The sequence below is a fragment of the Rhinopithecus roxellana genome, chromosome 13 (genome assembly GCF_007565055.1).
Source record: "Rhinopithecus roxellana isolate Shanxi Qingling chromosome 13, ASM756505v1, whole genome shotgun sequence".
Taxonomy (NCBI): Eukaryota; Metazoa; Chordata; class Mammalia; order Primates; family Cercopithecidae; genus Rhinopithecus; species Rhinopithecus roxellana.
Window position 1 is genome coordinate 37,174,823 of NC_044561.1, and position 72,089 is coordinate 37,246,911.

A 72,089-nucleotide genomic window follows, 5' to 3' on the forward strand; every position below is an offset into this window, starting at 1 on the left:
TCATAAAAAATGATATTTTAGAGAGATGAGTGGCCTTAAACAGAATTGCACAATAGTTTCTTGCCCTGCAAATCAAATGTTCTCCAAGGAAAGAACAGGTATAAAATACTTGGAAGGAGCCGTGAATGCCCCATGTCAGCAATTGACATATGTGTCAGCTTAAGTAGTGGTAGAGTTATCTCAGTAGGAAAAGATTTAACAAGAATATAGGCACCATTAAGATTAGTAGCAAAAGCGAACCAAAAATCGCTTGTATCTGCATGGGGTGGTCAAGTTGGGTACACTTACCTGCCTACTGGCATTCATTCATTTTGTCATTCCTTTACCCCAACACCATTTTTGAGTTCCTACTATACGTCCAGCATTGGTAAATACATTCATTTTTTAAAAGTCTGATTGGCTTACACTATCTGGATTTTTTAAATGACTAATATCTGGTTCTGAACCCATGCAATTGATTTCAAATCAGATAATCTAAGAGGACCTTAGATGCCTCCATACTGACTTGAAGAAGAGTTTTATGGAGACGCAGATGGAGAATATGGATTATATGTTTAAAAGCCACCATTTCCCATACTCTCATACTCAGTCTTATTCATTATTAAAGCATAGAAGTAGATGAGAAGAAGGGAGATTTCTTGGAAGAGAAAAATGAACAAAATGAGCAAACATTTATTGATTATCTGCTATAGATTACTGCATCTCACTAAATCCTCTTAACAACAGTATCAAGTGTTATTGTCTCCTGTGTTGCAAAGAGGAAACTGTGGTACAAAACAGCTAATTCACCTAAAGACAAAAAGCTAACTAGTAGTCAAGAGGTAAACCCAGGCCTGTCTGACACCACTACACCACACAGCCAAACCTGCTATGCAGAATAAAACTCACAAGCAAATTAGTGGAGAAAGATGATAAACCAAAAGCAACTCCATGCATTTCTTTAGCAGTCGGCTGTACGTCTAAAGCTTGATTTTATAATCAAAGAAGATAGCCTCTTTATCCTTTTCCTCCTTCCCTTCTTCTGGGTTCTTTCATTTCATTTTCTACTTTGTAATTCCTTTCCAAGTGCTCACTATGCTGTCACCTTCTCCTAAGACCCAAGGGAGTATTTTTCAGGAGCAGTCAGAGGAGGAAACTGAAGCCTGGGGAAGATCACTCCAAATCCACTCAGGAGGAAAAGTTACAGCATGCATAATTTCCAAAGCAGGGTTCAGGCTTCAAAGGAATGGAGAAGCAACTGAAATTGAGCAGAGGGACAACAAAATGGGCACACCAGGGAGCTTGTAAAACCCAGAAGAAAAAAAGAACATGTTTTGGGCTGGGAGTGGTGGCTCATGCCTGTAATCCCAGCACTTTGGGAGGCTGAGGGGGAGGTAGGTGGATCACCTGAGGTCAGGAGTTCAAGACCAGCCTGGACAACACGGTGAAAACCCGTCTCTACTTAAAAATACAAAAATTAGCTGGGCATGGTGGCATGTGCCTGTAATCCCAGCTACTTGGGAGGCTGAGGCAGGAGAATCACTTTAACCCAGGAGGCAGAAGTTGCAGCGAGCTAAGATCACGCCACTGCACTCCAGCCTGGGGAACAGAGCAAGACTCTATCAAACAAACAAACAAACAAACAAAACATATTTTGGTTTGTGTACATCACAGAAGGCCTCCAAGATGGAGGGAAAATATCGTCAATGACTCATCCTCTATTGATAACATTAGCTTTTTTACCAGGAGCCATGCTGAGAAGTTCAGAGACAGTGTTAAACTGCCAAAACAAGTCAATGAACTCAACAAAATGCATTTCTTACACATAAATCTATAATTGCCTTGCTAGTTTTGTGATGTAACTTTCTGAAATATGTATTTGTTTCCTTTTAACACGGGTTCTTGGCCTCCATCTATATACCAAGCAGAGACCTAAGCACCAGCACATAAAATATCTCTTAGCATCCTAACCGTAAGTCTGGGAGAAAGCTTTATTTTCCCCACCACACAGAAAAGGGACTGGGGATCAGACAGTAGTGTGACTGTGGATGTCATAGATTCCAAATTTAAACTCAGGATTCCTTCCTTTAAAGTCTAGTGGTCTTTCTCTGATACCATGCTGCATAAACTTTTCAACATCATGATGAATAGATACAATGCTAGCCACAATAAAAGTGCAAAAATGCTCCGAAGATATTAGGAGTTCAATAAATATTTGGTGATTGGTAGATCTGTATAATTTCAAAAGGCAAACCAATGTACTTTGTTTGCTTGCCAATGGGAGGTATGTCTAGACAATGAAAATAACAGGAACACATAATAATTTGTTCACTTCCAATTACCTACCTGCAGATGGACTTGCTCATTGGTTCCGTTTTTGTTGTTAGTAAAGACATAATCTTACCTATTTAACAATTTTCCCAGATCCACAAAGGGCAAGCTGCTACTCTAGTTGACAACTCATTGGCAGTAACCACATTTAGAGTCAGTTGTGTTTTAGTCAAAGGAGACGTTTCTCCACTTTCATCTGAATTGAAGTAATGCACAACAAATATAGCTGTCAAATTTACTAATTGCATTGAATAAGATATCCAAGTGTTGCAAGACCATCAGAAAAAGCACATTACAAAAGCTAAGTACTCAATTTCAAAAAGCCTTTTAACGTAAGTATTTCAAAATCATTAATTTTGTTACCATTTAACACCAGTGATTTTCATTCCCCACAATCTATTCTCACATTTAAAGGAAGATTTTTAAAGTATCTCTTGCATCATAGAAGCCTACCACCATATAATACCACTTTAAAATTACTGCATTTTACAAAGGTAAAGACAGGGGGAGGTTGGCCCATGAAAAATCTAATAAAACCTTATATATATATATATATATATATATATATAATATAAATATATAAATATATTATATAAATATATAAATATAAAAATATAAATATATATATACATATTTTGAGACGAGGTCTCACTTTGTCATCCAGGCTGTAGTGCAGTGGTACGATCTTGGCTCGCTACAACTTCTGCCTCCCGGGTTCAAGCGATTCTCTTGCCTCAACCTCCCGAGTAGCTGGAGTTACAGGTGTGCACCAACATGCCTTGATAATTTTTGTATTTTTAGTAGAGATGGGATTTCACCATATTGGCCAGGCTGGTCTTGAACTCCTGACCACAAGTAATCTGCCCGCATCAGCCTCCCAAAGTGCTGGGAATACAGGGGTAAGCCACCACACCTGACCTTTCTCATCTTTCTTTTTGAGCCATGTTAGTGTTATCCAATACAAAGAAACACACACATGCACACCACCTAGAGACCTATTGTCATGGTTCAAACATCTTAGGATATAGAGATCATGACCGAACAATATTGGAAACTCTTACTAAAGTAAGTAGGCTTTATGATCAGTAAACTGGGCATTTTCTTTGATCCTCTGACAGAGGAGATCACTTTTGCTCCTCAATGATTGGTTGAATGCTATGTCGGGTGCCTTAGGTCATACAGAGTGGTATTGACAGAGGGTTTCATGGCTCCTAGAACCACAAGAAGGCAATCCGCTAAAACATCCATAACAGGGAGGCATTGTCAGAAGAGAGAAAGGAAAATAAAAGTAAAGAACATAAAAGAGGAAGTTGCACGAATAAGTCAGGCGAATGGTTTTTAATCCAGCTTGGATGGCAAGCTTGAAAAAAAAAAAAATACAAAAAATGACCCAGTTCAGAGAATCAGATTTTATTTACATAAATATAAAAAAAGATTATTTTAAAATGATAAAAATTATTTAATTTAAAAGCATTTTGTAAAATCTGGAAGATATATGGTAAGTGAACTTGTGGTTTGTTAATACCCTTTGCTTGGGGATTTTTCTACTCCATGACTTATGAAAAGTCCCAAATACTCTCTAATGGGATTTTTAGCCCAGTTGGTTGGAAAGCACAAAACTACCTCTGGGGATTTATCCACTGCACCCATTAGCGGCTCTGTACACTCTTCCAGCTGATCCTAAAGGCCTTGAGTACTGAGCATTACTAACGGACACCCAGTTCATTCCTGGTATCCTTTTCTCTTTTCTGTGTTCTTAGTGTGAGGTCCTAAGGTGATGTGTATGGCAAGAATGGGACTAAGAAGGCCTTGACTGAAACCGCAGCTCAGCCCTGAAACTGATGGACCTTGGGCAAGTTCCTCAATCTCGGTGCCCTGTTGCCTCTCTTTTGGAAAATTAAATTGGCTGCTTTAATTTTGTTGTGCCTTCTGGATTTAATAACTTGTGAAAATAATATATATATGAGAGATTCTCAAAAAGATTTCTTGGATACGTGAAAATGAAACTGAAAAATCAGAGAATAAAAAATGGTGTTCCTTTATTCAGAAGTTATTCTCAAACTTTGGTGAGAATAAAATATCACTTAAGCAGCTTTTGAAATGATGTCCATTCTAGAAATTCTGATTCAATAAGTCTGGATTAAGCAAACATTACTAATCATGGAACCACACATTGAGAAATACAGCTTTAGAAGATAGTATTCAATCAAAATTGTAAAACAAATACTGGTTTTATTTTAGAACATTATATGCAGTGATTCTTTAATGACATATCTCTCACTTAAGTGTTCAGGTTTATAAGGCCTCTGATTCTCAATTAGAATGAGTTTCCTATGTCCCCTTCATGAATAGAACTGTATCAACCTTTCACATCTAAGCAGCACTGAGTTCTAATTCGTGTGCCACTGTAAGGCAGCCAACTATGGAATGGTGATTGGAAAAACACCACACATTGTTTCTTGCCTACTTATTTTAAAACTGGGTAATAAAAGGTGTTCACCATTTTGCCATGTAAGGTACTAAGTTTGGAAATATTTTCACGGACATCGGGTCTTCTCCCCAGTGATGGCTTAATACAATCCACAACTACTCTTCATTCCTTCATAAAGTTGATCCATGAATATTTATTCATGGAAGAGGTCTTAGTGGTCATCTAGTACTATCCACTTTTTTACAGCTAAAGAAACCCCAGCTAATGTCAGCTGGCTTGTCCTCCAACCCAGAATCTTCACAAATGAAGAAGTTTCCCTTCCAAGGGAAGCCTAATTGAGAGCCAAGTCTACACTCGAAAAGATTTCCCCACTGAGTCTAACTTTGCTATCCAGTGTTAAAAGGGAATCCAGTGTCTTAAATCATAGTATTAGTAGTCATTCCTTCGTGTAAATAAGTGCACAACATTTGGGTTCACCTCCTTCACAGTGTCTTACTGATAATATAAGAAAGCAGGATGACAGATTCATTTCACACAAAAATGCACTCCTTCAAAATAACAAAATAACCAGAATTCATTTTACTTCAGATCCTGAAAGTCCAGCATTAAGAAACATTAAAAAGGCCAGGTATGGTAGCTGCATGCCAATAATCTCAGCAGTTTGGGAGGCTGGAAAGAGGATCACTTGAATCCAGGAGTTCAAGACCAACCTAGGTAACATAGCGAGACCTCATCTCTATTAAAAAAAAAAAAAAAAAAAAAAAAAGCTGGGCATGGTGTCACATGCCTATAGTCCTGTCTACTTGGGAGGCTGAGGTGGGAGGATGGCTTGAGCCAGGCAGATAAAGGCTGCAGTGAGCTGTGACTGCACTGCTGCAGTGCAACCTGGGTAACAGAGCAAGACCTTGTCTCTAAACAAAAACAAACTGCATTTGAAAGTTACTTCTTCTGAAAAGATAATTCTCTCCCACATTCCACAGTAAAATAAATGAATTCATTTTGGCTGACTGCTGTTTTGGGTTATTTCCCCATTTTCCTTTAAAAAAATTAGCGCTGATGATATTTTAATCTGAACCCTCATCTGCTCTTTTGATAGATTTTTTCCCAGAATTTTTTCTGTTAACCCAAGCCCACACAGCCAGCAAAACTCCCAAGAATCTTGCCGCCAATTTTCCTTTTCAATTATATAAAGCTTTGAAAGTTATTGATTCTGCAAATGTGAAAAATTAACTTATCAAAAAATAGCATACATAAAATGGGAACTGGCCAAAGAAACACAAAGAATATTGTTTTAACTGGAAGTTCTATCATTAACTGCTGCAATTACTGTATTCCTGATATGGCTTTTTGCAATATATTTATCACAATATGGGAATGGTTTAATCTACTCCATACAGAGAGCAGTAGGAGCTCTCAGTGGCCTCAAAATATGATGGTTCTTGCCACAAACAACTAATCTAAATTTCTTGCAGATGGCAGGCCTAACATTTTTTTTTCTAAAAGGAAATAACTCTCCTCCAAAAGTCAAATTTGTTTTTAAAACTGTGGTGTCTTTAACCACTTTTTCCCCCCAGTTTTTCAGTTGCCACCTTGTCATGAGTTACAGTGGCTTTCATTAATCACTCTGGATTCATAAAGAAAATACTTTGTGGTAGTTGACTATCACATGCAAGAAACTAAGTGCCCTTTGCGGGTGACTGCGCAGGTACCTCTGATTTCTTGCCAAATCATTCAGAATGCCGCAAATCCATTAAATCTCTCCACAGGGAGGAAAAAATTCCCGCATTCTAGAGAGAGAATTTATGAGTTCATTTCAATCACCACAAATGAAAGCCACCCTTAATATTCATTAGAGATTTTACAGTGGTAATATACATTATCCATTCGTATGCCCCCTCTAAAAGGCCAATTTCGCTTGAAACCTTGCATGGCTCCAAGCCACTCCTTGTAGAAACAATGGCCTATGTCCAAGTGGAATCAGGGGAGGCAAATGGATGACATTTCCTTATCCATTGGTAATAATTCCACGAAGCCACTATGGTGGCTATGAGTTTCTGAGCTTTAAAAATCAAAGGACAGATTAGGAATGTGCAGTCATGTCATTGTATCACTTCTCTGCTGTCATCTGTGACCATATGCCCTAAATTGAATAGAGCTTTTCGGTTGGCATCACAAGAGGTGACTTTTGAAACTGACATTTCTTTCATTTGGAGAAATGTATATGTTGGAGACATAATTCTATGAGCCTGAGAGCTTTCCATTAATCTCCGTCTTTCTACCACCATAGTTCATGCCACCATCATCTTTCATCTATTTTCCCTGCAAATCTATTTTCTTCACTGTATGCAGAGTGATCTTTCCAAAATATCAGCTTAAGCCTCATCTCCTCAACAAATCAACAAGAAACACCAAAATAAGCCCTTGGCTTAAAACAGTTTTTGCATAGCTTCCTCATTGCTTTTAGGGAAGACACAGCAAAACAGCATAACCTATAAGACCATATGTGGTCTGACTCCTTCCTCAGTTTTACTTTGTCCCACATCTCCGTGTTTTCTCTCCCAGCCATTATGAATTCTCATTCTCCTTATTTGGAGTTAGTTAACTCTTCTCTTCCATCACATTTGAAGTCAATCATCACTACCCCTGAAAGCATTTTCTGACTCCTTCACTAGGTCAAATTTACCTATTATTGGCCTTCACAGAACCATGTAACAATCATAGCTCTTATCAAATCTGGCATTTCATGTTTATTTATGTGATTAAATATATTTTTGTTTCTAATTAGACTATGGGGTTCACAATAATCTGCTTCTACCCAACAGTTTATCCTCCTTATCTGGCATGATGTAAATACTCAAAACAAATTGTTGAGTAAATGAATAAATCAGTTCTTGATTTTAACACATCTTGTGCCCTGGCTGAAAAATCCTTTCTATGGGTGAGACATGGGCTTCCACTGGGGTTGGGCTTGAGGTGAGCTGCAATAAAGCCATATTTCTAATCCAATTATTCATCAGTATGGTTGTATTTAATAACCGGGAACCATGAGACGCATAAAGATCTTACACTGAATATTCATAAGGGTTTTTAGAGTGAATTCAACCACTTGCTTTACAACTTCCCAGGAAGGAGAGGGAACATGAATTTCTTTTCTTCATTTTTCATTCTTTCTGAAAAAGGTAGTTATGATTGAGCGATATATTATGACTTTGAAATAAAATATCATGAAATGAATATGTGATGTGGCTATGATAAAATATATGAGAGGGATTTTAAAAAGCTAACTTCATTTTACATATGCAAGACACTGTCAATACAATCATAATTTGGGAGGTCAGAAAAGGGCAATGGTGATGCACTCCAGCCTCTTCTTCTTTTTGTCTGTTTTCCCTGGTGACTCAGGCACGGTGTCACTACAGTACCCCCAAGAAGCTAAAAGTAAACTCTCACCCATTGCTCACTGTATACATTTCAGTGAGTTAGCTCCAGCTTTCTTATTTCCAGGGAGATAATTGGCAAACTATATGAAATAATCTTAAAAACTACTGGAAACCAGCAACGTAAATTCAGTGCAACATTTTCTCATGTAATACAGAATTGCTCAGAATTGTCGATGGTGACATCCTAATGCAAGAACCTGTCTTTGTCACCATTGTGGCCACACAGCTCAGGGTACCTGATATATCATAGATATTATGCTGCTGTTTACTGAATGACAAATAATTAGAAACATATAATAAATTATAATTAAATGATAATAATTTCCCTTGAAAATAATAGCTTTTCTTCATTAAGTTCCAATTAGGTGTCAGGTACAGTTAAACATGTTACATACATTATCTAGTCCAATTCTTACTGGAATTCCACAAAGAAATCTTTGTTTTCCATTTGATAGATAAGAAACTGAAACTCAGAGAAATGAAGTGACTTAACAGTTACACAGTCAATGGTGAGGCCACAGTTGAAGGCCAGGCTTATTTGACTCATGGAGTTTCCACCATATGCTGCTTCTCTTTACTGCCATGGTTATTTATATATCTGCTGCAAAATTTAAAGACAGTTTAATGATAGGAAAAATCTGGACTAAGAGTTAGGAGGATTATGTTCAGCATCAGTTCTGCCATCATGTGCTTTGGGATCTCAGGTAATTCACTTAATCTTCATGCACCTCAGTTTCTCTATCTGTAAAATGGCAGTAATACTCTACCTAATTCATAGAGCTAGCATAAGAGCAAATGTGAGAAAAGTTATATTGCACCTTGAAGGTAGGGTCTCTGATTATCAAGCTGTTAAACCCCTACTTTTAACCAGCACTTTCCCATGCAAGATGTCATTTTATACTGCAAGCTGGGAACCGATGTTTCCATTTTTCTAGATGAGATAAGTAGGGGTAAGTTACTAAACTAGTCTAAAACATTACAAAGCTAACTATCGCAAGAACAGAAAACCAAACACTGCATGTTCTCACTCATAGGTGGGAACTGAACAATGAGATCACCTGGACATGGGAATGGGAACATCACACATCAGGGCCTATTATGGGGAGGGGTGAGGGGGGAGCAATGGCATTGGGAGTTATACCTGATGCAAATGATGAGTTGATGGGTGCACCACACCAACATGGCACAAGTATACATATGTAACAAATCTGCATGTTGTGCACATGTACCCTAGAACTTAAAGTATAATAAAAAAATAAAAATTAAAAAAAAATTTAAAAAAATTACAAAGCCATGATCTTTGCAGAAAAACTTTGGATTTTATGTATATTTCAGCTTAAAATCCTGCTCTGCCACCTGCATAAATCAGTTATCCTCTTTGAGCTTCATATTTCTACCATTAAAATGGAAATAACGATACTATGATACCATCTTACTGAATCATAACACAATTAAAAGAATATATAAAAGTACCTGAAATAAAGTCAAGTGCTAAGTCAATGGTGACCGTGATTATCACAATGTGTCTCTGTGCTGAAAACAAGATTTCAAAGGCATGGACCACTCAAGGTGGCATCTAGTGTGTATGTGATGATGGGTGGGGGTCAGGGTGATGGTGGCAAAAGCAGATGTCTCTCTCCAACCAAGCACTCTTTATATCGCATAGACCCTGATCTTCTGCTCCCTTCTATGGTCTTACTTAAACTTCACCCATCCATTTTTTCAAAGCAGACTTTCCTCCTCTGAAATAGCATGTAAAAGGATTTTTTAAGTACTTCTGGTTTGAATGGTGAGAGATCCTGAGAATGAAAATGAAAATTCTGGCTCATGAAGAAGTTTCTGTAGCCCTGAAGTGAACTCATATGCATAGTTGCTGGTTCTGGCTTACATTGTTTAAGTTATGTTTGATGCATCCAGAGACCATGAGGGAGAGAGAAAGTAGACGGGATAGAGAAAGTGTAGTTGTTCAGAAAACAAAACAAAAACAAAAACAAAACCCTAAACCTAAAACAGCTTAGGTAAAGGTAAAAAATGTAGAAATAAGGCCAACATGAGTCATCTGAAGAAAATTGCTTTGAAAAATTAGAAAGAAACCTTTATGTACAAGTCTTTTTCTGCACATATAATTTATCTTCCTCATTGTATCCTTATGACCCAAACTATTGAAGACAGCAAGGATCTTAAATATCATCAATATTCTCCTCCATTCCGAAGATGAGGAGGTAGAAGCCCCGGAGATGAAGAAATTTGACCCAAAAAGATACTACTATGATAGAGCTGAGCTCACAGCTGACTCTTCTGGCTTTGAGCAGTACTCCTTTGAGGGTATAACACAGCCTCTAACACACCATGCTACACATGCAAAATATGTCTTTTCTATAGTTTGCTTAGCAATATTTGAATTATGAACATATTTCTTTGCAATAAAAGAAAATTTGGCAACACTCAGAGCATCTGCCAAGGCTCATTATATGTTCTAATGAGCTCATTCAAATGTTCTAACATTCAGGCTTCTCTCCTGCCAAAGATTGATGTCCAGCTTTGGTGATTTGCTTCCTTCTGTTGAAGCATGCAAGAGAGGCTCTAAGTAAAAAGGACATTTAGGTCTCTCACAGCTAATGAGCAGATTGGGCCCCCCTCAGATTGTCCATAATTGTCTTCCTCCTTCTATTTGAGAATCCAGTGAAACAAATTCCAGCTTCCCTTGTGAAATTCAAAATGCAGTTATAATTGATTATCATGGATCCTATTTCATGATCATAAGAACTAATCTAAATTATAAATGTTTTATGATGACTTTAGGAAGATTTTGCTATAAGGAGTATCAGTTCAACTTTCTTCTTAATATGATGCACTTGAGTAAACAAGCACAGAGCGAAAAACACACGAAGAGAGAAAAGGAGCAAAATCCTTAGGGTAATTCATGAAGAAGAGGGATTCTTGGTTTCCATAACAATTCTATAACTCGATCACAGGACTATTATTTTCACATATGCATGAAATTTGTGTAATTGGGAAAAGCCAAACATCAACCCAAACAATTTGACTGGTTTGAATGCTATATTGCTGTGCCTCAAAAGTCTAATTTAATAATATCTCTATTATCTTGGGTTTCCAGACTAATACTTCACACTTACAGAGAAATTATATTTTGTCCTTTTATCTTTATTTTTATTGTAAAAGATTTTATTGGAAAAGACACTTAAACATTTTATGCACATTTACGATTTACTTTCTTCATATTCAACCTAAGGAATTTCCATAAACCTGACATATTCTACTATTATAATATCTCATATTTTATGTGTTTATTCTATAAGCTCTTCTTTAGCTAATAAAAAATATGTTCACATGTCTGGCTAGATCTTTTTCAAGCTTATTTTATATACAGGTACTACAAAGTGTTTGCAATTTTAGTGAATTTTTACACCAAAAATTGCGATTACTTATTCGTCCATTTTACCATTTTCTTTTAATAAGATCTCATAAACTCTCTTGTCCACCCCTTCTCCTAACACACATGCATACTTCTAAGGCTCCCAAGTTCGTAGGCTGGATGTCTTACGAGGCACCTTACATGACTCTGCTAAATGAGTGAATGAATGGATAAATGAATGAATAAGCTATTGCAGAGTCTCCTAATTTTCAAATTCTTCTCTTGGGTAAATGCTGATTCTCCTACCATCAAACATTAAATTGGTCATAATTAAAATTTCATCCTATAAAATCATCATAATTAATGATTATTTTCTTGCTCACTTTAAATTTATAAAATTATTTTTAGAATCTTGATTGTCAAGTATATTAATTTCAGCACAGACTGTAGCAAGTATAGATATGTTTTGGCATTTTTGTATCACATTTTCCTGTTTATCTTTTCGAAATTCTCAGTCCAGATTACCATTTATGATGCTTTCTTTTCCACAAGTGGTCCAAATATATTTGCTGAAACTTTTTACCTTTCCATCCCACTATAATTCCACTGCAAAAAAGTAAAATTTGAAGCTGTTCCAACAAATGGTTTTTGATGTTGGAGATGAAACACAAGGAAGTTAAATTATGAGGAATTATGTATTGATAGTTCATAGCCTACCTTCTTCTGGGTGGGTGTGTGAGCTTTCTTCTTAGTATGTCTTATTGTTTACCAGGTCCAAAAATAATACTGCCCACCACAAATGGGAACACACAGGTTTTTTGGCAGGAGCCTAACATCACTAAAGGACAAAGAAAATGAGAAGAGAATCTGCAAATTGTTTTTTCTTTTTCCTAAACCATGTGCCTCCTTACTGTCTTTTCACTGGTCCTCTCTAGTCTTAATTCTTTCCTTCCATATTTCTGTTTTTCAAAGTCTACATCATGGATTCTTACTCATTCACCTACACTTCTAAACTTCACTACTGCTCATTAGATAGGTAGAGAAGAAAAGGAAGGCCAAAATGAGGAAATAGTATGAAGATATGAAGATGGATAAAATATCATTGTGCTTGATGAAAAGATGATACTCACTTTATCTGTAGTAAAGAGTGTGTAAAAAAGACCTGTGTGCATCTGGTTAGAAGGAAGATTAGGTGAATGAGTTTAGATTTGACCCTGTAGGTTACGGGGGAGGCGTTTAAAGGTTTGTGAGGGGAGCGGTGACATTATTAGATTTGAGCTTCAGGATCATTAATCAGGGTAGCATTTATCAGTTAGAATAGTCAAGAAAATTAATCTGTTAGATTAATCTGATAATGGTGTGTCATGTTGATTGAAGGGGGAAGACCAGGGTCAGAGAGACTGAGGGAGACTGCCAAGGGAGAGAATAGAGAGACAAAATGGAGGACAGACACAGACAGCTTATCCTGGTTACGTGGTCTGTCTCCCAAAGATGTCTGGTTTTCTTGAGACGTATTAAAACCTTTATACAACTTAACAGTGAAGCTGTGTATCCCAAGAGCACTTTCCCATGTCAATAATTAGCATCCACTGCTGCACATTTGAACTGAAAGAATTGTAAAACCTTTTGTTGCTCTATTTATTGGTGAGCATTAGCAGGCTTCCTGTTCCTCCAACTGAAACAGTTGCGTAAAGAATTTTTCCATCATCCACACTGTTTGTCACCATTGTGATGAGTTCACTTGAGATTCCAAAACAGCCTTCTCATCTTGCCTTAGATACCTTTAAGTATAGCCTTGTTTATGTTGTCACCTTCAGATGCTGTAATATCAACTCCACGTATTTTTCTTTGATTTTTGTCATATGATTCTGTCTCTCACTATTAAAATTTTTCTCTATATACTATGTTTGAATTCTTCTCTAGGCAGGTCTCTGTTCTGTTTTTTTGGGTCTTTGACTTTGCCTCTTCCTGAAAGATCTTTTTTTACTGTCACTTTTTAAACATTTTCACACTATTTTTATAAAATTGGGTTCAAAATATTTTAGTAATTTGACAGGAGGAATGGATATTTGCTCCTTGTTCATGTCTAGATTGCATCCGTTTCCTTCTTTCTTTTTTTTTTTTTTTTTGAGACGGAATCTCACTCTGTCACCCAGGCTGGAGGGCAGTCGTGCAATCTCGGCTCACTGCAACCTCTGCCTCCCGGGTTCAAGCGATTCTCCTGCTTCAGCCTCTCGAGTAACTGGGATTACAGGTGCATGTCACCATGCTGGGCTAATAATATGTGTATGTGCATTTTTTTTCTTTTTAGTAAAGACAGGGTTTTACCATGTTAGCCAGGATGGTCTCAATCTCCTGACCTTGTGATCTGCCTGCCTCAGCCTCCCAAAGTGCTGGGATTACAGGTGTAAGCCACCACGCCTGGCCCCATTTCTTAATCTTATAAAAATATTTGTTTATCCTTATAAATCTGAAAAAGTCTCCCAGATTTTGAAAAATGTATGTGTTATTATAAAAACATTATATGAAAGGAAGATTTTGTCTCCTTCACAGCCCACCAACTCTATCCTTTCTTACCCTCATTCCCTACCAAGCCTATGGCTCATTTTCCTCCTTTTGTTAAGATGTTCCATGCTCTTAGCTTGCAGAGCTTCATAAGTACTCTTCAGTTATTCTTCTTATAAATTGATTTGAAACACTTGGCTTCAAAGATTATTTTTGGTCACCTCCACTATTCCCTTTCTTAAGATGCATCTAAAATCCCCTCTCAACACCACTCATCTCAGATGGTAGAAAAGATCGTCATCCTTAGTTTTTCCTTTCCCATTTCTCTTGTGGAGTATACCCTTTCATAAATCTGATCTTTTACCTTTCTCAATTTATATCAATTCCATAATCACATATATTTCTTCACTCCCAGATCCCACAGACATTACAAACAACTTAACTTCATGTTAAATATCTCTATGTGTCTCATTTTCCTGTTGACTTCTGTGAAGAGCCCTTGACAAATAATACATTTCCCTGTCTGATTCAGTTTGTTTATAGTATCTCAACTGAATAAAATGTTCCAATCTTACAGACCTCTGGGTGCTTTGATTTTTGCAATAAATATTACTTACTACAGATGAATCCCAACAGTATTTCATTAAACTTTTCTAATAGATATTAATAAACTTGCTTAACTAATGGGTGTTTTTGGTATGCAAAGAGTTACTCAGAGGAAAGAGTGAGTAGGACTGAAACTACCTTACAGAATCGGAATTAGTGGGTGAAACAGGGTAAGGAGTTTACTCAAGCTCACTCTGCTGGCAATGTCAGAGCTGCATTAAATCCATCAGCACCCACCTTGAGAGTGGGAGGCTACAGTGGGCTTAGCAGGAAGCATACCTGGATGAACAAGGACTTTCTCAAAGATGAATTAATTTCAGACCACCTAAAAACTCTGACGTAATAATAGAATCAAAGACACCAAGTGAATCACAAGATCAGGAGTTCGAGATCAGCCTGGCCAACATGGTGAAACCCCATCTCTGCTAAAAATATAAAAATTAGCCAGGCTTGGTGGCGGGCGCCTATAATCCCAGCTACTAGGGAGGCTGAGGCAGGAGAATCGTTTGAACCCAGAAGGCAGAGGTTGTAGTGAGCCAAGATCGTGCCATTGCACTCTAGCCTGGGTGACAGGGAAAGAATTTGTCTAAGAAAAAAAAAAAAAAGAGAGACACCAGAATGTACTATTCCTAAAATTTTTGAAGTCAAGGAGAAACTAGTGTCCTTGTAGATTGGATTCATTTCCCATGAAATGTGGGGTTTAGGCCCAGCTCCATCATATCTGCATATCTTGGCACATACATTTTTTTAAATATAATCACACTCTTACCCTTTTAAATTGCAAAAGTGTCGCCTCTGACTACCTGCCATTAATGGTAAGTAACATTCATTACAGAAGCACATCTTTTCAAACCCCAACACTGCCTTCTTTACATTCTATAATATGAAAGTTAAATAACCGAAATAATAACCCTGCAATTACTATTGAAAAAAATACCAGCTATGCTGAAATGAAACTGGATATTTTTCACTTGTTGTTATAGAATATATGTGTAGAATACAAAAATAATAATTTGCACTCATCCGACTTCTTTCACTTTAGTGTCTCAAATCCCAGAGTGTAAGTGGTCTCATTAAGTTTACCAAACCAATTTAACTCTAACATGCTCTTGAACCCCCTCTCCAAGTCCACTGAGGCCTTTCTGTCATGAATGCTGAACACTATCATCTGAAATTCTGAGCATTCTGTAGCTATGTTTGACCTTCTGCAGATAAAACTCACTTAATCATTAAGTTATATATTAAAATAGACAAAACTACCCAAATAAAAAAGAAAAATATGACTATTGTGTATTTCCCTACATCTACACACATCCACAAACACTCACATGTACAAAATAACTTAATTTATGTATAACTGGATTTATTAGAATGAGGAAAGCTTTGGCTATAAGCACAGCTAGAAAAACAAGAAGAAATGCTTTATCTGGATCTATGGAAACAAAGTCCATTGGTTTCTAAGCTCCATTTATTTAGGCAACAAGTGCTACACAGATATTTATTTATTTATTTATTTATTTCTGTTCTGCATTTCATGTTAGAAAATGCTTACTTTTTTTTTTTTTTTTTTTTTTTTTTTTTTAGAGACAGGGTCTCAATTTGTTTCCCAGGCTGGTCTTGAACTCCTGAGATCAACTGATCCTCCCACCTCGGCCTCCCAAAGTGCTGGGATTGATGGTGTGAGCCACCACACATGGCCAATTGTTCAGGTATTTATTGAGGGCCCATTATATTATAGGAACTATGGAGGATACAAAGATAAGTTATTCCTCCAAAATATACAAATACTGAATTAATTCCAGCACAAGTGGAGTATGGTAAGTTCTATAAAGATGAGGGCAGTGGAGATAGCATCTGGCTGTGTATCTCCAGTGCCTGATACTGTGAATAGCAAATAGTAGGTGGCAGGATGTGTTTCATGAATATGTAATGAAAGAATAATGCCCTCAAATAATGTAGAAGTTCAAAGGAAGGAGGGACAACTTCTGTCTGGTGTTACCCAGAAAAGCTTTCTAGATGATGAAGTATTTGATCTGAGTCTAAGGGTTGACGGGATGGGTTCTAACAGAGAGAATTCACATACCAGGCAGAGGCCATCACACAGTCACAAAGAGAGAGGCAAGAAAGTGTGACACAGCCTTTAGGAGTAGCAAATCATTCAGTTTGGCAGTTCGGCATAGGAAATCAATAAAGTGGGGGTAGTACATAGACAAGACTGAAAAATTAGATTGAGTCCAGACTGATGAAATCCAGAAATGCCAAGTTAGGGAGTCCAGATTTTATTCTTGAAGGAAACTCTATTTGTGTTCAGATGCCTATACAACAGCTTAGCCACTTGCCAAGGAGCCATCAGCCTTGATCCTGCTTCTGAAGCTGTCAGAAGAAGTCATCAGAAGTATGCCCTAATTATATTATCGGCTACTCTCCAAGAAGCTACTCTAAGAGAAAACCTGCAAAGCGCAGCAGTCCCAGAAAAGAAGATGAAGACTAAAGACATGGATGCAGCTGGAAACCATCATTCTCAGCAAACTATCACAAGAACAGAAAACCAGACACCTCATGTTCTCACTCATAGGTGGGAATTGAACAATGAGAACACTTGAACACAGGAAGGGGAACATCACACACTGGGGCCTGTCATGGGGTGGCGGAGGGATAGCATTAGGAGATATACCTAATGTAAATGATGAGTTAATGGGTGCAGCACACCAACATGGTACATGTATACAAACCTACACGTTGTGCACATGTACCTTAGAACTTAAAGTATCATAAAAAAATTAAAAATAAAAAAACAAGGAGAGATATTTAGAAATGATTAATGTTGGTCAGTTTCATCAGTTCTAAGTCTGTTATCAGATACCTGTTATATTTACCATGATACTTCGAACACAAGTTACTTTGGTTCTAGTCTTTGGAGACTTAATGCAAAAATCTTAAAAGGTTAAAAAAAGTTCCGAGAGAAAATATGCCTTTTCAGAGACCTCTAATATGTTATAAAATGTAGCCCCTGTCTAAGAAGAGACTGATTCTTTGAGGAAAATGGTAGAGTAGGCTACCTGGTCACACAAAATTGTCCCATTCATTCACTGAAAACACACATGACCAGGGGCTGTAGCGAAATAAAGTTATAAAACATGCCTTGAGCAATTTACAATGAAATTGAAAAAAAAAAAAAAGTGCCACTCTTAAGTACTAGAAGATTTATAATATTTGACTTTAGCTTCTTGACTATTTCCATTTTTTAGTTAAGAAAATTAAGATTAAAAGGTTTAAATAACTTATCCAAGCCAAAAAAAAAAGTGGCACAGCCAGAATCCAAATCTAAATTTGTTTGACTCCAGAAAGCATACTGTTTCTCATGTATCATATAATAGGCTTAGAGTCTGCCCTAGTATATGGAAAACACTCTCATGCAGTAGCTAAAAGCAGGATCTCTAGCTAAAAGCAAGACCTAGGTTATAGGTCTTGGCTCTACCTCCTATTAGCTGTCTGACTTTGCACCTGTTGAAAACTTTTTATGCCTCCATTTTTTCTCAACTGTAAAATTAGGGGATATAATATTTCTTTTCTTTTTCTTTGAGGCGGAGTCTTGCTGTCACCCAGGTTAGAGTGCAGTGGCGCGATCTCAGCTCACTGCAAGCTCCGCCTCCCGGGTTCTCGACATTCTCCTGCCTCAGCCTCCCCAGTAGCTGGTACTACAGGTGCCCGCCACCATGCCTGGCTAATTTTTTTTTTTTTTTTTTTTTTTGTATTTTTAGTAGAGACGGGGTTTCACCATGTTAGCCAGGATGGTCTCGATCTCCTGACCTCATGATCCGCCCGCCTCGGCCTCCCAAAGTGCTGGGATTACAGGCATGAGCCACTGTGCCCGGCCAGAAATAATATTTCTTAAGGTAATATTTCATAATGTAAGTCCTTACCTTATAGAGTTGATGTGAGACTTAAATGAGATAATACATACAAAATGCTTAGGAAAATGGCAGGCGCAAAGAAAATGCTCATTAAAATTAGCTATTATTTTTCAGTGAAATTTCATTATAATTGCAATAATTTAGACAATTCACTTCACATTTTCTTGATCTCAGTCAACACACAAAGTCTTCCTTCAATCAAAAAGAAATTCCTGGAAACATTTTATGCAGTCATTAATTTGTACACAAGTGAATATATGAAATGTTAACATGGGTAAAAGTCACAAGAGTTTGGTTGCTTTTTGGAAAGACAACTCTTGCTCTGGTAACTTTTCTGACACTGATAAATTTGACTGATTAGCACTTTTGCTATCTGTTTCTTTCCCGACAGTACAAAACCCCAGATAAGATGACACATTTCTGTAGCTTGCAAACTTACCCATGAATGTAGGAGATCCATATCTGAGCAGGAAGACTTGAGATGTGTGTGGCGAATACAAGAGGAGCAGTGGCCCCAGGGTCCGACTTGTGCTATTTGGAAATCAACACATGTCCAGAGAGGGTTTTCAGGAAAAGGCTTCCAGTGATGCCACGTGTAAGCTTCACCTTCATACCAAGCTAATTTATCTTCCAAGTTGCAGTCATTTAAAGTGCTAGATCTGCCCAGTGATGCAGAAAGAGTATCCAATCTAATCTCCATTTCTTGCTTCCTCCTTGTGCCAACACTACTCACTTTCTTTTCTTGGGACTTGGTTAATTTTAAACAAGAAATCAATGTGTCATCTTCATCTTCTGAATGACAAAGAAATGGGTTAAAAACTATGATTATAATTCTTCCCTTTATATAAAAGAAATAAATGAAGCACACTGGATAAACTAAGAAGTCATTCAATTTTACAAAATTATTTACAGCAGCATTTATTTAAAAAGTAAGTTATTTTGCTATATAAAATTTTTTTGTTTTATAAAAGTCTCATTTTTCTGACATGTTTGAAACCATAACTATTGATTAAAGTCTATCTCACTGGAATGAATGGAGGCCACATACAAATAATATGCTGAAAGATATCTGAGAAAAAAATACAATTTTTTAAAAAATGCACCTTTATGTTTCTATTATTAAATATGTTTAATTTTAAGGTCATGTGTATAATAAAGAATTATAAGGAAACAAATAAAATTATATGCCTTACATAAAAGAATGAAATCTCAGTGGGTATGGACTGAAATCCTACTGGCATTCCGAAATTGTCTATTTTAATACCAATCTGCCAAGAGATTTATGCATGCAGTGCGTCTCATAGTGAAATAGTTTTTAAAAAGCAAGAATGACAAAACCAAAAAAAAGGCATATCTGTAATACTAGAAAGTTCATTTGTGAGATCTATATTTACACAATGTGGCAAAGACTCTGATGAAATTTCTAGTAATACAGAAAACAGTTACAGAAAATAGAAATATATATCACCCAGAGTCAATTGCTCTATGTCATGGAATCCCTTTAAATCCAAATGTTTAATGAGTATTTTAAAAAGAGTTTGATTAATTAAGACATGCTATTATAAATAAATAAATGAAAATCAAAGTTGCATGCCATGGACACACCAATTTGCTATGCTTACATCGAAATTCAAATATATGGTTTTCTATGGCCAAAGAATAGGAACAGTGGACACTGCTGAGCTTCGTCCATTGTGCTCTCTCACTCTGTCTCAGAGCCTGGTCTTGAAGGGAAGGAGAAATGGGGTGGGGCATAAATACGGGGTAAAATTCAGGAATAGGTGGGGATGTCTGTTTCAAAATAACTTGGCAATAAAAACAATCCTCAATGTTTAATGATTATCTTAAGACCTTATCAAAATGGGCTTCATTAATATATGCTTCCTTAGTTCTCCCTCAAAGGAATTGGAACAGCTTATTGAGTTCTTACTTACGGAGGTTTATTAATGTCGGTTTCACCTCATCCAGACTCTGCACTCTGGCTTTCTTAGAACAAACCAGTTTCTGTAGTCGCTTTAATGTCCCCATTGATTCCACAGGGTCACCGCCCAATTTTATGGCCTAGTACAAACACAGCTCAAGGTAAAGACAAATTATTCTTCACAAAAGATTAAATACAAAATATGTTGAGATCATAAATGTGGAAAAATTAATAATGTGACCTTAAAACCTGAAGCTTAAGTCAATTTAAGCAATAACTTGAAAGCACACCACATTTTTTGGGGTTCAAAATTATGAAATACGTTACAGCTGTCCAGTCATACTAAAGCAGAGTGGTTTTACCAATTTTTTTTTTTTTACTTCAACATACAGCAAAATGGATTGAATTCAGAAATATCTATAAATGACTCACTCCTGCCCACTATGAAACAGTGGAAAAAAACAAGATCTTTGCAGTGTAATATAGATGGAACAAGAGGTTCAAAGTTGCCATTTGCTAGTGTTGGAATAGACCGATAGCATGTGAAGTCTACCTGTTAATATTAGATAAAGAAGAATTTAAATCATCTTCATTTCCTTTTTGGAAATTTGTGGGCAAACAGCATTTGTTTCAAGTATAAAAATTTTTCAAATAGCATACTTTTAAAAAAAAAATAGACTCTTGCTTTCTAGAAGATAGGCACTAAGTGAAACAAAAGATAGCCACAGCATACCACATTATGTTTTAGTATGCATGTCACTTGTTTATTGTGACAAAATATGGATAAAATATAATTAACATTGCATTAATGACTCTTGTTTCCTTTAAAAAGATTCAGGAATGTTTCCCACTAGTTTACGGTTGAATTTGTACTTATACAGCTTTTACTTATTATCTTAAGGTTAGTTCCTCTTAAGGATTTCAAAATACTTTGGAAATTAACTCTGTGTGTGCTAAGTTTTACATGAATTGATAAAATCATTGTGCTCTGTTGAATTCACTAGATGTGATGTAATACATATAGGAATACTTTTTCATCCAGAAAGTTCTACTCAGAAATATTTCTCCACCTGCTTTTGTCTCATTCTTTCCATTGAACAGCTGATAAATAACATCTACAAAGACACTGCAATTTTCAAAAGGTGAATATTGCCTCGTCATTTGTGTTTGAATGAGACATTTATAATAATGCTTTCCAAGCCTTTGAAAGAGACTATAAGCCCAAATAAATGTTTGGAAGTAAAGAATATCTGGCATGCAACATTTCCAATCCTTATACTCAGCTGTTATCTTTGGTCTTTATGATAGACTTTGAACAACCAGCATAAACTTGTTGTTCTGTCTCTGCAAAATAGCACTTACGTAGGAAATGTGATGTTTTTGTCAGAGGAAGCCATATCTTTTTGCATTAAATAAATGGGAAAATATTGAAATCATTTTAATCTTTCAGAAAGGACTGCGATGAGATATGCTTAGAAACGCAAAATCTTCCCTTTCTTTCCAACACAATTGTTCAACACAATTGTTCAACACAATTTCTATTGCTTACTTTTTGGTATTATTTCTCAGTGTTTCTTTTAGTGCTTTCTGAGTTACTTGGTTTTATAGACGCTTTACAACTTAGGAAAGGCCATTTTCTACTCTTTAGACCCTTTCAGAAATAATAAGATGACATTGCACAACCATTTTTTCTTTGCTGTGCTTCTACTCTTATGTCAACTTCTTGTTACGGCCAAAGCTTAATTGTTCCACTGAAACACTGGCAACAAAAATCACCTTCTCTTTTCCCTTTGTGAAAAAGGTTTCAATGTGGGAAACGGAACTTGGTACAAATGATTTTCCCCCAAGAGGAACTAAAGCATTTGGAAGGTATCTGAATTCAGATAAGTAAGATTTCATGGCCTATAGGTTTTAAAACAAACTGACCTTTCATTATTTTGTTCACACTCTATTATAGCCTTTTTAAAGCATGATATTGTTATTTTTTGTATCTTTATTCACTTTGAGTTACTAGACATCAGTCTACTGCATTTTATTTATTTTTTTAAATCCTATGTGTCTAGATTGTACATGGCTTAATAAATATGTACTGAATGTAAATACAATCCTAATTTTATACATATTTTATGTACACAATGGAGTATCCATAGTACATTTTTGATACTAGACTCATTACTTTCTAATAGCAAAGTATTTCTGGACAACCTCCTCTTGTTAATAGGTACTATATATCCAAGGGATGAAATTTAGAGTTAATATTATTATAAAAGATATAGAATCATTAAAACTATGTATTAAAAAGAAAACGTATTCAGATTAAAAATACAGCCAGGTGCGATGGCTCATGCCTGTAATTCCAGTACTTTGGGAGGCTGAGGCGGGTGGATCATGGGGTCAGGAGATCAAGACCATCCTGGCCAACATGGTGAAACCCTGTCTCTACTAAAAACACAAAAATTAGCTGGGTGTGGTGGCATGCACCTGTAATCCCAGCTACTTGGGAGTCTGAGGCAGGAGAATCGCATGAACCTGGGAAGCAGAGATTGCAGTGAGCCGGCCTTACACCACTGAACTCCAGCCTGGGTGACAGAGTGAGACTCCATTTCAAAAAAAGAAAGAAAGAAAGAAAAAGAAATCCTCTAAAATATTTTTCAAATGATAACACTATTTATCTCATTTCTCTTATCTATTACCTACATATTTGTACTGAATGTGATTATGTTTTATAGTAACATGACTTTTAAATTCTAAATGTGTTCTAAGAAGATTGAATTAAATTAAACCTAGCATTCAACAAATCAATAAACTTTTGTTGAGCACCTACTATATGCCAAGCACTCTCTCACATTCTGGGGATATGGCACAGAGGAAGTAATATGAGATCACTGTTTTTATCAAGTCTAATTCTAGAGGGAGGTGATGGGCGATAAACATATAAACAAGTATATAAACATAAGAATGTGACATAAGAAATGCTATATTAATAATTAACAGGGTGATTGAGTGGGGATGCAAAAGGAGGGTTTATTAATTTACTGATCAGGAGGAGCTTCACTGAAGGTACTAAAGCTGAGGCCTGAATGATGAGAAGGAACCAGATATGTGAAGATTTAGAGAGGGTTTAGAATTCAGCAGTTGGTCAGAAAGAATATTTCCCCTGAAACTTAAATAAGAGAAAAAGTCAGCCAGGCAAATAGCAGAGAGAAGAAAAGTCTTGGAACACAATACAGTTTGCAGAGGTTCTAAAGCTGGAATCCCTGGAAGAATGTTTAGTATGTGCCCATGAAGGGAAAAAAAGAAAGAGTACCAAGAGATGAGCCCAGAGAATAACAGAGATCCTTCCAGGAGGATTCTGTAGAGCAGGTTGAAGAATATGGAATATCTAATCAGAGGATGACACAACTTGGTTTACAGTTTTGTTCTCTCTCTACTGAATTTTGATTTTCCATTTCAGTGGACTCTTCCCAATAGCATTCAAATGTGCCTTATGTCATTCATCTTTACTTCACCATCTTTTTCTTTACCACTTTTTCTATCCTAGGCATTTGTCTCAAAAATGTTAACTATGTATGCTTTCTGTAATTCTATTAACTTCTCATCCTTTTAATCTATCTCATCTATCAGCTTTCATCTTACCGTTCCCTTTAAATTGTCCTTTTGATCTAATGAGCCATTCTTAAACTCCTTTACTACTTGACATTCAGCAATGTCGACCACAGTGACCTTCTGGAAACACTCTCTTTTCTTGGCTTCTGTGACACCATGTTCCTCTGATGTTTCCTTTTACTTTTTTTGGCCCTACCCTCTATAACTCCTATATGCTGACACTTTCCTTTTCTTGAAATTAAATTTTGAAATTACTTAAAATTTATCTGATATCACCATCTTTCTCTTCTCATGTACATGCACGCATACACACCACTTTTAATACCACTTATGTGCTAATGACTCCCAGTTTCTTTCTTTCCCCAGGCCTCTCTGCAGAGCTTCAGACTCACATATCCAGCTTTGCATTTAAAACAATTTTTAAGCACAATTAGAACTGACCTCTAGACCTATGCTCCGAATATGATGCTTATCCCATCTTCTTCAACTCAGTGAAGGCCGTCTTCATCCACCAAGTGCACATTCCATAACTAAGAGTTTGGCCTAATGTATCTTGAATGTTTCTTTTTCTCCATCTCTGTTGTTACCAATCTAGTTTAATTTTCTTTCATTGATACTACTGTCAAGTCTCTAATTGGTTTTCTTTTCACTTTTGTCTTTCTAATTTAGAGTCGTCTTTGAAAGATGTAAATTTCCATCAAACTGGTAATTATATGTGAATGTAAATAATTTTTCATTTGTATATATTTAACACATATATATACTATATATTTCATATATTTATGTCAAAAATAGAAATATCTTTTAGTTCATTTTGCTCACGCTTCCTTAACTAATATAAAAATTTTGTTAGAAGTACTTGGTTAAATATATCTCATTTTCTGACACTTTGCTTGAATATTAATATTAGAGAATAATTTTTAGAAGATAGCATCAATGAATTATTGAACTGGATTAGTCCTACAATCATATTGTATGAGTTGGGATGGAAATTATTAGACATCTAGTCTACCAGAGTATATAAAAAATGAGAAAACTCAGAGAAGTTAAGTGGCTTACTCAAGGAAAGATAATTTATTAATAATAGAGTTGGGATGCAAATCAAGTATTCTGACTTTTAATCCAATGTTCTTTCTTACAAGATCTTTAAATGCCAGCATAATTGCTAGTTATCTAGTATTGACAGCGAAATTAAGACCAACCAAATTCAGGGAATTTATTTGGAGGTTAAATATGACTTTTCAAAACAGAGGATAAGTATCAGGTAGACACTTTCAGATTTATAGGCCTATCCCCTGAAATATACATAATTAAGAAGGAAATATATAAATACATGTGTGTGTGTGTGTATGTATATACCTACACATATTTGCTAGAAAGGCATTTAAAGCTTTTAAATCTCTCCTGATTTTATCATTTCCTTTCACAGAAGGAAAATTTAGACTTACGGAGACTAACCAAACCCAGATTGCATATCTGTCTGAATTATGTCCTCTTCACTCCACTAATGAAAAGGTAGCTGAATAACATGTCAGATTTGAATGAAGCAAAAACAAAACAAAACAAAACAGAAAACCCTTTGTTCTTACTTTTCTTCTTAATTTCTGATTTAGAAAAATTTTCCTCTCTAGTGTCATATTTGACAAGTATTCAAATAACAAATTCTAATAACCTGATGTCTATTTCACATAATTTCTTCAACAGGAGAAATGGAGATTTTTAAAAATTGATATTTTGGTTTAACTTTAAAGAAAGCTATAACGGAAACTAAAACTTCAAGTAGTTTCGTATGTATTATATAGACAGTTTTTTCTAAGTTTCCTGGCCTTATGACTCGTTGTTTCATTATTAAAACTGTGCCAGTGTATGCACAGGGCTTAGAAATTTTTTAATGCTCACATGTTTTAAGTGAAAAACCAGAATGTAAATTTGTGTAAAAAGTATAAATACCACTATATGTGGCCTTTTTCTTTCTTTATATACTCTACTCTTCTTAGTTTTCTACAATGAAGATGTGTTAGTTCTGTAATTAGCATAATTGGGAGAAAAATTTTTTTTTTTTTTTTTTAAGACGTGGGTCTTGGTCTTGCTCTGTCCACCAGGCTGGAGGCTGGTGTGCATTTGCACGATAAGAGCTCACTGTAGCCTTGAACTCCTGAGCTCTAGTGATCCTCCCATCTCAGCCTCCTAAAGTGCTGAGACTACAGGCATGCACCATCACGCCTGGTAATTTATTTTATTTTATTTTTTGTAGAGATGAGGCCTCACTATGTTGCCCAGGCTTGTCTTGGACTCCTGGCCTTAACCAATCCTCCTGTTTCAGCCTCCCAAAGTGCTGGGATTACAGGCATAAGCCATCACATGTGGGAAGAAATTCTATAAACTACAAAATGTATTTAGAAGGCAGATTTCAATAATCCAATCTATCCTTGCTAAGAAGGACAGAAGTACTCAGTTTTTCTATGGAGAATTTGTTCTTAGGCACTTGAAAGGGAAGGTGCTTAGAGACAGGAAGAAGAGAGCTACTTTCATGTTAAAAACAAAATAAAGAAGAGGTTTTAAATGTTGAATTATTAAACCCCTAAATCTATATCTTCATTTTCTTCTATATAAAAGTGACTAGTCTCTATTCATGACCTAAAAAATATTCTAAAAAGATAATTTTTAAGGTCACAATGATCAATAAACATTTAGAAACTCAATGGACAATAATAAAACCAATGGGATTATGAACTAGAATTGATCAATGCAAACACATGAAAACAAATACATTTCACTTCAGAGGTTTATTTTATTGCTTTCTTGGAACTACAATTAATTTAAAAGATGATTTAAGATAATTTACTTATGCAAATGAAATCTTGATTGAAGAAATAATTACAGTTGGTGGGAAAATTGCCATGTTGACATTGGATATTCATATATCATTACAATTTTAAAAATTATTATTTTTCAGTGATAGAAACTGAACTTAAACTAAGATTGGATAAGCACTTACAATAAAGTTAGGGAAAATTTTAAGTCATCGAATAGATGAGTAACTGAATGAATTAGTTAACAAAATCAAATATATTCTCCTAGAAGGCTTATAAGACATTTATTTATTCATTTATCACATGAGGACCTAATTTATTACTGAGGACCTAATCTATGGGAGGTGCAAAGAAGAATGAAACGTTGTGTCTGCCTGTGATGCACATTGCTTAACATGAGTACTAAGAAAAATAGTCATATGTTTCTGTTCCTGTCCCTCTCACTGCAAGGTGATCTCTTTGGGGTTCTAGTACTGTTTTGCACATATCACTTCTTAGAGTCAGTATCATCAACGAATATATTCAATCTGAACAGCTGGCCAAAAATACATCTGGAGGAAAAAGTTGATGTGTGTCATATGAGAACTACAAATAAAATTCAATGATTATTCACAGGAAAGATTGCGTAAGGTGGGAGTAGGGAGGAGAAATGTGCTTGACTAGAGGATTAGCAGGTATTTAAGAAGCTAAGCAGTATAATTTAGGATGTCTAACAAAGCCATTTATGTAATAGTCTAATTCTACTATATAAACACTAAAACCCTTTCAAGTCCTAATATAATATTTGAGCTCCTCCTTCCTCTCAAGCAGATTTTCACATGTGTAATTCTGGTCTTGGAATAATGTGCCCTTTGAGAACACAGTAAAAACAGAAATGAGTCTTTCAGAAGCCACACAGGCCCAATTTTCCATAGTGTAATGAAGTCGTAACGTCACGGCCATTTCTCCACTTCGGCAGGGGAAGCCAAGACTGCTTTTTGCTCACTGACCTATAGCTGAGGGTCAGTCTTTGAATGTGGACACACTGCCAAGCTAGCTGGGAGTTGCCAGGATTACACAAACCAGAGTTGCAAATGGGGGTTGTGTTGATTTAAGAGAAAAGGCCACAGAAGCCACATCTTTCTTACTTCCTGTGTAATATCCTCTGCTCTGAAATTTTGAAGAAGTTTCTAGAACTACTCATAAGAACATTTCTCTTTTTGGGTACACCTCCTAGCTGACCAAAACTTATGAACAATAGGAAATTTAAGAGCCAGTATGCAAATTAATTTTTATTAAGTATCTATTGGATTCTTAGCAAGAAGAGGAGCTATGGATGGAAAATTACACAGTAAAAGAAGAAAAACGTTTTTATCTAGTATTTATAATTTCATATCCACAAGAAATGTTAAGAAAACCTAGAGTAAGAACCTGCCCTTGTGTGCGGACGAATGATTGTTCTGCTTTGAAAATCTGCTCTGTGACTAGCCATGTGAACTTGAGTGAGCCACTTCACCTCTCTGCACTTCAGCCCTTCATCTTTAAATTGAAGGATTGGATCATAGGAATTCATTGTTCCTCACATGTCCTTGGGGACATTTGACTAGATAAGTATCTTCTTTTGTTACTTTACATAAATTCTTGAGCCTTAGAAAAAATATCAAGGAAAAAGTGGGAATGACCTACTGTTAATCATAGATGATCATAGTCTGAAGAAATATTCTCTAGTCCAACATTTTACTTTAAAAATGTGGAAACAGAAATGCAGAAATATGAGTTTAGAGACCTAAGAGCACAGTCGGTGGTAGATCCAATTCCTGCCATCCAGTTCTCTTGCTTCTGTTTCTAATTAAGGCATTTCATAATCCTCCCAAATGTATAGCTTTATTTTCATCTGAAAGTCCTTTTTGTGTTGACTGAGGTTCATTTGTTTGTTTCCCACAGCTCTTTGACATTTAACTAGTCATTAAGAACTTAGATAACATGAGGAAATAGCAAGGGCAGAGCTCAATACATCTTTTCTTAGGGAACAGAAGTAATACTTAAATCATAACTTTCCGTCACCTCTTCCGCCTACCTGGTACAACTTAGACATCTCTTAGACAAAAAGAAAAAAAAAATAGTTGAAAAGAAAACTGTGATAAAAACATAGATGTTACTAACATGTTAATAATATTGGGGGAGAGAGAGCTATAAATAAAGATATCAAAACTTTCATATTCATACCCGCATAAAGATGATTTACCAAGAGTAGTTATTTGTCACAAAATTACAATTACATTTTGTAATCGACTATTACAAAACAATAGTCAAATAAGTTGCAAACATTAGCTTGTCATGTTCTGAAACCATCTAGAACAACAACTACAAATAAGACTTATAGTTGTTTCATATCAATAATGCTATAATACTTGGCGATGTATGTGAATATCCTGGAAATTTGCCAGACCTTCTAAACCATGTCCTTTCCATGAACCTCTGTTTAGCAATATCTGAACAAGGAAAAGAAGGCAGTTGATGTGATTTTAATATCATAAGGGACTGCTGGCACACAGAGAGACCTTTTAAAAAATAGTTTTATTATATTTCATTCTATGGACTATAATCCAATTAATTAATTGAATTCCTGTTATCACACACTCATACTGTTTCCAAGTTCTCTTTTTTAGCAATGCTACAATTATGTGCACTTCTCTCAGAAACATGAGATAGCACCTATTTTCCCCAAATCAGAAGATAATGCTTTTTAACATTAAAAATTTTTTCCTATCTCAGGAAAAGTTGCTAAATTTTATGGAAAATTTTTTATATAACAACGTATCCTTCTTTAAAGGAAATGCTTTATGGTCCTTTTAGTTCAGAAAACCGCTCAATAAGGACAAGTCTCTTTTTATATCCTTTAGAAAGTCTTCCATGTGGCAGCGGAAAACAAATGTAATAAAGAACCATAGAAAACAGTGCTTGTGGCATTAAAATGATTGGAAAAGAGATGGGAAATCCACTTAAACAGTTATATCAGGGAAGAAATGTCTCACCATTTCATCAACAGTAGGTTCAGCTTGTCTTTGATAATGACATGGACTCCAGCATTCAGTGGTCACCTTAGAAATTAGAAAAGGAAAAAGAGACAACTAATGTTAACATTCTTTAAAAAACAAAACAAAACAAAACTCCACAAAGCTACCAAACTAATTGGGAAAGGATTCATTGTCTTAATTAGAAATAATTATCTTGTTATCAAAGTACACTGATTAATGTTTCATCAGTGACTTCATCTGCATATATACACATATATAGACAAATATGGAATATGTGTAGGTATATATAGTATACACACATTATATATCCATATATGTGTGTGTGATATGTGTATGTGTCTATGTGTATTAGATTCACTCCTCAGCCCTCATATAGGGCAATCCCAATCCATGATCTCACATTTAGAAGGGTTGGTGGAAAGAGGGGATCAGGAAAGTTTTATGAAACAGCCTGCTGTAAACCCTTAGTGCTCTACATTAAGTACATAAAGGGCATCCATTTTAGAAATGCTGATTGAGTCTAAACGCAAACCAAATATACATTTGGAGTAATATCTCAAGTTATAGTGTGAGATATCTTTTATTACATTTGGTGCCTGTCAGTGTAACCTTCTTATTGTCAGCTTCTACTCCTTTTGAAAACTTTATGTACCTGATATCAAACAATTTCTACCTAGGGCACTTCAGGACTGCAGCAAAGGGCATTTGATGGAGTCTATAAAAGGTAATAAAAGGGTGCTGCAGTCTGAATATTTGTGTTGCTCCCAAATTCATATATTGGAATGTAATACACAATGTGATGGTGTATTAGTCCATTTTCATGTTGCTATAAAGAAATACCTAAGACTGGGTAATTTACAAAGAAAAGAAGTTGAATTTGCACACAGTTCTGCAGGCTGTACAAGAAACATAGTGGCTTCTGCTTTGGGGGAGGCCTCAGGAAGCCTCCAGTCACCATGGAAGGCAAACGGGGAGCAGACATTCTTACGTGTCAGGAGCAAGAGCAAAAGAATGAAGGGGGAGGTGCTACATACTTTTAAACAACAGCTCTCATGAGAACTCACTTATTATCATGAGAACAGCACCAATAGGGTAATGCTAAACCATTCATAAGAAATTCAATCCCATGATCTAATCACCTCCTACCAGGCCCCACCTCCAACACTGAGAATCACAATTCAACAGGAATTTGGGCAGGAACACTTATCCAAATTATATCAGATAGTATTAAGGGGTGGGACTTTTGGGGAAGCAACTAAGCCATAAGGTCTCTGCCCTCGTGAATGGAATTAGAGCCCTTATAAAAGAGGTTGAGGGGAATTGCCTTGCTCCCTTTTTAAAGCAGACACTGAATCAGCTGGTGCCTTGACTTGGACTTTTCAGCCTCTAGAGCTGTGAGAAATACATTTCTGTTGTTTACAAATTATCCAGCCTAAGGTACTTTGCTGTAGCTGCCTGAAAGAACTAAGACAAAGTGATTTCAAATTTTATTCTGAGACGAGTCTGCAAGGAGATTAAGAAGAATGTAGAGGAGACGCGAACGACTCTGTCTGACAGCTTTGAAGAGAGCAGTGGATCTCCCAACACGGAGGTTGAGATCTGAGAACGGACAGACTGCCTGCTCAAGTGGGTCCCTGACCCCTGAGTAGCCTCACTGGGAGACATCCCCCACCTAGGGGCAGTCTGACACCCCACACCTCACAGGGTGGAGTACACCCCTGAGAGGAAGCTTCCAAAGTAAGAATCAGACAGGTACACTCGCTGTTCAGCAATATTCTATCTTCTGCAACCTCTGCTGCTGATACCCAAGCAAACAGGGTCTGGAGTGGACCTCAAGCAATCTCCAACAGACCTATAGCTGAGGGTCCTGACTGTCAGAAGGAAAACTATCAAACAGGAAGGATATCTATACCAAAACCCCATCAGTACGTCACCATCATCAAAGACCAGAGACAGATAAAACCACAAAGATGGGGAAAAAGCAGGGCAGAAAAGCTGGAAATTCAAAAAATAAGAGCGCATCTCCCCCTGCAAAGGAGCGCAGCCCATCGCCAGCAACGGATCGAAGCTGGTCAGAGAATGACTTTGACGAGATGAGAGAAGAAGGCTTCAGTCCATCAAACTTCTCAGAGCTAAAGGAGGAATTACGTACCCAGCACAAAGAAACTAAAAATCTTGAAAAAAGAGTGGAAGAATTGACAGCTAGACTAATTAATGCAGAGAAGGTCATAAACGAAATGACAGAGATGAAAACCATGACATGAGAAATACGTGACAATTGCACAAGCTTCAGTAACCGACTCGATCAACAGAAAGAAAGAGTATCAGCGATTGAGGATCAAATGAATGAAATGAAGCGAGAAGAGAAACCAAAAGAAAAAAGAAAAAAAGAAATGAACAAAGCCTACAAGAAGTATGGGGATTGTGTAAAAACACCAAATCTACATCTGATTGGGGTTCCTGAAAGTAAGGGGGAAAATGGAACCAAGTTGGAAAACACTCTTCAGGATATCATCCAGGAGAACTTCCCCAACCTAGAAGGGCAGGCCAACATTCAAATTCAGGAAATACAGAGAACGCCACAAAGATACTCCTCGAGAAGAGCAACTCCAAGACACATAATTGCCAGATCCACCAAAGTTGAAATGAAGGAAAAAATCTTAAGGGCAGCCAGAGAGAAAGGTCGGGTTACCCACAAAGGGAAGCCCATCAGACTAACAGCAGATCTCTCGGCAGAAACTCTACAAGCCAGAAGAGAGTGGGGGCCAATATTCAACGTTCTTAAAGAAAAGAATTTTAAACCCAGAATTTCATATCCAGCCAAACTAAGTTTCATAAGTGAAGGAGAAATAAAATCCTTTACAGATAAGCAAATGCTTAGAGATTTTGTCACCACCAGGCCTGCCTTACAAGAGACCCTGAAGGAAGCCCTAAACATGGAAAGGAACAACCGGTACCAGCCATTGCAAAAACATGCCAAAATGTAAAGACCATTGAGGCTAGGAAGAAACTGCATCAACTAACGAGCAAAATAACCAGTTAATATCATAATGGCAGGATCAAGTTCACACATAACAATATTAACCTTAAATGTAAATGGACTAAATGGTCCAATTAAAAGACACAGACTGGCAAACTGGATAAAGAGTCAAGACCCATCAGTCTGCTGTATTCAGGAGACCCATCTCACATGCAGAGACATACATAGGCTCAAAATAAAGGGATGGAGGAAGATCTACCAAGTAAATGGAGAACAAAAAAAAGCAGGGGTTGCAATCCTAGTCTCTGATAAAACAGACTTTAAACCATCAAAGATCAAAAGAGACAAAGACGGCCATTACATAATGGTAAAGGGATCAATTCAACAGGAAGAGCTAACTCTCCTAAATATATATGCACCCAATACAGGAGCACCCAAATTCATAAAGCAAGTCCTTAGAGACTTACAAAGAGACTTAGACTCCCATACAATAATAATGGGAGACTTCAACACTCCACTGTCAACATTAGACAGATCAACGAGACAGAAAGTTAACAAGGATATCCAGGAATTGAACTCATCTCTGCACCAAGTGGACCTAATAGACATCTATAGAACTCTCCACCCCAAATCAACAGAATATACATTCTTCTCAGCACCACATCGCACTTATTCCAAAATTGACCACATAATTGGAAGTAAAGCACTCCTCAGCAAATGTACAAGAACAGAAATTATAACAAACTGTCTCTCAGACCACAGTGCAATCAAACTAGAAGTCAGGACTAAGAAACTCAATCAAAACCACTCAACTACATGGAAACTGAACAACCTGCTCCTGAATGACTATTGGGTACATAATGAAATGAAAGCAGAAATAAAGACGTTCTTCGAAACCAATGAGAACAAAGATACAACATACCAGAATCTCTGGGACACATTTAAAGCAGTGTGTAGAGGGAAATTTATAGCACTAAATGCCCACAAGAGAAAGCAGGAAAGATCTAAAATTGACACTCTAACATCACAATTAAAAGAACTAGAGAGGCAAGAGCAAACACATTCAAAAGCTAGCAGAAGGCAAGAAATAACTAAGATCAGAGCAGAACTGAAGGAGACAGAGACACAAAAAACCCTCCAAAAAATCAATGAATCCAGGAGTTGGTCTTTTGAAAAGATCAACAAAATTGACAGACCGCTAGCAAGACTAATAAAGAAGAAAAGAGAGAGGAATCAAATAGATGCAATAAAAAATGATAAAGGGGATATCACCACCAACCCCACAGAAATACAAACTACCATCAGAGAATACTATAAACACCTCTACGCAAATCAACTAGAAAATCTAGAAGAAATGGATAATTTCCTGGACACTTACACTCTTCCAAGACTAAACCAGGAAGAAGTTGAATCCCTGAATAGACCAATAGCAGGCTCTGAAATTGAGGCAACAATTAATAGCCTACCCACCAAAAAAAGTCCAGGACCAGATGGATTCACAGCTGAATTCTACCAGAGGTACAAGGAGGAGCTGGTACCATTCCTTCTGAAACTATTCCAATCAATAGAAAAAGAGGGAATCCTCCCTAACTCATTTGATGAGGCCAACATCATCCTGATACCAAAGCCTGGCAGAGACACAACAAAAAAAGAGAATTTTAGACCAATATCCCTGATGAACATCGATGCAAAAATCCTCAATAAAATACTGGCAAACCGGATTCAGCAGCACATCAAAAAGCTTATCCACCATGATCAAATGGGCTTCATCCCTGGGATGCAAGGCTGGTTCAACATTCGCAAATCAATAAACATAATCCAGCATATAAACAGAACCAAAGACAAGAACCACATGATTATCTCAATAGATGCAGAAAAGGCTTCTGACAAAATCCAACAGCCCTTCATGCTAAAAACGCTCAATAAATTCGGTATTGATGGAACATACCTCAAAATAATAAGAGCTATTTATGACAAACCCACAGCTAATGTCATACTGAATGGGCAAAAACTGGAAAAATTCCCTTTGAAAACTGGTACAAGACAGGGATGCCCTCTCTCACCACTCCTATTCAACATAGTGTTGGAAGTTCTGGCTAGGGCAATCAGGCAAGAGAAAGAAATCAAGGGTATCCAGTTAGGAAAAGAAGAAGTCAAATTGTCCCTGTCTGCAGATGACATGATTGTATATTTAGAAAACCCCATCGTCTCAGCCCATAATCTCCTTAAGCTGATAAGCAACTTCAGCAAAGTCTCAGGATACAAAATTAATGTGCAAAAATCACAAGCATTCTTATACACCAGTAACAGACAAACAGAGAGCCAAATCATGAATGAACTTCCATTCACAATTGCTTCAAAGAGAATAAAATACCTAGCAATCCAACTTACAATGGATGTAAAGGACTACTTCAAGGAGAACTACAAACCACTGCTCAGTGAAATCAAAGAGGACACAAACAAATGGAAGAACATACCATGCTTATGGATAGGAAGAATCAATATCGTGAAAATGGCCATACTGCCCAAGGTTATTTATAGATTCAATGCCATCCCCATCAAGCTACCAATGAGTTTCTTCACAGAATTGGAAAAAACTGCTTTAAAGTTCATATGGAACCAAAAAAGAGCCCGCATTGCCAAGACAATCCTAAGTCAAAAGGACAAAGCTGGAGGCGTCACGCTACCTGACTTCAAACTATACTACAAGGCTACAGTAACCAAAACAGCATGGTACTGGTACCAAAACAGAGCTATAGACCAATGGAACAGAACAGAGTCCTTAGAAATAATACCACACATCTACAGCCATCTGATCTTTGACAAACCTGAGAGAAACAAGAAATGGGGAAAGGATTCCCTATTTAATAAATGGTGCTGGGAAAATTGGCTAGCCATAAGTAGAAAGCTGAAACTGGATCCTTTCCTTATTCCTTATACGAAGATTAATTCAAGATGGATTAGAGACTTAAATGTTAGACCTAATACCATAAAAACCCTAGAAGAAAATCAAGGTAGTACCATTCAGGACATAGGCATGGGCAAGGACTTCATGTCTAAAACACCAAAAGCAACGGCAGCAAAAGCCAAAATTGACAAATGGGATCTAATTAAACTAAAGAGCTTCTGCACAGCAAAAGAAACTACCATCAGAGTGAACAGGCAGCCTACAGAATGGGAGAAAATTTTTGCAATCTACTCATCTGACAAAGGGCTAATATCCAGAATCTACAAAGAACTCAAACAAATATACAAGAAAAAAACAAACAATCCCATCAAAAAGTGGGCAAAGGATATGAACAGACATTTCTCAAAAGAAGACATTCATACAGCCAACAGACACATGAAAAAATGCTCATCATCACTCGCCATCAGAGAAATGCAAATCAAAACCACAATGAGATACCATCTCACACCAGTTAGAATGGCAATCATTAAAAAATCAGGAAACAACAGTTGTTGGAGAGGATGTGGAGAAATAGGAACACTTTTACACTGTTGGTGGGATTGTAAACTAGTTCAACCATTATGGAAAACAGTATGGCAATTCCTCAAGGATCTAGAACAAGATGTACCATATGACCCAGCCATCCCACTACTGGGTATATACCCAAAGGATTATAAATTATTCTACTACAAAGACACATGCACACGTATGTTTATTGCAGCACTATTCACAATAGCAAAGACTTGGAATCAACCCAAATGTCCATCTGTGACAGACTGGATTAAGAAAATGTGGCACATATACACCATGGAATACTATGCAGCCATAAAAAAGGATGAGTTTGCGTCCTTTGTAGGGACATGGATGCAGCTGGAAACCATCATTCTTAGCAAACTATCACAAGAAGAGAAAAACAAACACTGCATGTTCTCCCTCATAGGTGGGAACTGAACAATGAGATCACTTGGACTCGGGAAGGGGAACATCACACACTGGGGCCTATCATGGGGTGGGGGAGGGATTGCATTGTGGAGTTATACATGATATAAATGATGAATTGATGGGTGCTGACGAGTTGATGGGTGCAGCACACCAACATGGCACAAATATGCATATGTAACAAACCTGCACGTTATGCACATGTACCCTAGAACTTAAAGTATAATGAAAAAAAAAAAAAAAGAAGAATGTAGAGAGAGTGCAATATGAATATTCATTAAACATCTTGAGGGAGTATGCTCCTTTATTTAAATATTTATGACAATCACAAGAAGTTTTATTATCACTATTTTACACATCAGGAAATTGAAGCACAGAGAGTTTAAGCAGCAAGTTTAAAGTCCAGTGTTTTTACTCATATAAAGGTAAGGCAAGTTTGGTTTCCATAAAGTCTAAACCCCAGCAGAATTCTGGAGTTCTAGCTCATAAAATATAGCCAAAGAACAAGAGTTTTGAAGCAGAAAACTGACAAAGTAGCTGAAGTGACTGAAACAAGTGCCAAGTGGTTGGATTTTATTTTTGCCACAGTGTGTAGCCTGTGGGTTCTTAAAGGACTGGGCCCATATGTTCAGGTTTGTTACATTTTAAGGATGCTACCTAGTACCCAGGGCTTGACACAGTATATAAGAGTGCATTTACTAGCCATTTTCTGGGTTGCAAAATTCCTTTTTAAAAATGAGTGAGAATGATGCTAAGGAATACCAAATAAGTCCTCTCAACCTTTTAGGGCAATCCAAAAGGAAAACACCTATACATATGTGGAGTTCATTCATAAAAATCATTTGTTAGAATCAAGTATTTCCTCTTTTTAAAATAAAAGTTAAATGTAGAGTTGCTTAAACTCTCTTCTTTAAAAGTGAAAGTATACTTATCATAAATGCAGTATAACTTTGGATAAGGAAATGAGAAAATCCAATATGATCTTAATTTTATTTCACCAGAAACAAGAGATTTGGATTCCATGTTAACATCTTATGTTTCTTTAATACCAACAGAAGCCACTCTTGAAAGTCATTTACTGTTAAAGAGAAGAGATTAGATTTTTTTTAAGATAACAAAATACATCCCTATATTCTTTCTACCTGCAAAATAAGTCATAATCTTGCTCTTTGGAAGTAGGAAACTTCTCCATCCATAACCTCAAACTAGTATAGTTCTAATGGTTTTAAAATATGCTCACAAATTCTTTTATAGAAGAGATCTTCAGAAGGTGGATCATAATACTTCTCCCCTACCCTTAGTGTGAGCTGGATTTAGTGAGTTGCTTCTAACAAATAGAATAAAATGGAAGTAATGATGTTTAACTTCTGAAATTCGGTCTTAAAAGGAATTGTGGCCTCTTCTTGTTCTGTGTCTTAGATGCTCACTCTGGGGAAACCAAATGACAGTCTATGAAGACACTCAGCCTCATGGATAGACCAAAGTGGCAAGGGACCTATCCCTGCAGTCAACTCCCATCAAAAAACTGAGGTCACCTGCCTACAGCCATGAAAGGGAGTTAGCAACAAACCTTTCAGCCCCAGTCAAGCCTTCAGATAACACCTTGAGAGACACTAACCACCTGAGATTATAACCACATGAGAGACTCTAAGCTAGAAATGCCCAGCTATACCACTCCCCAACTCCTGACCCACAGGAACTGTGAAAAAATTTTGTGTTTGTTTTAAGTCCCTAAATTTTAAAGTAATTTGTTATTCATCAATAGATATGTAATGCGATAGTTAAAAGTCATACAATGGATAAGAAAGTACTTGAAATAAGAAACATTGATCAACATACAATATTATTATTTCATCATAATATAATCACTTCATACATAAAGACTATCATTTGGTTGACACTGTCATTTTGAACTCTTTTTGTTTGTTTGTTTTCTACCTTTTAGATTGTTCACACTTTTGTTTAGAACTGCCTCAAATCTGTCTGATAAAACCTAGTGAAAGACCTGTCTCTCCTGCTTGTTAATATATCACAGCATAACCTTAAATTATTTATCCAGTGACCCCGTGTTGTGACCTCGGTTAAGCTCATGAAAAATTGGTCCCGTTTTGTCCATTCTACACGCATTTCCCAAAAATTGTGTGCTATGTTGGATATAGTTTTAATTCTGTATATAGCCAATGGGATGTGTATAGCCAATATTTTATTTGTTAGTAATCCAATTTTCATCGTAAGGATTAAATGACTAACTCTAAATGCTGTTTACACTACATGAGAGCTGAAGGAGACTAGTTTGTGCAATAAAAGATGAGTCTAGACACTGTTTAACTGTGGACACCACAGTTTTGTCTGTTTGCTTACACAGAGTTCAGCATTAGCGAAAGTGACTGTTTTAAAAATAAGGTATCAGGAATGTATTCAGCTTTGAGGAAGAGAATAACCAACAGTGGTTACTTAAACAAGTATGGGGCTTATGTTCTGTAAAATAGAAGTGCAGACATAGAGTTTCCAACCTGGGTGCAGCTTCTCAAGGATGTCCTCAGTGAATCAGGCTCTTTGCATGTGCCTGCTCCACTGTCTTTCATGTCTGCCTTTGCCTCACCGCTGGAAGACAGCTGCTGATTTACCAGGTATTACATCCAGCTCCAGGCAGGAAAGAGAGCAAAAAACAAAGCTTCGTCCTTATGAGACTCTGTCTTATTTTTTATTTTCCAGAAAAGAAAGTCCTCCTCAGGAATTTCTGACTGTATTTCATTGGCCAGAACTGGATACCATGACCACCCCTAACTACCGGGTAGGCTGAGAATTCAAATGCTGAAAATTACAGTCTCCATAGTGAAAGACATGAAGAAAGAAATTGATTGAAATGGGTTAATTAATTCAAGTAGCAACACTTTTTTTCAGTAAAGGAGCTCAGAAAGAAAATGTTTTGATTCAGTCCTGGGTAGGGATGCTGGACAGCGCTTAATATCACCAGCACTGAAGGTAATAAATATTATCTCTGTTTTCTATCATGAATATGAATGATACTCTGAAGGCTGAATGCAACCTAGGAATTTACGTGAGAAATGAGGCATGCAACACTTTTGAAAATATATTAGCCCAAAGTCTGTATTACTGCATATTTTATTCCCCTTTTAATATGCTACAAAAGGTTTCAGCCATCAACTGAATGCTGCCAGAGAAGAACAAACAAGAACAAGAATGCAAAAATAAATGCTGGAAGTCAAGTTTTCACAAGATGTTCTTTATGGTTGGTATGATCACAGTGCTAAGCAGACTGATTTGCTTCCGGCTCTATCCATCAGCACTTCTTCCATAAGCCTGGTTCTCCAGGAAGTTTATCCCAGGATATCTATGCAGAAATGTACATGGGGCAAAGTGGGTACTGGAGAAAGCATTCCCTGAACTCCTTCTCTTGCCCCTGCTACCTGATTCTTTGTAACTTCTTCCATGCCTGAGATCTTCTCTTCTGTTTTGAGAACATGAAGGAAACATGTTTGCTTAAGTACGTTCTGATTAGGAATTAAATATTTAATTCTGATCATTTTTAGTGTCTGAAAATATTTTGTAGGCATGGTCAAATGATAATTATAACTATAAAATGTTTTACATTCTACAAACTTTATCCCATGTTACTAATATTCAGGAAATGATCATAGGAAAATATTTACACTAGGATACTGTTCAGTATTTTAACTGTTTCTATTTATACATAGTTTTAAGAAATTCTACAATGAATTTATATCATCTCCATAATAGGGAACAAAAATCAACTTCACTTTTTCCAGGAGGCTGTTGTCTTCCAAGACCATAACTAAACCAAGTTTGGGATTATAGAGTTAAAATCATGAGATATCCCATCTGTGAACACATATTCATGGCTATAATTTGGACGTTTGTTGTCTCCAAACTTTATGTTGAAATTTGACCCTCAATATTGGATGTCAGGTGATATGGTTTCATTGTGTCCTCACAAAAACTTTCATCTTGAATTGTAATCCCTATAATTCCCACATGCAAGGGCGGGATCAGGTGGAGGTAACTGGATCATGGAGGCAGTTTCCCCCATGCTCCTCTCATAATAATGAGTGACTCTCACGGGATCTGATGGTTTTATAAGCATCTGGCATTGCCCCTGCTCGCACCCACTTTGTCCTGCCACCCTGTGAAGAAGGTGCCTTCTTCTCCCTTGCCTTCCACTATGGTTGTAAGTTTCCTGAGGCCTCCCCAGCAATGGGGAACTGTGAGTTATTTAAACCTCTTTCCTTTATAAATTACCGGGCCTCGGGTATTTCTTCATAGCGTTGTGAGAGCGGACTAATACATGGGGCCTAATGGCAGGTGTTTGGGTTATGCGGCTGGATCCCTCTACAATAGATTCATGTTCTCCGTCAATGGTGAGTTCCCACTCTATTAGTTCTTGCGAGAGCCGATTGTTTCAAAGAGCTTGGCACGCACCTCCCACTGCCTTGCTTCCTCTTTTGCCATGGAATCTCTGGGTCCCCTTCACTTTCAGCCATGAGTGGAAGCAGCCTGAGACCGTCACCAAATGCAGATGCCCAATCTTGAACTTTTCAGCCATCATAATTGCGACCCAAATAAACCTTTTTCTTTATAAACTACCCGGTCTTAGGTATTTCTTTATTTTGTGTTGTATTATTGCAACACAAAATGGACTAAGACACTCACCAACTCTCTTGAATTCAAGAGTTTCATGGTTTATGTACTGAACGTTGTCACATAAAAATACCACTTCCTAGGCTCCAGTCATGACGATCCAGGTGAACAAGAATATGGCACCAAAAGTTTGCCTTTTTAAGTAATACTCCTGTTGAGTCTGATACAGACAGTTCCCAGGTAGGTTTGGAAAAACACTTATCCGATAGTCATTTGTTCACTGATGGAAGGCTGAGTTTCATGCCATAGTCCACTCTTATGCCCACGGACAAGCCACTTTGCTACTCACACCAGCTTCTCCATTTGACATTGGCTCCCTGTCTTCCCCATCTTTCAACAGATAAATTACATCTCCTTCTCCTCAGTCACAAGGAGTTAATACATTAATATTTTGCATGACACTCCTTGTTAAACTATTCTGTCATATAGATAAGTGTTTCTTAGTTAAATTCAATTGAATGTCTACTGTGAATAAAATTTAGATAAGACCAGTGCCTCCTCCCAAATAAGGATTTTTAGATTAGATGGCTCCTGCTTGTCTGCCACTAGGTATGAATTCCTTCGGTTTTTAGTGATACACTACATGGCACAATTGAATGGTTACCATTTGGAAGCACCATTTCTTGGCCAATTTTAACCTTCAGAAGAATTGTTCTTAGGGTAAAGATTTATTTTTAACCATTTTCTTCAAAGAACTTTCTATGTTACTTTCTTCTTTCCAAGAAACGGGTCTATTTTTCTACTAAAAACCTACAGAAGGATTTCTCTTGGCACAAGGCATGCCTAGGGAGCTATTCCAGTAAACCAGCTGTTATTTTTCTTCTGGCTACCAGACAATGCTTCACTTAGATATTATATCTGAGGTCTCATCTGAATTTAGGAAAATGAGACTGCTTGTTTCAGAGATAATCTTCCAGCTGTGCTTGTGCAAGTCTCATTAAGTCCTTGAAAGAGTAAGAGGAGAAGGAGGGTGAGGGAGAAGGGGAGAAAAGAGGAGGCACAATGACAACAAATGAATTTTTAAAAGTATGTCTTAACTACCAGACATAGAACTACAGTGTTTTAATGACATGTCTCACTGAATCCCATGAAAGTTCTGAGATATTTTTTATAGATGTATTTTACAGATGATAAAAACCAAGGCAGAGAGAGTCTAAGTAAATTGCACAATGCCATATAGCTACTAACAATCAAAACAAGATTCAAAGTGAACTCTGTCTGATAATCAGAGCTCTCATCCATGCACTGTGGGAGAACCCACTGGGACACAGTACTCGGGCAATGTGTTACCACGTCTTGTAGCATAGGCCTATCAGTCTGGTAGCATCCGAGCAGCCAGCAGAAACTGTAGTGGATCAAAATCACAACCTACCATCCAATTTATTGGAGGGTCTCCAATAGCCTCAGGAATCAGGCTGGATTTAGGAATGTGAGCCCCCCTTACTCACCAAATCAGCACTTTACAATTCATATGCTATGTACCTTCTATCTACTGCACCAAAGAAGTTCAGTTCTAAATTTCTAATGAAACTATCAGAATTATTAAAGAGAACCTCATGGCTATCAGAAAAAATACCAAAGTCAGTCTGATGCCTGAATTGGCCTTGTTGGCTCATATATCCTCTCTTTTTACAGGGTGAAGAGCAAGTATTTGGCTATTGATTAATGTTACGTTACGATTGTTAGTGAGGCCAAACATTCAGACATTTTTAATTGTCCAAACTCCTGGGCTAATTAATGCAATTTTGAAAGGGATTGGTCAGGACTCATAGTTTATGTTTTTATATAAGTGTTTAGCATAGGTCTTGACAGAGAACATCCCAGTATATTAATTTACTATTCCCAGAGTTACTTATCAAAAGGCTGTACAATATGATGTTTTGCAAAATCAAAGTAGTTTATTATCTTATCATCATTGAATTTTTTTCATTTATGTTTCAATTCACAGGGACATAAGCATATCAGTTACAAAACAACTCTATAATAACTAAATACAAAATAGCTACAAGGCTGTGTAAATATTGTCCACTATGTCTAATATATTACAGAGCTGAGTAACAAGACGATTTTCACAAAACACGCAAATGCTGATTATTCACATTACCTGATAGGAAGTTCCTTGCAGAGTTTTTCCTTGATGAATATGTATGTTGCTACTTAGAAAATCGTCTTCATTTGGATCTAAGAAAAGAGATAACTGTTACATACAGAATATCAGAAATTACAGGATTTAGGAAGTTTAGGTGCAATGTAACACTCATGTTTTTATTTAGTCTGTAAGATATTACATTGGATAGGTCAAAAATATTTTTTTCCTTAAATATATGCTTTTTTTTTTTTTTTTTACAAGAAACAGATCAAAATAAAATAGGAATTTAACAAAATAGGGATGCTGCTGACCATCTGTGTCCCTGAGGAAGTGATAGAAATTCACTGTGACTCCCTTTCTTGGTAATAATAGGATTGTGGACTAGCTACAAAAGCCACTTCTAACTTCAAAATGCTATGACTCCATGCAGTTATCACCTCACCTGTTTCTATTAAACTAAGTTTTCCACCCCTTGCATTTTGAGCTTCATTAGCTTAGGTCTTCTCAACGTGAATTATTTATGCTGAAATTGTTCTATGCATGCTTTAGTAAAAGCTTTGCAATGTAGCATCCATTTGCTTGCAGCTAAATGAAACCTTTTCAAATGTAGCAGCACTTCCCTTTTAGCTCCTGCAAATGGGAGCTTCATTTATTTAAGTCTGAAATACATGGTATGTTAAAAGAGGACAAGACTTTATGGGTCACTTAATCCAAGCCTCTTATTTTACAGATGAGGAAAGTGCGACCCAACATCACCTCGTCACCAGGCCAGTGACGTTTCCTTTCACTTTCACTCCTATTTACTTGCAACCGTTGCTTCAGTTTTCTACTATTCCTCATTCTCATATTCTGCAGTGGAAGCGAGAACAGGGAAGTCCTATCTTCCATGCACAGTGAAAAATAGGTACAGATTTTTCTCCAGATCTCCATCATAGCTATAGTTGAAAGATATGTTAAATTCACAGCTCAGTCTCAAAGTTACTTGCACAAATAACAGTATTTAAAATAAGACTAACCATACAACAGGATTCCAGAAAGTACCTAAATTTTAAAATGAGCTGATTTTGTGATCTGGTTATTTGAATCAAGAATTTATGTCACAGGGTCAGGCTGCTGGTTGCTGAGTTTTTGCAGCTTAGTTTTTAGTTTCTGTATTGAGAAAAAAAAAAATTGCCTCCCTTCTTTTATTCCTTCCCGTCTTGTCTCTTTTAGTCACCTTTTTACAGGAATTTTGAATTACTCCTTCTATAGCCATTCTTCTGGGTATAGAAAAAGAACAGTAAAGTGGCCTCCTGTGTTCTAGAATCTGGAATCAAGCTTAGAAAATAAGATACGAATATGTGCAATGCACTTACATAACAACACAAGGCAGAAAAATGAGTGATTCATACACAATAAGATGGAGAGAGATCACTATGACTCCGAGAACTTGTGGAAGAGACAGGGCCAGAATGGAAGCTTGAAGAATGGATACAGTTTGAAAAGGTGGAAGGAAAGGAAAAGGTGTAAATTTAGCAATGATGCCATGAACCCTGGCCTATTATGCAGCATAAATGGAACATGTTTAATTAAGTGTAGAGATTGAGGCTGGTTAGGCCAGATGGCAATTCTGGATATAGAGTAAGAGGAGGTAGGGCTGGATAGGGGACTGAGGCCCAACTGTAATGGGCCCTGAGTACCAGGTGGAAGAATTTGAGCATAAACCATTAGACCAATGTTGTAAATATAAATGTCTACAGGAATCAAATATATAACTAAATGAAGTTAATTCGATCAAGAAGGCAATGGGAATCCTACAGTGAGCTTAAGATCCAGCTCCCCAGCTACAGGGTAGCCGTGGCTCTGAGCTCTCTCAGTTGAAGTCACCCGAGACTTTGGGTCTTGGACTGGTACTTTCCCTCGTGTTTTTCAAGGGTATACAAACATATGGATTTTCATGTAAAATTTCCTGATTTTTAAAACATCATGTGGCCCCACCAAGCTTTTCTTCTGAATAAATTCAGCTACAGAGGTACCATTTCACAGCCCCTGCTGTAGAAAATGGGGGACCTTTAAGGGTTGGGACTAAATTAGGCAAACTTAAACCTTTGGTGTCTGGTCTTATACATTTTTATTTATTTATGATTCCCAAATATTACCCTCCAAAAAGTGCTTTATAAAGACAGAATCTATTTGGTCCTAAGTAGCAGCAAAGGCGGGAGTTGAATTAGACAATATGTGGGCTGTATTTTCCAAAGTTGGCCACAACCAAGCCTTCCCATTCCATCAAGATATTGAGTCTAATTCTTCTCCTGTTGACTCTGGGGTGATCTTAGTGACTCACTTGCCACAGTAGAGTGCAGTGGAAGTAATATTTTGTGATTTCCAAGGTTAGGTTAAAGAAGCCTTGCATAAGCTGGGGGCAGTGGAGCACCTACATCCCAGCTGCTTGGGAGGCTGAGGCAGAGGATTGCTTGAGTCCGGGAGTTTAAGATCAGCTTGGGCAACAGAGTCAGACCTTGTCTCAAAAAGCAAAAAACAAACAAACAAAATTACAAAACAAGAAACCGTGCAGCTTCTACCTTGGGCTGTTGGGATGTTCATTCCTAGACACTTCTTCCTGTGATGTGTGAAGCTCCCTTGCATGTTGCACACACTTGAAACCCAACCCTGAGGCTGGGAGAAGCTGGAGTGACATGAAAAGGCCACAAGTAGGTTCTTTAGTTGGCTGCCCAGCTGAGCCGAGCCTAACCTAGACTAGTTGTCAGACATGTAAGTGAAGGAGCCTCTATAAGACTCCAGCTACCAGATGTTTAAGTCCTCCCCAGTCATTCAAGTCTTCCCAAATGAAGCCTCAGACATCACATTGCAGACCAGTTCCCCAACTGAATTACTGACCTGCAAATGTATGAGCCTAAAAAGATGTTCTGTTATACTACTAACTATTGGAATGGTTTGTTTGCTGCAATAGATTATCAGAACATTCATGAACTACATCGTAGATTACCAACGTCAATGTGCATAAAAATATGCCATCCAGCATAAAAAATTGAGATTACAACTGCCCTTCAAATACAGAGGCAGCAAAAGGAATAAAAGGGATGTAAAAAAAGTTTTTGTTTCTAATCAGTTTTTAGGTTTTCTAACATAGATACTTCTGACTATACTACTTTTCAAACAGGCAACTATAATCTCAGTAAGAACTCCTCTAAAGAATTAAAGGATCCGAAGATTCATTTGAATAAAACACTAGAAGTCTAAGTGGTCTCATCATTGAATTCAGAAAGCCTCCCTTGGATATATGAGGCATCACACCATGCAGTGGGTACCCTTTCCTCAGGGACTTTATTCCCACCTTGTCAGCGAGCATTTAGAGGTGTGAAGTAGGATTTCCCTCTGGTGTTCCTCATGTAGTCCAGTTTGGCCAAAGTTAAATTACCTGCCCTTGGGAAACATGTTTTTCTAAAATTAAATGTGTGTTTCCTGAAAATTAACCAGAATGGTGAATATAGTTGTGAATTTATACCATCTTTTGCCATCTTAAAATTAAGCTACTTGGCCTCAGGCCAATGAAGAAAAATAATTAATAAGATCTTGAAAAATTAAGCCAAAATATTTATAAGCTTACATTGAAGAGGCTGGACAAATAATGATATTGACCAGAAGTCAGGAGAGAAATTAGGTTTCAAACCAATGGTAATTGAAATGGTGGACTAGAGTAGAAATCCTTAAGAACACCTCTTCTTTCCCTCTGGGTTCCTCCTTTTATAATTAATCTCATCAAAGCCACATGTAAAGAAGATTTATTTTTAAAGTAAGTTTGCAGCAGTATAGGTGAAGTTAATGTTTCTCTTATTACTAACATTGTTTTCTGACTTCGTCTGGTCCCTCACTTCCCTTAGTAATATATACCATTTTTCCCCAGCTTTTTCTTGTAGAATAGTCTGTCACAGTTACACTGATTGATTGAAAAATTTCTGAATCTCCAAATAAGTTTTATTTCCTTTTTATTATTTTTTAAAAGTTGATTTATTTTTATTCTTTGTACTTTCTGGTATAAAATATGAAAATCCTATTCTTGAAATTATCTTTAATTAAATCATAACTTAATCTTAGGTAAACTCCAATTCACAGATTCAAAAGTTTGTTCTTCTCAATTCTTTTTAATAAAGTAAAGTCAAATAAATTTAAATATTTTTAAATGGACTTTAACTTACTAAAATAAATATTACAAATATTCTTCCTATTTATAATGCTGAAAATTTAACAGTTAACCTGAATTATAGATTAATTTCTCCTCACACCTAAGCTATGCCAATTTTTTAGTTGTAAAGTCCTAAGCACTCAATTTATTCTACATTATTTTACAGATGTAGTCTCTTTTAATAGAACAGATGTAGGCTTAGATAAAAATCTCCTTAGAAGAAGGAAATGGACTAGATAAATTAAAAATATTATCCATCTGGAACTCAACTTATTCTGACAAATTTGGCCTTAACCTATATAGTACAGTCATGTTGTTGAGCTATGGATTAATATACCAGACACAAATCTTAGCTAAATATAGCCTGTGGAATCTTTTCATCAGGTCCCAATATTCATTAGGGCTGAAATGCTATTAATATAATGTGTTAATGTCAAAATATCATTTTGAAATTGAAATTGAGGAAAATTGCCTTTTTTTGGCCTTGAATTTTATACGATTTCTTAGGACTTAGTGTCACTCCTACAGTTTATTTCCCTATATATTTTCTTCTATTTTATTGAAGCTATCTTTACAATTTCATCATTAGTATCTAGTAAAATCATGTGGGCTGTGGATGACAACAATGATGCACTTTCCCATCTTCATCTCACTGAACTCCGCAGACTGTCTATCCTCAGGCACAGTAAACTAATCCTAAGTAATTATGCAATTAACAGCTAAAAAGGAGTGTTTAAAATGAGAAAGAAATATTTTAGGTTGATACGTAGGTCACTAATTACTTAGAAATACTCTGAACCTTCCAAATGAAACCACTATACCCATAAAATTAGAGCCTACAACGTGTGGCCTTGAATTTCTCCCTTCAATTTATAATGTTACAGACAGCCTTGGTCTCTGGCCATCAACTCTTCCTAGTATGGCATTAATCTCTAGGAAATGTCCAGTGACTCAACTGCTGCTACTGAAATGTCTGCTGAGGTTCTTGGACACACACACATGCACACGCACTCGCTGAACACACACGGTCACTCAAGACCCTGAGAAATATCAAAGCGGGGAAAAATTCTGTAAAGGCTTGCTTTCTTCCTTCTCTGACAAAGCAACCAGAAGTAACTCACCTAAGGTCAGGATTCTTTGCTGCTTTTTCAGTGTAGCTATAATAGGATTCCCTGCCTTTTATTCCCAAACTAACAAAACAAAACAAAAAACATATATAAGAGAAAGGCAGTTTTAGGAAATAGAATACTTGAAGAAATGTATGGAAAAATTTGTATCTACAGTAATCTTTAACACCATTATACCTTCTTTATCCATAGATCAATATACAATAATCTAAAATACAACAGGTGCTTATAGAAAGATTAATAGATAAACGGAATGGTGGATGACTAGAGAAACTGATAGACGAGTGTTTGATTAACTGACTGAAGGTGTGAATGCATATAGCTGGCATCCATGTGGTAAAGACAGAGTCCAATCCAAACATAATAGAGAGGGAGGTAGAGCAAGGTGGCTGAACAGAACCCTCAGTAATCATCCCTCTCACAGGAATACCAACTTGAATAGCTCTTCACACAAGAGAGGACCTCCGTAAGTAAGTAAAAATCGAGTGAGTGATCACAATACCTTGTTCTAACATCATATCCTTGAAAGAGGTACTAAAAAAGTAGGAAAGGCAGTTTGGGATTGCTGACTCCACCACCCTCCTCTATCCCTGGTAGCATCCTCATGGTGCTGAGAGAGAATCTTTGTGCTTGGGGAAGGGAAAGCCAAGTTATTGTGGGACTTTGCATTGACCTCAGTGCTGTCTCTCACAGTGAAAAGCAACACAGGGCAAAATTTAGTTATCCACTACAGGGGGAGTATATAGACTCGCCCCCAAATTCTGACTAGCCCCTCCAGAGTGGGCTGAAGCACTTTACGGTCCTAAGTAAACTTGAAAGGCAGTCCAGACCACAGGACCTGAAATTCCTGGGCAAGTCCTGGTGCTGTGCTAGGCTCAAAGTCAGTGGAACTGAGGTGCACATGATCCAGTAAGACATCAGCAGGGATGGTCAAAGGAATGCTTTCATCACCCCTTTCCCAATCCCAGGCAACACAGCTTGCAGCCCCAAGAAAGACTCCTTCCTTCTGCATAAAGAGAGGACAAAGGAGAGTAAAAAGGACTTTGTCTTGCAACCATAGAATAGAGCACTAGGCATGCTCCTAAGGTTCCCAATCCATTCTTCACTCCCGGGTGAAATTTCTAGACTCTTGAATCATCAATAGCTAATATAATCAATTTTTTTCTCATTCCAATAACCGTTGGGGGTGAATACCAAGCAGATCAACTTTTGATACTGTTTTTCATCTTTGTAAACTCTTAAGACTTTCTGTTTTATTACTTGTCTTCCCAAAGTTAAGTAATTTTAATTATGAAATCACTTACTATTAATATGTTATTCTACACCTGACTGCTAATTTACTCTCTTGGAAATTTTTAAATTATAAAAAGACCTAATTATATATTCATAATCAAGGTTATTTCTCTTACATTTTTTAAGAAGACCTAAACATAAGTATTAACATATCGATGTTATCTTTAGAGTTTTTTTGTGCTCTAATTTTTATTTTATTTTTTTTTGAGATGGAGTCTCTCTGTCGCCCAGGCTGGAGTGCAGTGGCCGGATCTGAGCTCTCTGCAAGCTCCGCCTCCCGGGTTCAGGCCATTCTCCTGCCTCAGCCTCCCGAGTAGCTGGGACTACAGGCGCCCGCCACCTCTCCCAGCTAGTTTTTTGTATTTTTTTAGTAGAGATGGGGTTTCATTGTGTTCGCGAGGATGGTCTGGATCTCCTGACCTCGTGATCTGCCCATCTCGGCCTCCCAAAGTGCTGGGATTACAGGCTTGAGCCACCGCGCCCGGCCTAATTTTTAATATATTTTCAAATTCTTTTGTACATTAAAACTTTCACTTTTCTTTTCAATTGCTTATTTGCTTCAGCAGGCAACTTAACTAGATCCCACTTCCTTTCTGTACGTGTCTATGTGATGTTTATACACATATGTATATGTATACATGTATATATTAATAGTTTATAATAATGCATATTCTATTCTTATTTGGTTTTCCTTTTTAAGTAGACCACAATATTCCACTTATTTTCATGGTGAAAGATGTAAATTTTTCTTACCTGCTCTTTAAACTACTTTGGGCAAATGCAAAGTCAGCTGAACTAAATTTAGCAATTACCTTTTAGCTGACAGGGCCTTCTGAGGTGGGAATCATTCTTATGCTTGCTGTGTTCCTGCCAGATTTTGTCATTCACAGTTTTTCCTTCTAAAATGAAGCAGATAATTAGTTAGAATTCACAGTAACATTTGTCCAGTAAGTATAAAACATTTGAAATCAAAACAAGTTCAGCACGGGGGTTGTAACTTGGTAAGTGATATCTTAAGAGAGCTCTAGTTCTAGGGAGTTCTAGTTCCTCATGGACAACTGCAGGTATCCTGTGGGCTACCCACTTGTTCCCATGAACTACATAGGCACCTCACCATTATGATAGAATGCTGTTGCTCTAATGTCTCTTGACAGCTTATGATTGCATTATTCTTTGTAGTAGTTTTCTTGAATTCATAACCAATTATTATCATTATTACTTTTTTGAGACAGGGTCGTACTCTGTTGCCCAGGTTGGAGTACAGTGGTGTGATCATAGCTCATTGCGGCCTCAAATTCCTGGGCCATAGCTATCCTCCTGCCTCAATTTCCCAAGTAGCTGAAACTATAGGCATGTGCCACCATGATAGGCACATTTTTTTTTTTTTTTTTTTTTTTGTAGAAACAGGGTCATAATCAATTGTTTTTATGCATCCTTAAAAGGTTAAAGTATCCTTACCCTCAAGATTCCACATCATTTCTAACAAACTAATTGTGTAGAAAGAACATTGAGCTGTGATGGTTTCAAGAAACTCTAAGATCCTTGAATGGAAGGTCAATGATTTGCTCAACTTTGTCCTCCCAACATCTAAAGCAGGGTCTGGACATGTGAAGAAATGAATTGCACCAAATGGAAAATTGGAGTCCCTTCTAAATTACTTACTTCAGATAAATCATTCTACATGTTCTATCATACATGGATAAAACAAATGTTAAATAATGCCACCTAATGCGTAGTGTGAAGGTGAAGACAAACTCAGCATGCTGTGTTGTTTCCAAAGTCACTATTTGCTCATATGTTTTGATCGTAGAAAAGGCAGTTGATCATCAAGAATCGTGTTAGGATAGAAATATTGGTTGTATTGTATGTACATGCTGAATAGACTGAGAATGGATCTAGATGAAAAAGAAAATTTTGCTTTACTTCCTTTTATTTAAGACTATGCGCTCTTCAAATCAGGGCTGATATGCAAAATATTTAACAGTGAGTGACTGCAGGACTGTGATAGGATCCAGCACCTGTAGATGTTACTGCTGGGAGAATGGAAACCTGATTAAAATGCAGATATCCTTCAAAGTTGTACCCATTGTGGGGTATCACCTTAGTCAGAATGAGCTTTTCAGATCCTACCAGAAAATTGGTTTTTTAAAAAGAAGGAAATGGGTATTAGCACCCGACTCCTCTGCTGGGAAGAAGGAAAGGGAAAAGGGTACCCACAAGTTTGGCACACTACATTAAAAAAAATTATTGAGGCCCAGTGTGGTGGCTCACGCCCGTAATCCCAGCACTTTGGGAGGTTGTGGTGGGCAGATCATGAGATCAAGAGATGGAGACCATCCTGGCAAACATGGTGAAACTCCATCTCTACTAAAAATACAAAAACTACTGGGTGTGATGACACGCACCTGTAGTCCCAGCTACTCTGGGGGCTGAGGCAGGAGAATCACTTGAACCCAGGAGGCAGAGGTGGCAGTGAGCCCAGATCGTACCACTGCACTCCAGCCTGGCAACAGAGCAAGACTCCGTCTTAAAAATAAATAAATAAATAAAATTATTGACTGGATAACCCAGATGTTTCACCATTGTGAATGTTTTATAATTACTGACTCCCTATTTGCTGTAAAGTAAAAAGAGAGATAATCTATTAACTTTCTAAAAGTAATGAATAGAAATCAATGTTACTTTAGAATTAAAATACAAACCAAACTGATTGCATGTGTTATTACTATGAATGCTATCACAAAAATTAAAGAGAAGATTTGGTGTGTGAAAAGTTGTAGAAGAGACTTTTATAATAAAACCACTTTCTGCTGATTTTTTATTGTCTCATAGATTCACAGATCTAAAAAGATCTCTAACAAGTCACCTTGGCCATGCAGCAGCCAAGCTACACATGGAGAGCTGGAAGATAATCAGCCAATGAACTACCAAAGAGGATTATTCTGTTTAAATATAACAGGAAATTATTGCAAATAAATCAATGAGTTCTTTGTCATAGCCATTTAAAGTTAGAATGAAGCCACTTTTAAAAAATGTTCTTCTGTGTAATTCAAAGACAACTCAATTTGACTCTCATTAATCAGTTTTGTTGCTTTATGGCAGGAGCAGGAGAAAAGAACTTTTGGGGAGACAGAATACATCATTTACACTTATAACCTTGGGAATCACTAACCAAATATTTTATTTTCAGACATAAATCTCCGGAATAACCTGGAAGAATAAAAGAAACAATATTTAAGTCTAGATTTAATAAATAGCATCTTAATCAAACAGAAATTAGAATGTGTGCAACACTTTGGGAGCAGAAATGAATTCTACCTCTAACTAAGGTCTACCTATGATCTTGAATCTTCCTAACCCTAGGTGGCAAATTACAGTAAATACAAGTATAATTTGAGTCTATAAATTTCTATGCTATATGGAGAAACTGATATTCATAAAACCTGAACAAAATGGTAAGTCATTTTACATGGAAGTATCTCAGGATAACCAAATAGTTATGGGGGGAAAGTGCTTTTCCAAATAATTATGTTAATAAATACAGAAAGAATAATGTAAATTTAATATAACCATTATGCAATCTCTAATAAAATAACAGATATGGAAAATAATCACCAATTACCAATAAAGCCTAACTGAAAGGCTGATGGGCAACTTTATGCCGAATGGCTCCACCTGATACCATCTGAACCCACTGAGCAATATCACTGTCATAAAAATATGATCGTGCTAATCAATTCATGTGTGTGGGTGAAAACACACATATCTCATAACTGACATTGTTATAGCTTAAGTGTTTTTTGACTATTGATATTCTTCATTGTTATTAAATTAAAACCGAGATTACCCTTTTTTCAAGCTCAAAATTGTGAGTAAAAACATGCATAGATAAGATTTCCTTTTTCTTAATTTTTTTTCCTTTTAATTTTTTAATGCAAAATGGTTAGGACATCTCTTGGCACATAGCAAGCATTCCAAACAAATAAGCTATTTATAATATTGTAAAGTGAGGTAGGTAAATAACAGCAAGACTAGACATATAGCTTACAATACAACAAAAGAGAAAGTATGCAGTCACTCAAGACCAACTTTTAAATATACATATAAATATATATATTTGGACCTTTTCATACTTTATATATATTTGAATCTTATCACACTTTGAGATTTAACTAAAAGTTTACAGGAAACGTAGAGTAGAGAAAAACATGCTTAAAAAATACAAGGATTCAATCAGCAAAATTCAAAAATCTGGGAAATTCTTCAGGACACAGACTCCAGTTTCTTCAACGAATAAATGAAAAGACACAAATGAAGAGACATGAACTGAATCCAGCTGAGCTTTTTGGATCCTGATTTAAACAAACCAACTCTGAAAAAGCATTCGAGTCTGTCAGAAATAGTTTAATATTGACTGTATATTTGGCAATATAATGTCATTTGTCTTGTTTTGTTCTAGTGCAGTAATGGTATTGTGATTATGCTTTTCAAAAAATAATTCTTATTTTTTTAATAATATACACTGAAGCATGAAATTATGTGTCTGGCACCTGCTTTATTAATACATAAACAGTGGGGATGCAGTTGGGGGAGTAGAATGGGTACTAATAAAATTGACTATAGGTTGATCCTTGTTTAAGTTTGGTGATAGGAGTTTATCATTAACTCTTCCTCTATGTATGATTGAAAATTTCCATAATAAAATGTTTTGAAACAGAAACAGAGGATAGGATTATGCTGACTGGACTGTGCTGATCAGTTCATGGGTGAGGGTAAACACACACACATCTCATCACTCACTGTTACAGCTTAAGAGTTTTCCACTATTCATATACTTGATAGTCATGTGCTCACTTAGGCAGCACAGATACATATTCTTGACCGTCATTAAATTAAAACGAAGGTTACCCTTTTTAAGTCCAAAATTGTAAGCAAAAACATGCATATATAAGGTTTCCTTTTTCTTAATCTTTTGTTTGTTTTTAATTTTTTAATGCAAAATGCTTAGGACATCTCTTGGTATGTAGCAAGAATTCCAAACAAATAAATCTGTTTATGATACTGTAAAGTGAGGTAGGTGTATAACAACATGAGACATCATTTCCATCAGGAGAGTGGTGGGCAAAAAAAAAACAAACAAAAAAAAAAAAACAAAACTAAGGAACTCAATGGAGACTTCAATTTTATTTTAATTGCTTGGAATCTGAGGCCCACCTTAACTGATCTGGTTTATGTTAGAAAAATTGTAAATTGGTCAGCATCAGACACTTTCCCTTTAATTAATTCCTCCTGTCATCTGTGTTTTGGTAGCCTATATTCTGTGGAATCATCAATCATAAGCCAACAGCTACTATTTTGTTTAAGTACGTGCCTTGGAATTAGTGAATTTCTTATTCATGGTCAGAATAAACAGCCTCACATACATGGCGATAAGACTGAGAAAGGTCCTGCCAAAGCCCCTTCTTTACTCCACCTCATGCTTAAAATGCCAGTGTTGTGGTTTAAATAGTTAATTGTAGCTAAAATACAACTACGCCACCCTGACAGGTCCTTAAGCTGTTAATCACCCAATTACCTACTTACTATGGACGTGTTTTATATTTTTAACTAGGAGAAAGCTTTGAGCGGGGGGGGGGGGGGAAAAGGAAAGAATATGAAGAAGCACAGAGTGCCCGGGTGAGAATAGAGTAAGAACTTTTGAGAAAAAGGACACCCAGAGAGAACGTCACATAATTCACAATTTGGCTTCAGACCAATCCAGGGTGCAAGGAAGCCCCTCGGCAAGCAATCTGAAAGTTTCCCCATAAACCGGCTTCCTGCCCCTGTGTATTCCTGCTTATCAATGAAAATCCCATTACCTTATGCAACATGTGTATGTCATGTCCTCTGGCAGCTGGATGTGCTGAACGTAAAGCCAGACTGACCTAAATAACCTGAGACTCTTTGCAAACACATTTTTATGTGGATTAGAAAAATACTTCGGAAGATTCACAGGTCACTGATAGAAATATGTTTTTATGTATGCTCCCACTTTAATCTAGGCCTGGTTCAGACACGTTTCTTCTGAAAATTTAATTTTCACATCCCTGTCTACTGAAATGTCACAACATAGCTTTCCCATGCATCAGCATAAACAGAGAAATGGTAGCAAAGCAATCCACATCTAGATTTGTACTTGACAGCTGCAAAAAAAAAAAAAAAAAAAAAAAAAAAAAAAAAAAAAAAAAAAAAAAAAGTACTTTGGCACGAAGTCCACTAAAAATTCACATTCAACATTACAGAACTAAGGGAACATGAAGTTTACAAAGTAAATTTGACTTACTTTCTCTTTTTTGGTTTTGCATTCTCCAAATTAGAAATCCCCTGTAAAATAAAATAAAATAAAATAAAATAAAATAAAATAAAATAAAATAAAATAAAATAAAATAAATAATATAATATAAGACGAAACTGTACCAAGAGATCCGAAAGAGAATTCATTCATTTTCTAGTAGAATCCAAATGCAGTTCATTTTGCCTCTTCCCTAGTAAAAAGACTGATATGTTCCTCGTTGCATTTTAGTAATGTGTCACAGAAGTTTGGCTCAAATTTTAACTTTTTTTCATTTTGTCTTTGTAACTTTGAGAAAGATAGGATGTTTCCTTTATTAACTAGGGCTTGTACCTTATTTTAAGCTATTGCCAGTTTAAAAAAGCCCTTGCCAGTTTAAAAAAACAACAACAGGTCTTTTAAATTAAAACACCCAATTAAATCCTCATTATCTAAACCTTCTGTCCCTCCATCAATCCACCAAAACCAAGGAGAGAGATACATACCACAGTGTGTTAGTTGTATCATAGAGTGCCTTCAGTTGAGAAAGATGGAAAGTAGCCTATCACAATACCCTGAGGGTGTTGAAATGTATCTGTGATTCATCTGACCTTTTTCTTCAGACCGAGTGACAGTTGTGTAAAATCCCTTACACTTTGGGGAAAGAATTTATCACATTTTTCACCATCCTTGAAAGAGCTTAAACTGCCCTAGGCACCTTTAAAAGCCCTTCAGATTATCTCTTTTTTATTCATCTACTCCTCCATTTAAAAAACATTTACTGAATATCTGCATGAAAGGTGACCAATTCTGTTCTGGAGAGGTTCATTTGTTTGGCATGGCAGGAATTTACATACTAAAGAAAATTGCAACCGATATTCCACTTCTGAGGGGAAAAAACACAAATGCTAAGGCTCAGAGGAATGGTGAATGTAAACCGGAAAAAGGAAGTTCGATTTGATTATTCCAGTGTTAATAGTACCAGCCTGAGCACAGTGAAATCTAAGATAACCTTTCCCCAAGATAGTGATTGAAGGGGCCATTTATCTAATCTTTATTTTGTTTGTATCAAGAGTTTTAACTGCAGAGGACAGTTTGGATATCTTATTTTCCTAGCGGTTGAGCAGAGCGTTACTAAAACCCCACGTGCTGAAACAGTCAGTCCCTGAACTTAAGGAGCACACATTACCAAGTTTGAAATACTTGTGCATAACTCACAGGACATTGCTTGTAGGGAAGAGGTGGCAGATGGGGGTTGTAGGTAAGGATGTGGGAGTCATGAATTACGCCCTAATGTGAGTTAGGATATCAACAGGCCTTTGAGGAGTTAATGGTCAGATGGACTACTCCTTCCATTCTCTATGCTTTGTCATCCTGTGCCCTAGAAGTACACAATCGCTATTCAAGGTCTTTTTCTGAAATTGTTTAGGTATTGGGCCAGCTCTCTCCAAACCTCAGATTAGAAGCTAATTGTGTTCCTTGCCCCGCAATCAGTAGCCACACACATTTAACAAGCTTTGTGACAATCGAGAGGAAAGAGGATGGCCACCCATCTTTGTAGTAGTGCTTTTCTGTTATATATATTTGGAACTTACTAGGAAAGAACAAGCAAGTTCCATGCTCCACAGTCTATGCAATCGGGACCAAATATGTCTTAATAGTCAAAATCCATCATCCTGAGTCTCATTAGTTTGTCATATGGGTTTAGATAAATCTCTTGGGATTATGAATGTTGCCCTCTTCAGAACAGAGTGTACCTTTTGTGAGAATAGACAAGATTTGCAATAAGGAATATGGGAAACATTTGATACTTTTTCATTTTTAATTATTCAAGTCACAGTATTTTGGAATCAACTTCTTATATCAGCATTCCTCTGCCACTGCTATCAAAGAGGTTAATTCCAGATGACTCACAAAATGTATATGCAATTGAGCAAGAGAAGTTTGAATCTGGAAAGAAGAAGTATTACGCAAACACAGTCTCCTGTATCACCTGAGTGAAGCTTTTGTTAATATAATTAGCTACGGGACCTATACAAAGCTTAAACACTTGTAACAGCTGATTGTGGTGAGAGGAACATAATTAGCTTCTGGTTTGAAGTTTGGAGACATCTGGTCTGAGATTAAAAGAATTTCCTAAGACCACAAATAGAGATTGGTTGCTTTTACTATACATGTTGTCACAATATTCTCTAGGGACTATCCACTTTGTTCTGGTTTTACTGGAATGGGGGTCATCCAATTTTTCCTCATGATGAATCTGTTTAGGTTTGGGAAATTTTGTTAAAAGACTTTCTTGTAATGAATATTTTGGGCAAAAAATTGAGCAGTAACTTCTTTTTAATCTTTATTAAGATGAAAGAGTTAGTGTAGTTCTCCTTAGGCAACCTGCTTCCTACAAGGTAGGGAGAGTCAAGCACATTAAATGTGGGTCTGGAGTGTGATTATATGAGGAAGAGGGATTACTTAAACAGGCCAACATCTACTTAATTAGAATAATAGGTCTATTCCCTCGGTGTTGCCTAGTTGTAGATTACTATTGAACTGGTTAAGCAATTTTTAGTACTGCTTATACCAGACTCAAAGCAGCTGTGGAAAATGTAAATGGCTTTCAATTCTGACTGCTGCTTACATAAGCAGACTGTCACGTACATTGGAGTTCATACCCTGGGTACTTTATTCCTAGAGGGGCAAGTCAAAGAAAGACTACATGCAGTTTTATTTTTAGAACCACAGCTGTGTGTGTGTGTGTGTGTGTGTGTGTGTGTGTGTGTGTGTGTGTGTGTTCTACTCTGAATTCCAAAAGGAAGATACCGCTTCAGACAGTTATTTCAGTGAAATAAATGTCTAGTCCATTAATTTGACATTTGCCATGAATACCAGATCAAACTTACTCCTGTTAGCCTTCACTTCAGTATCCCGTAAGTTAGGCAGTAATCATTTGTCTTACCTTTCATTCACTAGGGAATGTGTGGCTTAATTTTATTTTTCTCCCTAGCAATTGTTTGAAATTAAAAAGTGAAATGTAGAAAAATTATTACAAATCAACCAATAGAAACTAAGAAACATTTCCAAGCTGTGTTATTTTTAAGGTAAATGAGAGAAGGCTCTAAGAAAAAAGCACCTCCATGTATAAAATTAGGTCAAAGTTTTAAAAAATAGAAAGAGAAGATGTACCTTAAAAGAACAGATAAATTGTAGATATCAAATATATTTCTATTCTCATGCAGAGGTTACAGATGACTATCCTTTGGGATTGAGCCTAATATGTGCCTGTTTCTTGCTTTATTGGTTTTTAAACCTCACTTTCAAATTACAAAGTCAAAAGGAAAAATGTGAATATGTCAGGAGTTGTTGCCTAGCTAACAGAAATGTGAAAGGTGATTCTGCACTAGAGAAAACTGACTGGCAGTAATTGATGATGCAAATCCCATGGTGAATTTTTAAGACTGTAGAGCTGATGAAAACTTTGATTTGAAAATGAAAAACTTGAGGCTCAAAATGATAAATGGACTCATTTAGGATCAAGCATATTGTGCTTTACCTTAATTAAATACTGGTGGATTTAAAAAATTTCTAATACATTTTCTTTTAGAATTGTAGAAGTCATTTATTTCTACATTCATATTTTATTCAACAAACACTTATTGAACATCTACTATGTACCAGACACTGTTGTAGGGGAGAAAAGATTTCTTTCCTCACCTATCACAAAGTTCATGGCTGATATTCCTGTAACAAAAGAGAGATTAGCAGGAGAAAATAATATACAGTTATTTAATAAAAGTTTTCTGTGGCATAAACCTTCAGAAATGAAGACTCTAAAACTCAGAGAAAAGTGTATTTTTTTTGAATTGCCATGCAGAAATATGACTGGAGGACAAAAGGTATGATCTGATAGTAATAAATTGGAGGGAATTTAGCAAGGCCTATTTGTTCAGCTTCTTCTTGGTCTCTCTGTGTGACATCCCTTTTCTCTGAGTATAGGGCAGAATACCTGTCATTAGAGAGCCTTCAGAGGAGGAGAAGGGGAGGGTAATTCAGAGACGTGATCTTCTTAGATTTTATGGCCTGATTCAGGGTAGAAGGAGAGAGGGGGAATTATAATTCTATGGCCTGTTTCAGGGGAGAAAGGGGCAATAGAAATTTCAGTTTCTACGGTCCACTTTAGGAGAGAAGGGGCAAGAGAAGGTCAGAGATATCTTCCTGCTTCTGCTGTTTTCTTCATTTCCTTGACTTTAAGATACTCAGTGATAGGGTTAGGCTTTGTGTCCCCACCCAAATCTAATCTTGAATTGTAATCCCCAGGTGTTGAGGGAGGAACTTAGAGGGAGGGAACTGGGTCATGGGGGTGGTTTTCACTATGCTGTTCTCGTGATGCTCAGTGAGTTCTCACGAGATGTGATAATTTCATAAGTGGTTAACAGTTCCTCCTGCACAAGCATTTCTCTCTCCTGCCACCATGTGAAGAAGATACTTTCTGCCTGCTTCCCCTTCTGTCATGATTATAAGTTTCCTGAGGCCTCCCTCACAGCGGTTTGACTAAGAGTCCATTAAACCTCTTTCCTCTCTACAGATTGCCCAGTTCTGGGTATTTCTTTATAGCAGTGTGAACATGGTCTAATACATTCAGTATGCCAATGTGTCATATTTTAAGGTAGCATTTCATGTGCCCCTCATTGTTTTAGATGCAAAAAAGAATTGCAAGTAGTCTTTCTCTCAATTATCTATCACCAATGACTGTTGATCTCAGAATCCTGTTAAATTCCATTTTTTTAGCTTTGAAGATTAAATGAGTTAATTTATATAAAATCCTTACATGATGTCAAACACATTGGAGATACATATAGATGATATTTCTCATTAGATAAATTGTTCATCAATAATTACATAGAATTCTGATTTTGAATTCTATGAAGTGAATTGAACATGGGTACAAACACATATGTAAATATGTAAAACACATATAAATTCCTATTAAAATAAGCTAATTAAATTTCTATTTTGTTTAATTCATTCTCTTGCAAAAATGAAGATTGTTCACTTGCATAATTAAAATGGTTATATTAATATTAAAATACAGTGATTCCAAGAATGCCACACGCAAACTGAATAACTATGTCTCTGGACATTTCTTGGCTTCCTATGTTTGAACAAAGTTCCTGCAGATGTTCAAAGAAGACATGACAGTTCATTATTAAAATTCCAATAGACATATGGCAAAGAGGATGATTATGAAACTTCAAAGTTAATAGACTAATTTTTCAGTGTATCTAAGGCAATCAGAAAGATGAAAAAATACATATTGAACTATCAACTGTATTCTCAAAACAAGAAGATTTATGTGACCAGTAACAAATGATCACAAATGTGAAGAAGTCCTGCTGCCTTCCCCCATACCTGATTGCAAATGTATGGAAAAAATCCAATGAAGGAGAAGTCTCCCAAGTTATGAGATCACTATGGCGAAGGGGAATGTTGGTAAATATCAGAGTCCAGTCAGTTAAAAAGCAAGTTACTAAGAACAACAAGGATAAAATCCTATCCCTTTTGTGATTTCTTGATTTTACATATTTGCAGAATAATAACAGTGGAATACATACAGTATGAAGCATAGTTCTAAATGCTTTATGTGTAGTAATTAATTTAATCCTCACAGCAATCTGTAGGATTGATACTATTACAATTAACCTCAATTTATAGATAGGTAAACAGAGACACAGAGCAGTCAATATTCTTGCCTAAGCTCACACAACTAGTAAGTGATAAAACTAGGGTTTTGTGCGTGGTGTCTTCACTACTACATGATACGACTTCTATGCTTGACGGCATAGATACAAAATCTACCTATCATCTAGGTCAGAAATTTCACAAAGAAGCACTCTTGGCCAGAAGGGAGATTAGCTACAAAAATGCAGGGAAATGTAATACCACATGTCACTACTAAATAAACATCTCAGAAAGAACACCCTTCTTCAAGCACTAATACTAATGATTTAGTACTATTTGAAGACAAGTGTGTAGACAGCACACTGATGTGTTTTAAACATATTAATCATTTTGTAGCTGCCATCATCATCATCATCAGAGAATGCCCAGCAATTTATGACAGCACATTTAATTAAAAGCGGGCACTTCAGGAACCAATGAATTTAGGTGGCAGTCTGTGCATTAGAGCCCCCCCCAGCCTGCCACCCAAGCATATTACTGTAATAATGTTACAGTTCTCAGGGAAAAAAGATTTTATCCTCCTGTGAGAATAAAATGAAGAAGGAAAAGCAACAATCAGCTCTTTCTGATGGGAAAAGTAAGGCTTTCTTGCCAGCCTGTTCAGCTCCTGTCTTCAAGTAACAACCTCATACAGCTAATGAATTCTGGTTTCTCTAAGAGGGTGGTGTACAGCATCCACACACAGCCTCTCATCTCAGGGCAGGTCCTGTAGCTTATAGTGCCTGGAGAATGCACAGGGGCCATAATCCATCAGGAAGAGAGCTGGTAAATTGCACGAACTTTGCCATTTGTCTACTAGTGTGCGAAGAGAACGTTTTATCAATCCTAAAGCAACAAACTCTTCTCAGAGCACTATAAATATCCAGGATGGCAAAACAGGTTACCTAGGGGATGGCTATTTGCATTATAAAAGATTCCTCCTTTTCAAAAAGATTCCCTTACAGATGTCTTAAAACAGAGCTCTTTTAAGTATCCTTAAATGTGATTTATAAAATTATATTTACACGAGGTTTTAGAAAGGGAAAGAACAACTAATGTTTACTAAGTGCCATGCTTCCCGCCACTTATTATCTTCTTTAATCTTCATAGCCACGAATGAAACAAGAGCAAGACAAACAAACTTGCACAAAAATGTGATAGGAAATCCGATGGGTAAAAATGTCAAATTCCATCTTTGCAACGGAAAAGCACTGAACTGGTACCCCAGAACCTGGCTTGCTCTCCCAGGGCTGCTACTAAACTGGACAAGACCCAGGAACCCTCTCAGAGCTCAATCAGGTGTCCATGTATAAAACGAAGGCTGATGAACAAGAACTTTAAAATCCCTTTCTGTAGAAACAATCCATGGTTCCTGATCTATAGTAGTTCAGTCCAATGTCAGTAGTGATGACAAATGCTTTTAAGAGAAAATTAAAGTAAGAACGGGCTTTTCTGCTTTACAGCTTTTTTTTAAATGATTAAAGAGATAACCATGGCTTTCATCAGATTCAATTAGTAGTTCTCCCGTAAGCCTAGGAAATAAAAAAAAGAACAGAGCACAATTAACTTTAATCTATTGATTTCATTTTATTTTAACATAAGTCTCTATTTACGGGAGGAAACCAATTAAAATTACCAAAAGGTGTTCATGTATGAACTGGTGGCAGAAGAACAGCTGTATGTAATCATAGATATAACAGGAAACAATAAAAATGAAGGAAAAGTGCAGCCTTTTTAGTCAACGTAATCTATGTTTTACATATTGGCTTGCTATGAGTCATTATACAATCTCAAAGTCAAGAAAAGGATTACGTGCACTGTTTTGACATTGACTCCTCTTGTTCATAGTTTGATGAAGACCTAGCTGATGGATGCCATTGTTAATCTCATTTTCTTCCTTTAGTGTCTATATTATTAATAGCTATGTCAATGCTGATGATAATATAAGACAGAACAAAAAACTCTCAATTTTAATAGTTTAAGTCAAGTAAGAAATGCAGTTAAGTGGTTAGAATACCAACTTGGGAGTCACCTACTTTGACTTCTCCATTACTCACCTATTCTAAGATGACATGTCACATTTCAATGTGTCCATTTACCCAATTATAAGACACTAGACTCTAAGTGGTTTTTTAAGACCGTTTTTGAAAGGTTCTGGGACACTGTGCAGTGATGACATCTTAAACACCTCTCTTTCGTCATTTTTAACTCTAGTTCTTCCTTTTTAAGCTGACCTTAAATCTCACGTTCTTCATGGGACTTGTACCATTAAACTACGAACCACAGTTATGTACTTAGAGTTAACACCGATTATTGATTATTTACTTTGTCCCAGTCTTCCAGCTAATAGTATAAAATACATTGTCACTTTTTATTCTCACCTGATAATTAAGTCACAAATAGTTTTCTCATTTTATAGGAGAAGAAACAAGGGCTTAAAGAGTTTAAGGAACTTGTCCAAGATGGGATTTTTTTTTTTCTTTGAAACAGAGTCTTGTTCTGTCACCCCAGGCTGGAGTGCAGTGGCAGGATCTTGGCTCACTTCAAGCTCTGCTTCCCAGGTTCACGTCATTCTCCTGCCTCAGCCTCCCAAGTAGCTGGGATTACAGGTGCCCACCCCCACACCCGGCTAATTTTTTTGTATTTTTAATAGAGACAGGGTTTCACCATATTGGCCAGACTGGTCTCAAACTCCTGACTTTGTGATCTGCCCACCTCCACCTCCCAAGGTGCTGGGATTGCAGGCAAGAGCCACTGTGCCCCACCCAAGATGGGATTTTTATAATGTTTTTTGACTTCCTTCCCCAAATTTTGTGCTTCTAATTACTGTATTGCATTATTTTTAGGAATTCCCTCTGGGGATTCTTATAGAAGTTAGGCTTGATACTTATAAATCAGAATTTAATCACAGTTACTTGTGTTACTCTTGAGATATTTTGAATATATATTTTCTTGCTGAAGTGGACATCTGTCTTTCATTGATCTGAAAATCAATGTGTAGAAGAAAGAATAAGAAGAGGAAGAGAAGAGAAAAGAGAAGTAGAAGAAAAAAGGAAGGAAGGAAGGAAAGAAGGAAGGAAAGAAGGAAAAAAGGAAAGGAAGGAAGGAAAGAAACACATTTTCTAACTTCTCTTGCTACTAGAATAAGGTATGTTGTTTAGGTCACATGTATCACAGACTCTAACTTAAGACACTGATATAAAACCTAACATAGGGAAACAGCAAGGTGTGTGTATCTATTTTTAAGGTCACAGACTTCAGTGGAGAGAGTGTGGTTCTGGAACCAGCCATTGTGGTAGTAGCTTCTGGATTTGGCCACTTCCTGACTGTGATAGAAGCAGCAGCAATCTTTGGTGGCTGGTTTATAGTGTGCCTTCTCGGAGTAATTCCTGCAAGCTTAGAGTATGTGTTTTCAGTTCCCAATAATTCTGGGCTTTCTATAACCTGTAGTATATTCCCCCCTTTTCTGCTTAAATTAACTAGCATTCATTTGTTTATCTGCAAATAACCGTGATCAATATCTTGTCACATTAATTTTAGTTCCTGTATCAGTTATTTATTGTTGTGCAACAAATTACTCCCACATTTAATGGCTTAAAAAAATACACATTTATTATCTCAGAGTTTCTGTGGGTTAAGAATATGGGCCTGACTTAGATGGGTTCTCTGTTCCATGGTCACTCACAGGATTGTAATCAATTGTTGGCCCAAAGGTCTAAGGTTTCATCTGATGGTTCAGCTAGGGAAAGGATTCTCCTTTAATTTTACTCAGTGATTGTTAGCAGCATTCAATTTCCTGAAGGCTATTGGGCTGGAGGCCTTACTTCATGCTGGCTATAGACTGAATGCCTTTCCTAGTTCCTTATCATGTGGGTCTCTTCCACGTGGAGTGGAATCTGGCTTCATCATAGTGTGCAAAACAAGAAGGCAATAGAGGCAGTCTGCTAGCAAGTCTTTTGTACCCTAATCACAGAAACGACTTCCTGTCACCTTTGCCCTTCTCTACTGGAATCAAGTAACATGCAAGGATGAAGATTACACAAGGACATAAATACCAAAAGGCAGATGTTATGGTTAATTTGTTTTATGTGTCAACATGGCTAGGCCACAGTACCCAGATATTTAGTGAAACACCAGTCTAGATGTTGCTTTCTCTCTCTCTCTCTCTCTCTCTCTCTCTCTCTCTCTCCACACACACACACACACCATGCACACCCTATTAGTTCTGTTTCTCTAGAGAACCCTGATTAATACAGTGGGGTTCATTGAGGTCCTCTTAAAATTTTGCCTTCTGCAGTAGCAAAAGGAAAGTCATAGAGTTTCATGTTGGACAACCCTCCACTCCAATAAAAAATCTTAAATGTATTTATGGAGCCATTTTAGTACAGCAAGGGGCCTTAAAAAACATCTGATCTAACTCTGTTAGTTTTTAGAGGTAAAAACTGGGTTCTGGATTGGGTAATGACTAATCAAGTTCTATTTAGAAACCAAGCCAGAAGGAGAACTCAGTTTTCTATTTTAATGCTCTTACTATTGTCTGATAAGTTATCCCAAGCTGAAAGTGGAGAATTATACCTGGTGGCCTAGTACTGATTGTAGCAAAAGAAAATCTTCATGGACAAATGGAGCAGGGTAGTTCTACCCTTCAGTTGTTCTTCCCATAATGGGCAATGGCTTTCTGTTGGTGCCCTCTATTCTTCAGCCCAGACTCCCTAATGATCAATAGCATGCATATCCAAGTCAGCCACCTGAGGTCATGGATGCTGCCGTTGACTATGAAATAGAACAAAACTAACTAGCCATGAGGGGATTAACCCCTGACCTTGGCCTCATTAGTGCTGAGCTCTAACCAACTGTTAGACACATATCATATTGTTTGTCTTTGAAACTATGCTTGAATCTGCTATATTACTTTTTCATTAACATCTAGTAGCTGGGAATAATTTAATCAATTTTTCCAGTGACTTTTATCAGTATAAAATGTTGATGAGTAAGTATATAAAAAATTAAACTTGTACTTTTAAAATATTTAATTTTATTATTATCATTATCCCTATTTAATAAATGGTGCTGGGAAAACTGGCTAACCATATGCAGAAAACTGAAACTGGACCCCTTCCTTACACCTTATACAAAAATTAACTCAAGATGGATTAAAGACTTAAATTTAAAAACCCAAAACTATATTAAAGAAAAAAAAAACCCTAGAAGAAAACATAGGCAATATCATTCAGGACATAGGCATGGGCAAAGATTTTATGCTGAAATCACCAAAAGCAATTGCAACAAAAGCTAAAATTCACAAATGGGATCTAATTAAGCTAAAGAGCTTCCGTACAACAAAAGAAACTATCATCAGAGTGAAAAGGCAATCTACAGAATGGGAGAAAATTTTGCAATCTACCATGTGACAAAGATCTGATACCCAGAATTTACAAGGAACTTAAACAAATTTCCAAGAAAAAAAAAACAAAAAACAGCCCCATTAAAAAGTAGGCAAAGGAGATGAACAGATACTTCTCAAAAGAAGATATTTATGCAGCCAACTAACATGAAGAAAAGCTCAACATCACTGATCATTAGAGAAATGCAAATCAAAACCACAATGAGATACCATCTCATGCCAGTCAGATAGTGATTATTAAAAAATCAAGAAACAACAGATGCTAGAGAGGATGTGGAGAAATAGGAACACTGTTACACTGTTAGTGGAAATGTGAATTAGTTCATCTATTGTGAAAGACAGTCTGGTGATACATCAAGGATCTGGAACCAGAAATACCATTTGACCCAGAAATACCATTTGACTCACATATCCCATTACTGGGTATATACCCAAAGGAATATGAATCATTCTATTATAAAGATACATGCACACTTATGTTTATTGCAGCACTATTCACAATAGCAAAGACATGGAACCAACCTAAATGTCCATCAATGATAGACTGGAAAAGAAAATGTGGTACACATACACCATGAAATACTAGGCAGCCGTAAAAAGGAATGAGATCACGTCCTTTGCAGGGACATGGATGAAGCTGGAAGCCATTATCCTCAGCAAGCTAACACAGGAACAGAAAACCAAACACCACATGCTCTCACTCATAAGTGGGAGTTGAACAATGAGAACACATGGACACAGGGAGGGGAACAACACACATCAGGGCCTGTTAGGGGGCAGTGGCTAAGGGAGGGAGAGCATCAGGACAAATAGCTAATGCATGTGGGACATAAAACCTAGATGACAGGTTGATAGGTGCAGCAAAACACCAAGGCACATGTATACCTATGTAACAACCCTGCACGTTCTGCATTTGTATCCCAGAACTTAAAGTGAAAAAAATTTAACAAAAAATTAAAAGGAAAAGAAAACCCTGAAATATGAATTAGTAGGTGAAAAAATACCACTAAAATAGATGTTCTTGTTTACAGCTGTCTACATTTGGTGGGAAGTCTAAGGCTGAATTGTCAAACACTGCACTACACCTAGGTATTTGAGGCGATTTGTGGAGATTAAAATCTTGGGTTTTCTAATGCACATCAACAATAAATCCTGTTGCTTCTTCTTGTCCAGTAAAAATCAATACTTTTAGATAAGAAGTATTGATTACAAATTATTTTAAGCAGTTATTTTAAAATAACATCCAAGATTAAGTGAGAGTTTGACTTAAAGTCATTTAATTGGCCGGGCGCGGTGGCTCAAGCCTGTAATCGCAGCACTTTGGGAGGCCGAGGCAGGTGGATCACGAGGTCAGGAGATCGAGACCCTCCTGGCTAACACGGTGAAACCCCGTCTCTACTAAAAATACAAAAAACTAGCCGGGCGCGGTGGCAGGCGCCTGTAGTCCCAGCTACTCGGAGGCTGAGGCAGGAGAATGGCGGGAACCCGGGAGGCGGAGCTTGCAGTGAGCCGAGATTGTGCCACCGCACTCCAGCCTGGGCGACACAGCGAGATTCCGTCTCAAAAAAAAAAAAAAAAAGTCATTTAATTAAGGATACTAAATTAAAAGATTGCTGTGCCCTGGTGTGACAGTTTGCAGAAGGAAAGGTGATGATCATTAACATACACCATACCAGGTGCTTAAAGTGGGTTACAACATTTGATGCTCACTGTAAACCAGGAGACAGATTTTTGTGTTTTTATTATACTTTAAGTTCTAGTGTACATGTGCACAACGTGCAGGTTTGTTACATAGGTAGTATACATGTGCCATGTTGGTTTGCTGCACCCATCAGTTCATCATTTACATTAGGTATTGCTCCTAATGCTGTCCCTCCCCCAGGCCCCCACCCCCGACAGGCCCCGATTTGTGATGTTCCCTGCCTGTGTCCAAATGATCTCATTGTTCAATTCCCACCTATGAGTGAGAACATGCGGTGTTTGGTTTTCTGCAAGAGACAGAAATTTTTATCCATATTCTATTGCTCAGAAAACTTAGGGTGAGAGAAGTTCAATCACATTCCCAAAGGCACAGTTCCCAATCTGGGAGCAGGAATAAAATGTAAGTCTATTCACCCATCTCAAGTTCTTTTCACTATGTTCTCTAGATATCAGAATATATTTAGCACATATATTATAAGGTTGGGTTATTTTTCCTACCAAGGATTCCTCTTCCTCACTCCTCATCTCCCAAAAAGACACTCTTCTAATCATCCCCGCTTGATCTCTCTCACTCTTGTGTACACGTGCATGCACGTAACCCCCCACACCACTGCCACCACACATGTTACGCTTGTGGCAGAGAAACCAAAAACCAGGACTACTATTTGGGATCCAGAACTCCAGCCTAGACTCCATCTGTCACTGCAGTCAAGTCACTAATCTCAGCTTCCTCATTGGTAAACTGATGTGTTTCCTATAATTTTATCTCTAAGTGTGTAACCGTCCGGGCACAGTGGCTCAAACGCTTGCAATCCCAGCACTTTAGGAGGCCAAGGCGGGCGGATCACGAGGCCACGAGATCAGGAGATTGAGACCATCCTGGCCAACATGGTGAAACCCTGTCTCTATTAAAATACAAAAAATTAGCAGGGCATGGTGGTGCACACCTGTAGTACCAACTACTGGGGAGGCCAAGGCGTGGGGTGGGGCTGGGGTGGGGGAATCGCTTGAACCCGGGAGGCAGAGCTTGCAGTGAGCCGAGATCGCGCCGCTGCACTCCAGCCTGGGCGACAGAGCGAGACTCTGTCTCAAACAAACAAGCAAAAAGTGTATAACTGTTTATTATCAAGTATTGTTATACTTTAACATCTATGCTCTTTCGAAAAATATATAACTAATTGCCTATCATCAAACATTTTTATACTTTAACATCTGTACTTCCCTAAGTGAAGTGGAGAATTGATATTTTCTGATTACTTTTATGCCTCTGCACCATCAGCAATTTCAAGCCTTCAGTACTACCTTATCCAATATGGCAGCCATCCATAGTCTCAAGTGGCTATTGAGTACTTAATATGTGGCAGATACAACTTAGAAAGTGAATTTTAATTTAATTTAATTTTAATTTAAAACCAAAGGTGAGATTTTTTCACTGGGACTGATTGCACTTTAACCACTGAAGTTTCAGCATCTAAACTGAAATGTGCTCTTAACTATAAAATACACATCAGATTTCAAAGTGTTAGTTTAGAAACAAGGATACAAAAATCTCATTAATTTTGTATTAATTACATGTTGAAATGATAATACTTTAGATATATTGGCTTAATTCAATATATTATTAAAATTAATTTAACCTGTCTCTCTTTTTAAAACATTTTATTTTGACAACCAGAATAACTAAAATATGAGTCACATTATATTTCCAATGGACAGGGATGCTGTAATTGTAATAGCTCCAAGACAGGGTTTGGATATCTGTTTGTCTTCAGGTAATCCTTAAACTCAGCTGCTATTGAGAATGTCATCTGCCTGAAGATGCAGCAGCAATTTTGTGTATCAACTCTTTTGTTTGTGATTTATTCTCTAAAATAATGTGATTAAGTAATCTTGCTTTCTTTGGTCATCTGCCTGTATCTTAACTGAAAAAAAAAAAAAAAAAAAAAAGTCTTAATCTATTAACAGTTTACAGGACCCAAGTATTGCAGAGGCATTGTTATATCCAACTCATTTTAAATGTTTTCATAAAACTGTGCCTGGGACCAGCTTAACACAAATTATATTCTCTAGAGGCAAAGGAGAGTCACCTTCTGAAAGCCAGCCATCCTTCACATATACTGCAAAGGAGTTCTAGTGGTGAGACGGCACTGTTTGTGTGTGTGTGTGTTTTGGTTAGAGTGTAGTGACACCACTTATAATAAGGGTTAAAGACCCTGAGAGGGGAGAGTGGTGGACATAGTAGATCTTCCCCTTAACATTCCCCCATGTACCTTCTGGTGTGTCTTTCTCTATGCAAAAACCAGAAGGCTAAAAAACACATTATATACATTCCCGCAAAGCTTGGATAGCAGATATGATTTAGACTTGGCAGATTATATGCATCCATGTGAAATTTGGAAAGTGGGATGTGAAAGTGGAGGTCACCTCCAGTAGCCATGTTAAAGAAAATGAGCAAAATTTCCTTTTTATCTAAAATATATCAAATGCTATCACTTCATCAAATCATCATTACAAAATTATTAATAACCTATATTTTAGTCATTTTTTATTTGAAGTCTTTAGAACACATTATATATTTTACGCCTGTCGTCCATCTGCATTTGGAATAGCCACTTTTCAAGTACTCAGTTGCCACCTGCAGTTGTACTGTGTAGCTCTAGGGCAGGGGTTAGCAAACTTTTTCTGTGAAAAGTCAGATAGAAATATTTTAGGTTTGTGAGACACAGTGTCTATTGCATTTTATTGTCTCCTTTATTTTTGTTTCTGTTTTCAAAGATACTTTTAAAAA

The 72,089-nt window shown here is 36.9% G+C and overlaps 1 protein-coding gene across 1 annotated transcript; it reads right to left on the reverse strand.

Moving 5' to 3' along the window:
• Nucleotides 1-18,847: 18,847 nt before the first annotated feature.
• LOC104660128 (putative uncharacterized protein ENSP00000383407) lies at nucleotides 18,848-57,005 on the reverse strand. The gene is made up of 9 exons (XM_030915315.1): nucleotides 56,994-57,005; nucleotides 56,634-56,701; nucleotides 56,500-56,540; nucleotides 53,350-53,387; nucleotides 50,990-51,076; nucleotides 43,590-43,666; nucleotides 29,937-30,002; nucleotides 20,517-20,643; nucleotides 18,848-19,374 (listed from the first exon to the last, which is right to left on the reverse strand). The coding sequence occupies exons 2-9, from the start codon at nucleotides 56,655-56,657 to the stop codon at nucleotides 18,848-18,850; spliced, it is 987 nt and encodes a 328-aa protein (XP_030771175.1). The 5' UTR covers nucleotides 56,658-56,701; nucleotides 56,994-57,005.
• Nucleotides 57,006-72,089: the final 15,084 nt, after the last annotated feature.

Coding starts and splice junctions, on each gene's coding strand:
- LOC104660128 (XM_030915315.1), bottom strand. CDS start 56,657: ATGAATTCTCTTTCGGATCTCTTG. Junction 43,667..50,989: donor AAGGCCCTGTCAGCTAAAAG/GTAATTGCTAAA, acceptor CTCTTTTCTTAG/ATCCAAATGAAGACGATTTT. Junction 30,003..43,589: donor TGCAAGGAACTTCCTATCAG/GTAATGTGAATA, acceptor CTAATTTCTAAG/GTGACCACTGAATGCTGGAG.